Source organism: Amblyomma maculatum, chromosome 1, assembly GCF_055883805.1.
Source record: "Amblyomma maculatum isolate TAMU_Amacu chromosome 1, ASM5588380v1, whole genome shotgun sequence".
Classification (NCBI taxonomy): domain Eukaryota; kingdom Metazoa; phylum Arthropoda; class Arachnida; order Ixodida; family Ixodidae; genus Amblyomma; species Amblyomma maculatum.
Window position 1 is genome coordinate 280,531,651 of NC_139344.1, and position 71,750 is coordinate 280,603,400.

General features: G+C 45.6%; 3 protein-coding genes across 7 annotated transcripts in view; all 3 read left to right on the forward strand.

The window, feature by feature from the left end:
* Positions 1–9,189: 9,189 nt before the first annotated feature.
* On the forward strand, positions 9,190–25,669 carry LOC146206677 (uncharacterized). Of its 2 annotated transcripts, XM_084591465.1 has the most exons (7): positions 9,190–9,720; positions 10,023–10,295; positions 10,882–10,928; positions 14,922–14,959; positions 15,494–15,889; positions 16,872–17,188; positions 24,819–25,669. In XM_084591465.1, exons 4-7 carry the CDS (start codon positions 14,942–14,944, stop codon positions 24,829–24,831), a joined length of 744 nt encoding a protein of 247 aa, XP_084447591.1. In that variant the 5' UTR covers positions 9,190–9,720; positions 10,023–10,295; positions 10,882–10,928; positions 14,922–14,941; the 3' UTR covers positions 24,832–25,669. The 2 variants fall into 2 exon arrangements, with proteins under 2 accessions (XP_084447591.1, XP_084447589.1); XM_084591463.1 differs by lacking the exon at positions 10,882–10,928 and having other exon boundaries at positions 9,195–9,720.
* Positions 25,670–37,144: 11,475 nt separating this feature from the next.
* On the forward strand, positions 37,145–54,569 carry LOC146206678 (uncharacterized). 2 transcript variants are annotated; one of them, XM_084591467.1, is made up of 6 exons: positions 37,145–37,316; positions 37,929–37,975; positions 41,969–42,006; positions 42,541–42,936; positions 43,920–44,236; positions 53,719–54,569. In XM_084591467.1, exons 3-6 carry the CDS (start codon positions 41,989–41,991, stop codon positions 53,729–53,731), a joined length of 744 nt encoding a protein of 247 aa, XP_084447593.1. In that variant the 5' UTR covers positions 37,145–37,316; positions 37,929–37,975; positions 41,969–41,988; the 3' UTR covers positions 53,732–54,569. The 2 variants fall into 2 exon arrangements, with proteins under 2 accessions (XP_084447593.1, XP_084447592.1); XM_084591466.1 differs by lacking the exon at positions 37,929–37,975.
* Positions 54,570–65,630: 11,061 nt separating this feature from the next.
* The window catches only part of LOC146206679 (uncharacterized), a 17,911-nt gene continuing 11,791 nt past the window's right edge, over positions 65,631–71,750 (forward strand). For 2 of the 3 annotated variants that reach the window (XM_084591470.1, XM_084591468.1), the window contains exon 1: positions 65,631–65,802. The gene's annotated coding sequence lies outside the window, so the exon portion shown is untranslated. Of the gene's footprint in view, positions 65,803–66,374; positions 66,422–71,750 lie in introns of all 3 variants that reach the window. The other variant, XM_084591469.1, reaches the window with a different exon arrangement.

The window sequence follows — 71,750 nt, forward strand, 5'->3', positions numbered from 1 at the left end:
TGGCAGACTTGTGGCAGGCCTGGCTCAGCTTAACTGAGACTCGGATAAATGAGAGCTAAGCCCAATGGCAGAATGGGACCTTGATTGCTCCTTGGACTGAAACCAGTCTTGGCGTGATATACAGTTTATGTATACCTTATGTCAGCTATAATGGATGACTAATGCATATGCACGACTGCAAATTATTCAAGCAAAATAAAATCTTGACACAGATCATAAAGGAAGGCTGTAAATGAATATTTAACAGAAAAATATTGTTACGGGGATGTACTTAATGTGACGGCACTGCGATGGGCTGAACTCGACGCTAAGACTTCGGTAGTCGTGCAGAATCCACTCTCTCAGCATCGTCCTCTTTCTCAACGCTTCGTCGCGCCCGCGTTCCTCGATTGTCTTTGTCAGTGAGCAAATCACTTTAGTCCCGCGTTTCCCGGTAACACTACCCCCCTCGGCAAAAGGCAACGTCCCGGTGCGGTGTGGAAGGGGAGTAATATGGCTTGAGGTGGGCGACGTACGATTTCGGAAGTGGGTGTAGCAGTCGGTGACTTTGGGTGGAGCGGTGCCATCTCGTAGGTCATGTGGGTCACTGGGCGTAGTACACGGTAAGGACCCGTGTAGTGGGGCAGAAGATTTTGACGCAACCCCACATGACGGCACGGAAGCCAGAGCAACACCAGAGATCCGGGAGGATAGTGCACATCGCGGTGGTGAGCGTCGTAGCGGCGTTTTTGAGTTTCTTGAGAGACGATGAGATTGTGACGAGCAATCTGGCGAGCAGCGTCGGCTCGGGCGATGGTATCGCGGGCATAGGTTGTGACAGGGCCAGCGCCGGGAAGCAAAGTGTCGAAGGGCAGTAAGGGGTCTCTTCCAAAGAGAAGATAGAATGGAGAGTACCCAGCAGTGTCATGACGCGAAGAGTTATATGCAAAGGTGACAAATGGCAGACTAATATCCCAGTCGCGATGACTGTCGGATACGTACATTGCGAGCACGTCGGTGAGTGTGCGGTTAATACGCTCCGTAAGGCCGTTCGTCTGGGGGTGGTACGCAGTGGCTAACTTGTGCCGAACGGAGCAAGAACGAAGTATTTCCTCAACAACTCGGGAAAGGAAACAGCGGCCACGGAGCGGTAAGTAGTTGACGGGGAGCACCATGGTGAAGTATGACGTCGTACAAAAGGAAGTCAGCAATGTCTGTGGCGCAGCTGGTTGGAATGGCGCGAGTGATCACGTACCGCGTGGCATAATCGGTGGCCACAGCGATCCATTTGTTTCCCGACAAGGACTCGGGGAAGGGCCCTAGGAGGTCAAGGCCAACACGAGAAAATGGCTCAGTCGGGATAGCAATCGGCTGCAGGTGTCTAGATGGTAGCACAGGGGGTTTCTTCCGGCGTTGACAGAGGTCGTAAGCGGCTACATAACGTTGGACAGAGCGGTAGAGTCCAGGCCAGAAGAAACGCCGGCGCACGCGGTCGTATGTGCATGAGAGGCCAAGATGACCAGCTGTAGGGGCGTCGTGCATTTGTTCTAGAACGGCAGAGCGTAGGTGTTGGGGAACGACCAGCAAGTGCTCAGCGCCATCAGGTCGCATGTTGCGGCGGTACAGCGTATTCCCATGAAGGAAGAACAGGGCGAGGGAAGAGTCACGGCTGTGTGTGCGAAGGCGGTCGATAAGAGAACTGAGGGTTGGGTCCAAGCGCTGTTCGTCAGCTATGTGGGAAAAGTCCGATATAGAGAAGACACAGGGGTCCGACTCGTGGTCAGTAGAGGAAGGGGGATCGACGGGATAACGGGACAGACAGTCTGCATCCTGGTGGAGCCGACCTGATTTGTATATATACAACGGAAAAGGTATACTCCTGCAAGCGCAGTACCCAGCGGCCGAGGCGACCAGCAGGATCCTTGAGGGAGGAGAGCCAACATAAGGCGTGGTGATCGGTAATTACAGTGAATGGTTGGCCAAACAAGTAGGGTCTGAATTTTCCAACGGCCCAGAAGAGAGCCAGGCACTCCCGTTCCGTAATAGAATAGTTCTGTTCCGCTGATGATAGGAGACGACTGGCGTAGGCAATCACGCAGTGTTGGCCGCGTTGTCGCTGTGCAAGAATGGCATGGCACCAATCCCGTGGCCACTGGCGTCGGTGCGAAGTTCCGTCTGGGCAGACGGGTTGAAATGGGCCAACACAGGAGGATTGGTGAGAACAGCGATGAGGGTGGAGAATGCGTTAGCCTGCTCTGGTCCCCATGAGAAAGGAACGCCTTTCTTCAGGAGATTGGTGAGAGGACGAGCAATAGCGGCAAAGTTTGGGACGAACCGGCGAAAATAAGAGCACAGTCCTATAAAGCTGCGGACATCACGGGGTGAATGGGAAGATGGAAAAGCACTGACAGCGCGAACTTTGTCGGGATCGGGTTGCACGCCGGTGGCATTCACCAAATGGCCAAGCCAAAACCGCACTTCTTTAAGTTCAGTTGAAGTCCGGCACGGCGGAAAAGTGCGAAGATGGCTTTCGAACGAGGGCGAGAAGACAATCACGTCATCCAAGTAACATAGACAAGTCGTCCATTTGAAGCCGCGGAGTAAGGAGTCCATCATTCGTTCAAACATCGGGTGTGACAAAAGCTGTCTTCTCGCGGTCTTGTTCGTCAACAGAAACCTGCCAGTAGCCGCTACGAAGGTCGATAGAGGAAAAGTAGCGGGCTCCATGTAAACAGTCCAAGGCATCGTCTATTCGCGGCAGCGGGTAAACATCTTTCCTTGTAATCTTGTTCAGATGTCGATAGTCGACGCAAAAGCGCCAACTGTTGTCTTTTTTTCTAACAAGCACGACAGGAGATGCCCAGGGGCTGTTCGAAGGTTCGATGATATCGTTGGCCAACAACTTGTCGACCTCCTGCTGGATGACTTGGACACACGATAAGGCCTCCGATGTACAGGTTTTGCATCGCCGGTGTCAATGCGGTGAGTCACAACTGATGTTTGGCCCAGAGAACCGGCAGCAAAGTCAAAAATGTCGGAGAAGGATAACAAAAGGTTGTGCAGGTCCTGAGCGTGTTCGGGGCTGAGGTCAGAGGCAATCATTGCGGAAATAGGGTCGGTAATTGTGGTGGGAAGTACGGGTGTTGGAAGGACGCTTGAATGTGGGCCAGGAGTGAGTGCACAAATGATGCAGTCTGTGAGAAGGGACAAGGTAGCAAGGGATATTCCTTCGGGGAGAACTTGGGGTGACAGACTGAAATTCAGGAGTTCTGTGTAACGCGTATGATGAGATGAGGAAGAACGATGTTGCGGTCAAGAAAGACCTCGGTGATAGGGCAAGCAACATAGTCACCGTCAGGCACAGGCGGGAAAGGTGACAGAGGTAGGTAAACAGCAGAGTCAGGGGGCAGGCAAGCGAACTCGGTGGAGCAAAGGCGGGGTGTAGATGGAGGATGTTCTGAGCAGACAGGTAGGTCCAAACGAAGAAGGCCGCTGGAGCAGTCGATAAGGGCAGAGTGGGCCGTTAAAAAGTCAAGGCCGAGGATCACATTGTGAGGGCACTGGTTGAGGACGGTGAACAAAACAGGGATGTGATGACCGGCAAGGGTGACTCAGGCAGTGCACAGCCCAGTGACGGCGGCAGTACTGCCATCGGCAACACGAACGGTGGGCGAAGCGGCGGGGGTCTGTACTTTCTTGAGGCGGCGGCAAAACGATGAGCTCATGATCGAGACTTGGGCACCAGTGTCAATGTGGGCAGAGACGGGAACACCATCCACGAGCAGGGAGAGGAGGTTACAGGGCGAAGAAATTGGCAGTAGAGGATTTCCAGGTCGGGGTACCAATGCAGCGTCACCTCCGGGAGCTGCATTGGCTAGTTTCCCGTGAAGCGGCCGGCAGAGGACGGCGAGGAACTGCGGCTAGGAAGAGGTGAACGGGAACGGCGGGCTGGTGGGGAAGGAGAGCGACTGGACACAGGAGGAGGCGGAGTGGTATCGGTGCGGGGCGGCTCATAACGAGGCGTGAAACGGCGGTGGATGACCGTAATGTCAACGTAAGGAAAACGTTGAGGTAGTGATGTCCAGCGGCTGCGGCAGTGGCGAGAGATGTGGCCAATACGCGAGCACGTGAAACAGATCGGCCTGTCGTCAGGGGTGCGCCACTCATCAGGATTGCGGTATCAGTAGCGTGGCGTGTAGGTGTTGCGGGGCGTAGCGGTGGCGACCATGGGAGGGATGGGGCTCGAACTGTGGTGTTCTACGGTGTGGCTATAGGGGACGCCCAAGTTAGCAACCTCTTGACGAACGACTGCTTGAATGAGGGATATCGTCGCTAGGTTACTGTCCGAGGAGGGCGGGTTGGATATGCAGCAGGAGCGAGCGCTTCCAGTTCACGACGCACGATGCGGGTCACATTTTGAGTGTTGGAAGGCTGCCTTAGGGTCAGCAGATCCTCGCACGTGGAGCTAGGGGCAGTGTTGGGGAGCCGATTTAGGCGATGCATGTGCACTGCGTTTGTGTTTGGCCTGCTCGAAATGTCGACAAACCTGCAGAACGGAGTCAACCGTAGAGCAGTCCCGACAGAGTAGAAGATTGAAGGCATCGTTGGCTATGCCTTTGAGGATGTGCCCCACCTTATCAGGTTCTGTCATGTCTTTGTCGACTTTTCGGCAGAGGGCCAGAACGTCTTGTATATACGTAATATAAGGCTCGGTAGATATGTCTGGGCACTTGTGGCGAGGTCCCTCTTGGCGGCGAGTTGACGGCGTTCTTATAGCGGCTAATATTGTACGTTACGGCAACACTCAATAAACGGGATGAATGCGTGAGTTTTGGGGATGTGTCAGAGATGGAAAAGGAAACAATAAAAAAGACCTAAAATCTCCAACTGGCTGATCCTGCATGTAAGACTCATAAACAAAGGCATACTGACGTATCAGACACATGAACCAATATGTAGTGGTCTATTAAGACAAGCATGTATCAGCCTATAAGATGTATGGGCTTCTGCACTGGTCTGATACTTTTCTTATACAACCCACAGATAAACCTATGAAACCAATACTATTGCCTATAGGACAAATATGTACCAGTCTATAAGATTTATGAGTTTCTGTATAAGTCCCATAGAAATGCAGATACAACACATAGAATACCTACAGAACTAATACCGATTCTTATAGAACCGATAACGCTCCCTATTGGTCTTTTTTGCTAGGGGGCCAACCGGTTTTCCGAACAGGTCACGGAGTTTTTGTTTGCAAACATCCCAAGAGGGTATATAGATCTGCTTCGTATGTTTCGAACCACACGCGTGCCGTGCCAGTAAGGTAGAAGATGACATTGGCCATGCATCAGTGTGGCGTCCCACCTGTTGTGCTGGCTAACACGCTCATAAAGCGAAAGCCAGTCCTCGCCGTCGACCTCGATCTGTACCGCAGAATGGGCCAGGGTCACGGGGGTGGGCTACGACGACAGTTGGAGTTGCGGAGGTAGATGGAGCCGCGTCGGTTGTCATCGTGACGGTTCCGTCGGTGACGGCCACTGCGGAGATCCATGCGTCAGATTGTGTCGAACCCGCGACCTCCACCAAGATGTTACGGGGATGTACTGTGACGGCACTGCGATGGGCTGAACTCGACGCTAAGACTTCGGTAGCCGTGCAGAATCCACTCTCTCAGCGTCGTCGTCTTTGTCAGTGAGCACATCACTTTGGTCCCGCGTTTCCCGGTAACAATATCATGGATAAGAAAGGTCTGCATTTAGTACAAGAACATGCCGTATGAGCTCATGTATTAAAGGCCCACATAGTACTACATCAGGTCTAAGCTTGGTATCTAAATGAGAGAGCTAAGATGTCCATCTTTTGTGGCCCTCTTTTGCTTTCTCAGCAGTACTGCAATCTGTGTAGGAATAAGCATACAAGCGAAAACACAGAGCAAGCTTGGAACCTAGCCGGGAATGGCGCTAAAATGTAGCGATACAAATACAAATATGTACCTCCTGTGGCTCTTCATCACTAACGTGTGGATGCAGGCTCGAGCATTTTGGAGCAGCTTTGGGAGCAGTAGTGAAGCCATTTTGGAGCAGCTTTGGAGCAACGAAACGAGAGTTTTGGAGCATTTGAATTGTGTTTTGGAGCAAGTTTCCAAGGTCAAATGCCTTTGATAATTGCATTTTTTTTTTCTGAAATACAAAATCTCCAATCTGATTCCTTTTTATGCAAGTTTAATGGCTTTCCAACTTTGCACTCACCTCTGACATGACAAACGGCCAAAGCATGTAAAGATGTATAATATAACACAGGCCGACCTCAGCAAAAACTTGGAACAGACTAGCAGCAAAAGTAACACTTGCTGGTGCGCTTCATACCTGAACATCTAGTCTGACCTAATGCATTTACCTATTTTGGCTTGATAGATTCAAATGTCCAGTCTACCACTTAGATTGGCTCTAGTAGCGATACTAACTTGGAATTCAGATTAATGGGCATGACATTTCTGCTCCCTATCTTGTGCATATCTATTTTATTTATTTAGAATATAGCTCAAAGCCCCCAGACATGGGTATTACATGATCCCTTTTGATACTATGCGTGGCCTGATAAATTCCTGAGCACATGGATATTTCGTCTGCCTAAAAGGCGCCTTCAGACCACAGTAACGAACATTGACAAGCTTGGCGCCAGTGCCGCTTCAGTGCTTTTTCCTACTGTGGGATCGCGGACAACTGCAGTACAACCTTGATCGTCTTGTCCGTTAGTAAATATGGTGGAGGTCTACAGGATTGGAAGCAGGCTCGGGCATTTTGGAGAAGCTTTGGGCTACAGACAGATGGCATTGAAGGGTAGCCTTTCCATCCCGCAGCTTTTTTAATTCACTGCCTCCTGCCAAAAGTTTACCATTCTTTGCTTGAGGAATGCTTGGGCTCCATTTTAATATTTTGGCGCTAGGCCCCGTATACCTTTCCAACACTCTTGAGAAGCTTCCTAGTGAGTGACAGCTTTGGCATACGACCCATAACGCTTCAAGTATGGTTTTGTCTGCCGTAGGCCTGGCAAGCTTGCCAGACAAAGAAGATCGATGGTGAAGTACCTGCTTGTTTCCACAGCAGAACCATTAGAATATAACACATGGTCGGACAAGTTTTCTTCCTAACGGCTCACAATAGTTTGCGCTACCTGCTTTGCTTGCTGATCTCGCTTCTCTGCACTGGCGATTCAAAAGGCTGAGAGGAGGTGCTACGTCACATGCACAGTGCAGTTTTTTTTTCGCAATTATCTCCAACTGCCGGTGGCTCATATTAAATTTACTTGCGAACAAATATTTATTATACTCCATGCTTCCTTCCCTTACAAAAAGCTCATTTGTATTAAGACCAGTGCAAGATGCGTTATATCTTTGCCTCTGATGCAATGACATTGTTCCCGTGTTCTGCTAAAATTGATGGCAAAGCATCAAAACAGCCAGTTTGGAGCACTTTTGGAGCAATATTGCATTTTAGAGCAGAATGGAGGAATTGGAGCAGCACTTCCACCCCTGCGTGACTAATGACATCTGAAAAGTAATGCACCTGTGGACAGAATTTTTGAACTTAACCGATTCATGTTATATGGGATCAAGCTAGTTGACGGCACACCAGACCAGGATGCGTCACGTTTTCTTTCATAATGGCACTCTTACTATTTTGTTAGTAGCTCTAGTGTTGATTTCAAACTGTACATAAAAAAAAATAATAATTTTCGGTTGACTTTAAAAATCAGTCTCTGAAACATTTTTTTTTAATATCCTATGCACCATTTTACAATCCCTGGAGAAACCGGTTTGACTGGGCAGTTAAGAGAGGAAGTCAACACTTTCCTGTGCTACGAGAGCAGCCCAGCTCCCTATTATGGCAGCGCCCTTCACCCCTTTGTAAAATCGTGTATGCGGGTGTCCTGAGCTCCAACCCAAATAAGCTGACTGACTGTTATCTAACCAACTACTTAAGCTTGTGCGACCAGCTTTGTACCTGCAGTACAACTGCGGGCGGTGAACTGGATTAGGAAGTTGCCGAAAGGTGCGGTCTGACAGCCACACCATGAAAAGAGTTTTTACCACCACCATCCATCTAAATTACTAGAGAATGCAGATGACACAAAACCTTGCTTTAAGTTTTTGTCGTTGCTGCAAACAGCATGCCTCTTCTAAATGTGTGCTTAGAAAAATTTACACAATTCAGGTTATCAGCGCACAGACAAAACTTTTCAGCTTTTAATTTTTGTGGCTGCCATGAACCTGTCCAGACTGAGAAGACAATTTCATATAAGAAATTTAAAATTTAAAAATCTGAAAAACAAAATGTCTTGGTCTGCACTGGGCTTTCAGGAGTGAAACGAATGAAACGGCGTCAAAACAAATAAAATAGTCGTAAAGAAATCTCCTTCACAATATGATCAACACCTTGAAAACCAGAATGGAGAAAAGCGATCATCGTCTGAGCATTCTTCCGACATGCAAAGCCAACACAGGTCATGAAACAATTTTTTTTTTAATGCTTCTTGGTTGATTGCGGCACTGAAGTTTCCAGGCTGCATATAAAATGAGGTTATACAAGTGAATACAAATATTTCTAAATTTGTGCGATTTTGAAGTTAAATAGAATGATACAAGTCACAGATACCTTGTTTTATTGTAATCTGTGTAGTGTTTGTTTTTATACTTGTCTTCAATGTAGGCTAGGAGTATGTAATTTGTTTCACCTTTGTATGCCACACACAACTTCAGGCAGCCATAGAGCATTAGCAAATATTAAGGCAAGGATGAATTGTGCATTCCTGGAAGGAAGACTTTGTACAGGCCGTGAGAGCTTGGAAATGCCTTCTCTCTGGACTGCTGCATTCTAGTGCGTACTACTCAGGTGCATACAATAGACCCTTTGCAAAACTCTGGAAGTCAGCTTCCCTGCACAGCAAAAACCCCTGCACCATGGCGGCCAAACCTGATTTGAGAGCCGAAGTTGGGTGCAGTGCAGGAGACGTCTATGTGACAATAATGGCCACGTCCATTTCCTGCACACCTGTCTGTTTTTGCTGCCGCAATTATGGTATTAAGAGGCCATCGGGGAAGCCAGTTCCTCGCAAGTGCCATTCAAATCGCCTCTCCCGCCCCTTTGCTTCCTCCTCGTTATCAAAAGCGAAGGAAGTTCTGCTCACCAGGTTCATACATGATTATCAGGCTTGACACAGTATTCTGCGCTGCACCCAACTTCTGCCCCCCAAACAGGTTTGGCCGCCAAGGTGAAGGGGTTTTTATTGTGCAGAGAAGCTGAACCCCGAGTTTTGCAAAGTGTCTATAGCTCAGCTTAGAGTTACTGTATATGCTGCCAAAAAGGTAGCATTATTATATACAGTAACTACAGCTCTGCTAACAGTATGGCTACATCCACGAGCTGTCTAGCACTCGACTCCACAAAAGGCGCAGCATGGTTCAATTTTTTCTGTCGACACTCGGCCTACGCCGCAAGGGAAGGGAGGAAGGTAGGAGTGAAAGTGGAATGAGAGGAGAAGCACAAACAGTGTAGAGCTACGGAGTAATTTCGACCACCTGGGGACATTTAAGTGCACTGACGCCGCACAGCACATGGGCGCATCTCCATTTCGCCTCCATCGAAACGCAGCTACGCAGCTGCCGGCGTTCGGTTTCGAAGGTTTCGAACACGGGTACCACGGGGGAGACTGTAGCCTTCCTCCATGTCCGGCACAGTAAGTGGACATTTTTATCAACTCGAGGTTTTGACAGCGGTCGAATCTGACGTGAACTATCAACTGAAGAGTCAGTTAACAAGACGCCATAAAACATAGCAGCACAAAACAAAAATTCATACTCTTCACCAAGGTAGACCAGGCAAGGTATATGGACCAGGTAGACCAGTAGATTTCTCACTAGAGCTCGGTCTAGACTCGGAGCAGCAAACGCTGTTCCGTGTTTGAAGATTTTCCTTTGTATTTGTAATAAAGTGTGTGGGTATCACGTTATGCTTTTTTTTTTTTTCATGTTCAATCAGTGCAGAGATACATACTACCATACTACGTACTACTGGCTCATACATGGCGGAAGAACCTTGGCTCATATATGAGCATGAAGAACTATCATCATCATTATATCTCGAGTGCACGAGGGCGCGACGTACAAAGCGCGCTGCTCGCGCCTCGCGCTCACGGCTTCTCACGGTGCTCGCGCTGCATAGAACCAACGGCTGCCAGCAGAACGCTGGAACCCCTTTGACATCGTTTACAGCAAGAGGAACGGACCAGAAGCAAGCTAGACTGTCGCCGCGGTAAGAAATGTCTTCTCAACCTCTTGAGTTATAGTTAGGAAGCTGGCGGATTGATCACTTTTGAGGTATAACAGGCGATCTATCGTATTCGTTTCAGGCAGCAGTGGTTAAATAATAGCTTTAGGATAGGGGGCCCTGACTCATGTTCACTGCTAACAAAAGGCTCACGAAACTTTTGTATTTTCAAGAGGTTTTAGTTGAATGGGTGGACTTTCATCAAGATAGTAGGAAACCCAAAGAAAGGAAAGCTAACGTGGCATTTTAGATTGTTGATAAGACATGAATATATATATATATATATATATATATATATATATATATATAAGCGCACAGTCTGGCAAGGACAGAGAAAAACGGGGGATACACTATAACTTGCGAAAATTTATTATGAACCGCAGAGCGGTGAAAATGTAAGTCTATGCTTGACCGTGCATGTTCAACCAGCCCCCCCCCCCCCCCCCCCCCCCCCCAAAAAAAAAAAAAAAACACGATTTCTTCGAGGATAGACCCAAAAAAAAAAAAAAAAAAACTATTCGTTTGGACGCATCAGGTATGCACATTTGTCAAAAAAAAAAAAAAAATGCAGGTGCTGACTAAAGCATGGACAAGATCTGTGTTTTCCAAGCTTCAATGGTAGGATCCGGCAACCTTTTTCTCCTCACTGCATGGTTGTCTCTCAGCGAGTTAAACCGTAATTCTTGCTGAGAGATGACTCTGAACTCAACCTAAAGGTAACATACACTCACTCGGCAGGAAATGATTATGGGACTGCATAGTCTAACCGTTGCCATACTGTCACTGCCTGGCTCTGTTCATGGCTCGTTCCGCGGCTATTAAGAATCAAAAACATCACGTAATGCAAACTAAAGGGGAACACACACCAGGAAAGATGAGTCATTTATTTGAATGTTATGAATTTAAAAACAATTAAGAAAAAATTTCACTCAGAGGATTTTAACAAATCTTTCACTGCTGAGATAGTGTTAATCTATTGCGCCACAGAAGCAACAAAAAGGGCTTTAAATGCGCTCTCGTTTTGACGATATTTTCGCTATTTGTCTCCAGGTGACACTGCTCAGAGAGGATGTCATAAATCTAAAAATCAGGTGTAAAAATTGTTTGGTACTTTGGTGAAATCAGACCATTGAGTCTAATTTTGCCAGAAAAATTCCCATCTGTGTATTTGGAACCATTTGGATGCCACTTTGAATGGAAGTGTGTTTTTAAAAAAAAATTGAATAATTACATTGGACATTTCAGGTTGAGCCTATGGGCCTGGTGTGCTCATAAAGGGTAGAAAAAGTTGTTCTCATCTCATGTAAGGCAGTGGAAGGAGCAGTGAGGTGTCGGCTTTCAGATAGCATCACTGCCATAGAACAAAGATTCTTTCTGCTGCTGTTCTACATTCAACCATACACATGTATGCAGCGTGTGTGTGTGTGTTGCAAAGAAGGAGGAGGAGGCGGAAAGGCAGGGAGAGTGTGTTACAAAATACATGAAAAACAAAGCACCTAAATCCACTACTCATGTTCAGCTGGGAGGGCTTTCCTTTGCCTGGACTCGCCGGCCTACATGCACGAGTGCTTCTGATGGCGGCACTTGGTTTCAAGCCCTTAGGTCTTCACACTAACAGCATGCCACACTGAGTGGAAGGTGATAAATAATGAACAAACTGGGCTTTGCTCCCAGTGGCAGTATGCCGACAAGCTAGACCCATCCCCATAGCGAGCACAGAGGGCAGTTGTCACAGGGAAAGCATGTTTGAAAAAAACTCTTCCACAGCAGGAAGACCACGGATTCCTTGCAATGATCATATCGGATCTCCTTGAGGTGCCCGTGGCATACATGAGCGCATGCGGCAACACTGCTCTGAGCTCCGTAGGGACCCACCAGCAGGGACCACGTCCACCGCCATTCATTTTCTTTACCACTGGCTCAGTCCAAACGAAGGGTTGTGCTTCAGCGCAGTCTCAAAAAAAAAAAGTGCAGGGCTGGCATGGCTGGGCAAGCTCTTCAGTGTGTGCAGCTATATGGTTTTTTGAGCGCTGAAAATGTTGACACGTTTTTAAAACAAGTTAGTGTGCAGATGCAAATTCCATATGCTCAAGGACGTGTATAATATGGACGAATAAGTTTTCAGCGAGCCTGTATCCTCTGATATTTTCAAGAAATGTGTGGTCATGTGGGTTGGAATTGAGGTTCATTCATTTATGTCTCGTTTCTTCACAGTGCGTGTAATCCAGTTTTCGATGTTGCCAATGCGATTCCTGTCTGGAAAGAAGCAGATATGAGATGTGAATATCAGATGCAGAGTGCCAATTTGGGCTAGTGTTCATGTCTGTTGTTGTCCTCTCTGTCCCCGTTCTTAATGCTGCTTTCTTGCTACATTACAAGATTGCTTGCTACAACACAGACTTAAGCACATGCTTAAAAAGCATAATCAAACCTCATACACAAAACAGTGACTTTGCACGCTGTGTGTCTCATTCCGATCTTGGGCAGCTTTTTAACAGCATTCCTGTTGGTATTGTGAAAATCAGAAGCGTAACAGTAAATGTAGTTGCGTGTTTCACAGTGCATTTTTCGTCTGTTCCTGGGGAAAGCCAGGATGGGATCCGAGCGCAGAATTGGTGGCACTGGTGTTGCCGGTTCCAAACAACCGCATTTTTACATGATGGCTCCCAGATGACGCTGCATCTACTGCTGAAACTGCAGCGTACCAGGTCCTTTAAAAGATTACCTGTCGACTCCCAACTGAAGTGGGCAAATGCATGTTGTTCACAGGCATGCTTGGATCACACAAACCGAAGGAATACTACAAGCATGAAGAGGGGGCACAAAACAGCACATGTTTACTGACATAAATGTTTTCAGCAAGCATATATAATGCTTGCATTGTTTCCGCCTCCTGAAGCCAAGTAGTGCTAGTTATGTGTAATGTTATTGCTTTTAATCATGACTGTAGTAATGAAACAAATGATAACTAAGCAAATTAGCTGCTGAAACCCTTAAATTTTGTAGTCGAATACAACTCAATCTGCAGTAACCGCAGCACAATTCCTCTTTCACAAAAAGCGCTCAGCTGTTAAGTGTTCTCTAGTTGCCTAAATAAAAAGGAAACAGTCGGGCCATATTATAAGTCCAAGAATTTTATTCATCTGGGTTTAGTGCAGTTAAATATCAAACTGATCAATCAAATATCAAACATTTGCTGTTCTTTGGAGTAATACACATGCCGGGAATGATTGCCTATAGTTAGCAGCTGCTGTATTTTTTAACTTGTGTTCTACAGACCATTTTTGTGGTGAGGAGGAAAATAGTCTCATACTTCGAGTGTACTGCACCACTGTTTCTCCCTGGTATATGGGGATGCGGTGGCAGTAGTGAGGGCATCAGAGTACACTACATAGAAAGTGCATGCGCTATGTAGTCTTTTGCACACAAAGCGTCTTGAATAGCCTGAAAGTGTCTAAACTGCTCAGCTGATGTGACAATAGCAGCTGGCGGTGCGATATGTACGCATTTTCACATACCTTATCCCTGTCCTTTTCTTCATTTCGCCCCCGTCTTTGCTTTCTCTATCTCCTACTTGTTTGTGCCATTTCAGCCGGCCGCAAATCAGGTGCTAACAAGCGTCGTGGCTAGCAGTCCTTTTAAGAATGATGCAGGACTAAAATCACGATTTGCACAAAAAGATGTGTTTTTAAATTTTAGTTGTGTTTGATTGTGCATGTTTTGAAAAAATGTCTCACTAACTTTGGTTGTCATCTCCGCAGTAGTAGTATTAACATTAATATTTTTTTGGGAGATGGGGTGCACTCAACACCGAAAGCGCCTATGAACGCCGTTTTCAAAATGCAGCCTCATAGCAGGCAAATAATTGAACACGGAGTGTATCTACAAGTTCCAGTGCTTGTTTTTCATGCTCTCTAGCCAAAAGGACCTGCTGTCGAGAGAACAGCGGAGGGCTAAAAAGCAAAACGGAAAGAAAAGGCATATTTTGGGCTGTTGGAACAGCAGATTGATAAACCAAAATAGAAGCTTGGATTGAACCTTTGAACACTGTTTTCGCACCACTGGGAGCCAAGCTAAGCAAAGTGCTGGACAGCTTGGGGATAGAATATGGAGCCTGTACAAAGAGGGACACACAGTTAGTAACTAAGTAAAGCATTTCACAAGTGCAGACAAGGGTGCTGGACAGCTATAAAGCTGAAAAAAGCAACCACAGGAAATGGACTATAACAACAAATGGACTATAAAAAAATTGTTCATAATAGCATATGGCTGCTCACAAGGTTCCTATGTTACTGCATTGTCACAACAAATAATAATTAGTTCAAACTAACTCAAATTTTTGTTTATTTATTTCCTGAAGTTCAAGGCCAACCTGCAGGATGCATAAACTATTTATGAAAATGGATTAGGGAAAATGAGCCTTGTCATCACATGAAATTCCATCATAATGCTTGCAGTATGCAGCTTGGAACAGCAGTACTCAAGGTATCATAGAACCTTTGGATGGTTGAAGCTAGACTAAAGTTTTAAATTGTTGTGCTGCTCATAGATTGAAACATAGTTTGAGTGTTGAATATTTCTGAACTTCATTTTTCTGCATCGCTTTTGCAGGAGGTTCATTAATAAAGAAGATGACAAGTCATGCACCAGTGCGTAATTGCATATTTATCTATTTTGTTCTTCAATAAAAGTGTATGTTTTCTGGTACAAATTTTGATGGCTTGTGCAAGAAGACTGGTTGCTGCTTTTAATATGTGGAGTCCAGCTTAATGCACTACAATATTGAGCTTAATCAAGGGTGTATATTTGTAGTACATTTTCCGTGCAGTTAGTCATACAATGTCAGCTTAAAAAAATAGATAAATTTTGTAGTTTTTGCGTACCATTGTATTCTGTTAATTTACAGAACTTATGGACAAATATGCACAGTAGTAGGAAACTTGTGAACATTTGAACTGGTTTTATTAAGTGAAGTCACGTCCGGTTTTTTGTTTAATTTGAAGTGAATACAGTGGTGACCAAAGTAATCTTTTTTTTTAAGTGCACAGCCTATAGTATTTATTGTTTCGATCAAAGCATTGACAAATTGGGTCGAGAGTTCAGCACTGTGTATTTGCACAACTGCTGCTGTTTGAGTCTGGTACAGTAAACTGATGATGTTTTGTGCTGATGTTCATTTATAGCACGTATCAACAGCCAAGTCGACCAGTAATGACCTTGACCCTCTGGTGGACATGTTGGAAAGATGCCTCAGAATTCGAACTACACCTCAGGAATTGGATTCTCCTACCTCAGACTTTATAGTCAATGTATTGCGTGCAGCCTGTCTGCCATTTGGCTTGAAGGAGGAAGCGATGAATGTGCCCCTTTTCCATTTGCCACCTGATAAATCGCATATTGAGGACTCAGTGCCAGTGGTTCACTATTTGAAGCTGATGCAAGTCTTATTTTACCCCTTGGGCGTCACTGATATTGGCTTGACAGACCTAATGAAACCAAAAGCAAAACGCACTCGGGAGCTTCTGAAGATTCTCGTGGACAGTTGGCCACGCATGACTGCCATCTACACTAAGTATAAGGTCTGTTTTTCTCTTATTTTTATGTTTCTTGTGAAAGCAAATGTTTTGAATCATATATGAGTATCAAAAATCTAGGTACTTCATATCACAAATCATGTAACCTTGTGTTTGGTGCATCATAGAGTTGCTTGTGCGCCATAAAATTCCATATAAAAAACTGTTCTTCTAGATAGCATTTGCTTTCATTTAACCATATGGTCAGGTATCTATATTTCTCTACATAGTTAATCTTTGTTACCTGTATCTCTGTCGGGTCACATTTACCATCATCGTAAACCATTATCACCGATTTCTCTCTACTGAATTGCAGCCACAACTGAGCTCCCTGTGTCCCACAGATCCTCATTAACTCCTGCAACCCATCCCGCTTGTCAGCCAGCAAGGCAGTATCATCTGCGTACATCAATCTCGGTAGCACTTGTCTTACTTTTTGTCCTCCCTGCATATATCCCAAGTTTACTCTTGTGTCACTCTTTTCAAGCCACTTTTCCACCTGACTCATTATATCATGAATAGCAGGGGTGACAAGGGGCAGCCTTGCCTGAGTCCTTTTTTTATTCCTGCTATCTTTGTTTTTTGTCCCTCCAGTGTTATGATAGCCTCGTTATCTGTATATACCCTTTTTAGGAACCTTGTGACTTCGCAACCATTGTTGGCAATCAAAATTGGAAGTACAGAATAAAAACATTCAGCCACAAATTATTTATTAAACACTAGTTAATTCCAGATGGTGATCCTTTCTACTAATGCTATACACATTGTTCCAAAACAAAAAGACAATAGGAAAACAAGTGTCCCGCCCCTTTAATAATAGGCTTTCATGCTTTGCCAGAGGTTGTCGTTCTGGGTGATACAGGCATATGAGTAAACTAGTCAGTGCTTTTTTTTTTTTTTTTCTTTTTCTCTTTTTTTTTGTATGTGATGTTGAACTGCTGCACAGCTGGTGGCATACATCCAATTGACTGTTATTTCTCCCAACCAGGAAAAGGAAACGAAGCAGCTGCTGGCCAAGAATGAAGCAACTAAAATTGCAATCGCACTTTCCACCAAGACGGAAGAGGCAAAAAAGCTTGCTAGTTTTCTTATCAAGGCTTCTGAGGAAGCAGAGCAGATTGAAAAAGAACATTCCGCCTGCGACAAGTCTCTTCAAGAACTCTGTGACCGTAAAGCTGCCATCATGGCCGACAATGAAGAGCTCGAGTCAGCTTTTGCTGCTTCTACCGAGGCAATAAAACGGGCTGAATTGGACATTGTGAAACTCAAGGAAGCCATAGAAGAACAGCGGGCCGCACTGTGCAGGTATGGGGGAATTAAATGTTAACGCCTGTGTCATCTAGATCAAATAGGAATGCTACATGCATTTTTTAGCGCAAAACTTTAGAGGAGCTATATCGATAAAACATGGCATTATTGTGAGGTTGCGACAAGGAAAGAGAAATGGAGAGAGCACATAAGCGACAGAGGAGAACCAGTACCAGTGGAGAAAGGTAGCGGATGGTGTGCGAAGGTAGTGAGGAAATGTAGAAGGGCAGCATACACGAGGTAGAGAAAGAGCAGTAGGGGAAAAGAAAGGAAAAGTGGAAAGGAGAAAACGTGCACTGGAGTACAAGAGTAGAAAGTGTGTCAGACTACGAAAATATCAGCTGGAGTTAACTCCGCTTAAACTGGTTAAGACATGCGAAAGCACCGTTTTGGTGTGGTTTCGCTTGGTGGTTTAGGATTAGGACACTGGCACAGCGATGTCAGTGCTTGTAAAAGTCCGCAGGTAGTGAAAATTATTCCACAGCCCTCCATTATAGTACGCGTTTTTTCTCCCACCTTCTTTCCGTCCCATATGTGCACTTAGGTCTCGGCAAAAAGTGTGCAAGATACTGTGCGTTTTCCTTTCCCATATACCAATTTCAAAGTTAAGCAGACTTTGCTAGGCATCTGTGTACCGCGCAATATCGGTGCATGTAAAGATCCCCTAGTGTCGAAATTTCCACAGCCCTCTAGTACAGCATCTCTCATAGCCTGGAAAAGTGCAGTAGCTGCCTCACTGTCTGGTGGACACCTGCAAGAAGTGGGCATACAAACTTTAGACGACTTTGCTAGACTGTGAACCTCTGATTAGTGCTTTCACACTGAAACGGCAGCCCGCGCTGGTGGAGAGTAGCGGGGCTTTGACCTTCAGTGTGGCGAAAGTAGAAACAGAAGCACTGTGCAAGGAGGTGTAGTAGGAGTGAAAATGAGCAATGGCCATGTTTTCAAAGACTAGCTTAGGTTGCATGAGACATGCAAACGCAGTCATCTTAGCTGCTTATTTGTTACTCTGGTGTTTATGGCAGGCTGACACAAGGGTTTTCGTGAATTAAAATGAAAGAGCAGTGACTACATTGCAAGTTTTTGTAAGCTTTATGTGACCTAAACTTAATTTTTATGTAACAGGCTGCCATTGAGCTGGTTAAGCTGTAGCCAAAACAACATGAGAAGTGTAGTGATAAATTATTTACCATGCCTAGCCAATTTCTTGTGTTGAGCCATGTATACTGATGCCTTAAGCAGCATTTCATAGGAGAAAAGATGTAACCAAATATTTGGTCCAGGATGCAAAGTTTTTTAATGCATAGATTGTTTTGGCCCATGTGGACTTTCCTGGTGCAATTGGTAGGTGTTAAATAGCAGTGACTTTGCTAGAAAAACGGTATTTGCCACGTTAATGCCGTGTAATCTTATTCTTGTGGCTCCCTTGAACGTAGGCATTTGTTGGACGCAATGCCGACTGATCGACCTCTGTAATGCACACTTATGCCGTAGTGACCATGCCTGCAAGTGTGACTCAGCCCTACAAAACTTTGGTGCCATTCACGTTTCCTTCTCAGGTGGCTGGGTGCTGTTGACATGAAGGCCCCAGAATAGAATATGAGTTACTTGGAACTTTTGCACCGATGTTTTGATCAATAATTCCCATACAAGGGTATGTGTACATTGCCTGAGTCACTGTGCTCGATGCACTAGTTCGCTGATGTGCTTCCAAGAGAATTGAAATTGTTAATAACAGGGCTGTCGTTCTGTCATTCCACCTGATGTCCACAACATCATTAATTGCCACTTTCTCTCTGTTTTATTAACACACTGTGCCACAAAAAATACTGAAGTCTGATTTTTTATTAAATGTAGAAAACTAAGGGGACATATATTTTTGAACCTTAATGAGCTTTCAGTACAATGATCTCATATATACTCGCCTTGTAGAAGCGTTCACTAATATTGCCGTACATGTAAAACATTTACCAGGTGTTCCAGTTCAGTGTAACCAAGATTTTAAAAGTAAATGGTAGAGCTAAACTCTGTGTTCTACATTCTCTTATGCTGCCTTGCCAGGCAATGGGGCGCGACCCGTTCAGCGTTGACGGTATGGTTCAAAGAAGTCGTTCCAGGAACCCACTGCCCGAGGAGCAATGGCCGGGGAAAGTGGAATGCCACATTGTATTCAGAAAGCATATTGGCCCCTCACTCTCTCACTGGGAAAGAAAAACTACTAAACGCTTGTAATGCGACCTCTGGCTCACAATCTTGCAGTCAGGTGACACGGGAACGGATTGTTGGCAAAATGAAAAGTAATAAATTTGCTCTGCAGGACCGTATGATTTGTTTTAAACTGCTCCCGCACTGCATGCGCCTTGCTTGTGTGGTGGTGCGCTCCCACGCTAGCCCTGGAAGGACTTCAGCTTCACTGGTTGTCCCAGGTGACCCTCCTAAACCTTATGAGATGCCGTGCAAAAGGCGAGCATCCTAGCGTAGTGAATCTGACGGCTGTTGAGAGTAGTGTGACCTAAACTACAGTATTCTTTATTTTGTGCTCCCCAAAGTTAATTAGAAAGTCCTAATTTTAGTTAACTGAATCCTTCAAGAAAAAAGTTGTGCAGAAGCTTTTTAATTTATTGCTCGTTATCTTTTTAAACCAGTCATGGGCTGGACTTGAACGGCGGTTGCGGCACATGCTTTGTACAACGTGTGCTCTCGGGATGTTTTTTATCTGCTGCCGCCAGTAGGCAATCGTGGCACTGCTACCCTACCCTTCTTTTGCGGACGAAATGGCCGCTGGCGCGCAAAGCATCTTGACACTTGTGCTCTGGGATTTTGTTTTGGTGCGCTACAGACTGGCTTAAAATATACAGGTTGTTCAAGCCTGTGGCTGCAAGCATGTACATACGTTAAGCGTACGTTACTCATTTGTGAACCATATGTGCGGATGGTAATGAACGCTGTCATCTTCCCCGAAGAGAAGCACACGCCTTGACAAAGAAAGGTTATGTGCCTCTGCACCGAAAGAGTATCGAGAGTAGATAAGCCGCGTAACCGAACCTATAGTGGGTCATTCACCGACCTGACTGTCAAGTCACGGGGAGATGCTCGTGATTGAAGACACGCACACAAGCAACCAGAGAATCGTCCGAACGTGAAACGATGCTGCCGCTCAGCATGTTGCAAGATAGTGCACACAGGTGAAACTGGTACTCTGCCTCAGTCATGCTCCGATTGAAACTGGCTGGCAGAATGCGATGCACTGCATCGAACAATGAAATTAACAAAAACAGCAGACAACGCTCTCGCTTATATGCATCATAACAGGGCTCATGTTAACCTTACGCTTTGATGCTGCTAATTCACTGTTTGCAACATACAGAAAATACGACAGAGAATTGGTTTTTGAGATTGCACTTTAAAACAAGTCATGCACATTTAGAAATAACAAAAACGTATACTGATGCCTGATCATAGTCTTAACAACATTGAGATTATTTGTTGAGTGAGAACTTCATGCAGTTAACTGGGGATGTCAGTGACTCAATTTCTGCAGCTAAGGGAATTCATGTTAAGTCACTGGTGACTCGTATTATTCATATATCAAAAACATTATCATGTTAATCTTTGACTGTTCGGAAAGAATTAACTTGCATATGAATTACTTATTGGGACATACATCATTAATATTATGGGCTGTCGGCAGGCTATAATGTTAACGCAAGAAGTCTGCACGTACACTGCAGCTAGAGAGGAAGCCAAAGCTTTCACCCGTTGAGTCTGCATCTACTGATGATCACATTGACTACAGCTTGCTTTAAAGCTTTTTAATTTGGCATAAGCCCACATTCGCGTTCAGTTTACTTTCTGTGAAAAATAAGCATGCGAAATAAATTAAAGTACCACTTCTCCATTTAAGGCCTCAATGTATATTGTACACTCTGCATAGTTTTATGAAGCGGGAGGGTGATTTTCTTCTTTGTAGTTTTTAGCCGCCAGCTCTATAAAGAAAATATGTTATATGTTTGAACTTCTTGAAGTAGGTGAACCCTCCACATTGTTTTGTCTTTATTTTGTTGCCCTGTATCTTATAAATGAGCTCTTTAAAACTTGAAACCAGGCGCGCACCAGCTGCCGCCGTAGAAACGAACACCCGGAATGGGGTAGGCCCGCCATGCGCCTAGCGGCGACAGAGGACACAAGTCACTTAGAAGAGCGCCCATTGTATCCGTGGCCAGTGTGCAGGCGGCACGAAAGCAATGGAAAGTGTCACGAAGCACAAACGGGCTCATTCAACACTACCTTAATAGGCTGACTACGTTTCAGTTTCGCTTCTGTGAGCTTCGCGCCAGTCAGCAGCAGTGGCGCTCATTGGCTACGCACCAGCCAGCTAACTGATCCCAGTTGCACGGAGTTTCAGATATTGGATTTTTTACGCGCTTTCAATGCGGTTCTTTGCTGCTCCCAAAGCGTGCTCTTATCAAGTGCCATGCAACGTGTCGTGCAGCGAGACCTCACACGTGCTGTGCCGCAGGCTGCTTGTGAAGCGGCACTCCATTTCTTTCTTTATGGCACACCCGCTACCACCGTGAAGAATGAGCGCCAGAGAGGAGTAAGTGAAAGCCGTTGGCACTCTGCCAAGTTTGCCCCCCCCCCCCCCCCCCCCAAACCGGTACAGCTAACATCAAAAGACACCCACACTGTGATGTTATCGTTGAGCAGCATTTTGGCGCGCTGCCAAGAAATAGGCTGAGTGCTGCTACGGCACGAAACGGAGGGACCCGATAAAGACCGACACTTTTTTCTTAATTCTCAGCGGGAAAAGTGGGCGTTAAGTTCAATATGCGTTTGGGTTTATTACGCCAGTGAATACGGTAAATTTACCCCAATGCAAATAAATGGTTCCTGTCAGGTTTTTCGAGGCATTTCGATAATTCGAACTTCTTTTCTGGTCTCATGAAGTTCAAATTACTTAGCTTTTACTGAACTGTAGGCAGCCAGGGTCTGTAAATAGCGCTGTTTTTTATCTCTGAAGAATTCCAGTTGTCAAGTCGGTTCTTCTTGCTTCAGTTTGTGGAGCGCACAAACCTTATCTCTCTTTGAAAAGGACTTGTCTTTTTCAAAGCTCGACTCGGGTCCAGGCTGAGGACTGAAACATAGGCGCAGCACATCTACACGAAAGGTTTGAATGGATGGCATTGCGAATACCACCTCGTGAGCTGTTGACATTGCACTTCTTTACCCTGCCACTAGTACCCATGACTTGAACTGTTTCCATCCAATTTTACGCTTCAACAGATGATGGGGCAGTGGAAGCTCACCTTGAACTTTGTGCACATGAAGCACATATAGAATTACACTTGAGCCAAGCCAGTCATAGTCGTCACTTGGCTTAATTTTTTACTGTACAGTTTTATGCTAAAGATAAGAAAACAACAAAGCCGCAGTATTTATTGAACAAGTAAACAGTGTTGTACCATTGGCGACAGGAGGTGGAATGCAGACAACTGTTTTGGGAAGGTGATGCTGCAACATATGTTGTCAGCATATAGATATCCAAGTAATAGCATCAAGTATAAGCTATCGTTGGATAGCTTATATTGAATACATTTGCACTACGCTAATTTCAGGTCCTAATTACCATTAATTGTGATTAAGAATTGAACTTTACAACGTTGTCATATATTATTGCAAAGGTCTCAACGAGTAGTGTCCATAGAAAAAGTGTTAATCCATGCAAAACCATGTAAATTTGAACTATTGGTCATTTAACTTGGTTCAACCATGGTTAAATCTTAAGCTGATAAAAAAAAAAAGAACTGGGTTTTTGAAATGCAGTTTTTTGGCCACCTTAAAGTTACCTATCGCATGATCTGGAAACAGGGTGCTAGTCTTTCTCATCTCCTCTACTCTGCAGACAGTAGTAGCAGCTGGAGACAGGCTGCTACCTAAATCAGGTCACTCTGGCCACATAGCGCAACTTAATGGAGAGGCAACGAGTGCACTAGTCATTGTGGATGACAGGTGACAGCTGCAGCTAAGGGGTTGATTACTGCTTTGCATCAGTAACTGCACTGCAGACATGCTTGGTCATTCTAGGTGTTTTCACATGTAGGTTAAGTGCCGAGGACAATATATGGATCTGATTTGTGATAATACATTGCAGCTGCTTGGTTGTAGTTTTCCCCAGCCACCTAAACATACCGATCCCTGTTGATGGTGCAGGAAAGGCAGTGGAGCTACAAATGCTACAACTGATAACCCAACTCGCCGTGAATAAAGCGCTTAACTTTAAATTTTAAATTCTGCAAAATGCCAGAGATTGAGAACCACAGATCCATGAAATTTTGCGAGAGACCTGAAATTGCTTTTGGAATGCATCTCGCTTTATATTCTGATCTGTTATTGTGAATTCTTTTCCTTCTTTATCAATCTCTTCGGTGTAGCTAAAGAAGTGACCTTTGCCACTATGCTTAGGAGCCACTAGAAGTGACCAGCTTTCTAATTATCATATGTTCGTAATTTTTTGGCACCTGCCAATTCTTAGCACCCTCTCCCCCCCCCCCCCCTTTCCCCGTCGCCCCAACGTTCGTGAAAGAAAATTAAAACAAGGTTTTGCATGCGAATCTCGGTTCCTGCCTTTTGCGAGGAAGAACACATAGAGCCGGAGCCGTCGGAAGTCCGGAGATGCTGCAGTGTCCACGGTGCGATCTCTGGCTTCTTATATCAATGCATTCTGGCCCTACACAACAGCTCGCAGCACAGACCGCCAAAAGACGGCCTGGAATCAACGGCCATTCGGCATTGCTCAGCAGGTTTCGCAGGCCTGTGTTGATTTGTTTCTTGGCAGCTGTTTGACAGCCATAACAGAAGTTTGATGAGGGTGCCCCAGCTTGAAGTTGAAGCAAACTGTAATTGTGCTTGCCGGAGATGTTTATCAAATTTGCTTGCCAAATACAATTTTATGCCCATCTCGTCAAGATATTACCGCAATAATGGTGGTGCTGACGACCAAAAGTTAATTCTATGTGTAATTTTAGCTGAAAGGTTTTGCTGGGAAAACCATTCTACGGCACGCACGTAATTGTGCAACACATTGGTTCATCTGCTTCAGCCACGGCTCAACGCAGCCACAATTGTAACGTAGTTGTGTCCTTCGCGTGATACATTGGCTTTTATTTGTTTTCTCATAACGAAGTTCATCCACAGCACAAAAAATTGATGAATGTCGCACATATTTATGCACGGCCACAGGTCGATGCTGACCGTGCAGTCGCGCACATTGACTGCGCACATCGACTGCAAATGGGTTGGTGCTGCACATTTCCATTTTTTTCAATGTCTATCCACATCGCACAGACTGTCCAGATAGTTCGAACTGTGTCTCATGATGTCGATTTAATGTTCACTGCTTCAGTGCTCGCATGAAGTAGAGTAACAGAGAAAACAGATAAGCATAAGTATAGTTGAACCGCCAACCACACTATTCAAAACTGGACACCAAGATGGCGTTTGTCGCACACTAAAGTCAACCTCGACGTCACGTTAATACCCCTTATTGGAAACTGGTAAAAATCCATAAATTGTTTTAAACAGCCAAATTAAAACTTCTAGCACATTGGTAATTTTGATGTCTTTACAGGTTGCAGAAATAGAAGCAGCTACATTACGCATTTATGAAGAAATTGACAAACTTCGGAAAGAACATGAGTAAAGAACGGCGTTGTCTGGAAGATGCTGAAGGAAATCCTGGTGATTGAGATGCTCCTTGGTCCAGCGTCCATGCACCGTTGTTAATATTTTTTTTTTTACTCACAACTGACTGTTCCTTGCGACCTGCGAGCTAACCACTAATAAAAGTGTCATTGTAGCAATTTATTCAAAAACTGGCAGCAGCAGATGTGTTCTGATGCTTTGCTATGGAAGTGTTGTAGTCATGTGTTCTGTACTTTGTCGCTCTTTGTTTGGTTTGAATCGCTGTTTATAATGGTGGGTTCATATGGTGTACATAAATCACAGATCTCTTGTTTCTGTTCATCCTGTGAATGCTTGCAACACATGAAGAGTCCCCGGAACTTGGTCAGTGTGGATTTGTCTGCACGACCTCATTCATTGTATAAATCCAGCTTTAGGCAATGTAAATATTGTCTACAATTTCATTCCCTTCATCCATGTTTTGGCCAAACAGGTGTGCAGTGTTATGCAAATAAAACAAGATCCAATTTTATGGTAAAGAAGCTTCATACTTTTCATAAATACTTAGGCATAATTGTTACTCTTTCATGAACTTGAACAGTTCTCTATGTATATCCATGTGAGTAGCATTGTAAAATGCAGTGATCCTTTTCCTTTGCAAATATTCCTCCTTGTTATGTTCAACCCAGTGTTAGCGGTGGAATTTTCAACCTTTCCCCTGTTAATGTGTATGGAAACAGACTGAATTTGTTTGAAGATATGGAATCAAATACCAACTGAAATAAAAGCAAAACACAATTTAGCAAACTGACTGACTGACTGACTGACTGACTGACTGACTGACTGACTGACTGACTGACTGTCTGGTCTGGTCTGGTCTGGTCTGGTCTGGTCTGGTCTGGTCTGGTCTGGTCTGGTCTGGTCTGGTCTGGTCTGGTCTGGTCTGGTCTGGTCTGGTCTGGTCTGGTCTGGTCTGGTCTGGTCTGGTCTGGTCTGGTCTGGTCTGGTCTGGTCTGGTCTGGTCTGGTCTGGTCTGGTCTGGTCTGGTCTGGTCTGGTCTGGTCTGGTCTGGTCTGGTCTGGTCTGGTCTGGTCTGGTCTGGTCTGGTCTGGTCTGGTCTGGTCTGGTCTGGTCTGGTCTGGTCTGGTCTGGTCTGGTCTGGTCTGGTCTGGTCTGGTCTGGTCTGGTCTGGTCTGGTCTGGTCTGGTCTGGTCTGGTCTGGTCTGGTCTGGTCTGGTCTGGTCTGGTCTGGTCTGGTCTTGTCTGGTCTTGTCTTGTCTTGTCTGGTCTGGTCTGGTCTGGTCTGGTCTGGTCTGGTCTTGTCTTGTCTTGTCTTGTCTTGTCTTGTCTTGTCTGGTCTGGTCTGGTCTGGTCTGGTCTGGTCTGGTCTGGTCTTGTCTTGTCTTGTCTTGTCTTGTCTTGTCTTGTCTTGTGTGTGTGTGTGTGTGTGTGTGTGTGTGTGTGTGTGTGAGAGAGAGAGAGATAATGTGCATACATAATTGGTAGTAGAAATCATTCATTGTATTTCACCTCTCATATACAACCACATTTTTGATATACCTGGCACCCAGTCCCAAGACTAACTAGTCTATTGGGTTCAACAACATTAGCCTAAGAAATGAAGAAATGAATTTTCAGAGTATTGTAGGCATTTCGATACAAAAAGTACTACACTAAGCTTATTTGAAGCATGTCCTATATTAAGGGAGCTGTGAAAAAGCTATTATCTCAAACATAATGACTGGGTAAAATTTTGATTGTGGGTAAATGGTCTTATTCTAGTCTTGCCGAGCCTGAAAGTTTGTGTACAGTTCCATCATCTGCCAGGAGTTGACTGCAGGACGTCCCTTTGGTTTACTCGCTGCTGTAAGAACCATTCACTGCCATCGTGTTTGTGAATGCAGTGCCCTATGCATATTAGGTTGAGCTAAAAGTACTGCCATAGAAACTTTTCAGCACGCCAAACGGGCTTTAGTTGCAATGAGGGCACTGTTCGAGAATTTGCTGAGCCTGCTTATCCATGAGCCCCCATGTGGTTTATATCAAGTTCTTGCCCAGGCGGCACAGCTATTACAATAAACGTATGGGATAGACTGTGGCATGGCTTTTAGTTCCAGCAGGATGTGGGCTCTGCAGTGGTCCTGGTTCCAGTGGCAGACTTGTGGCAGGCCTGGCTCAGCTTAACTGAGACTCGGATAAATGAGGGCTAAGCCCATTGGCAGAATGGGACCTTGATTGCTCCTTGGACTGAAACCAGTCTTGGCGTGATATACAGTTTATGTATATCTTATGTCAGCTATAATGGATGACTAATGCATATGCACGACTGCAAATTATTCAAGCAAAATAAAATCTTGACACAGATCATAAAGGAAGGCTGTAAATGAATATTTAACAGAAAAATATTGTTACGGGGATGTACTTAATGTGACGGCACTGCGATGGGCTGAACTCGACGCTAAGACTTCGGTAGTCGTGCAGAATCCACTCTCTCAGCATCGTCCTCTTTCTCAACGCTTCGTCGCGCCCGCGTTCCTCGATTGTCTTTGTCAGTGAGCAAATCACTTTAGTCCCGCGTTTCCCGGTAACACTACCCCCCTCGGCAAAAGGCAACGTCCCGGTGCGGTGTGGAAGGGGAGTAATATGGCTTGAGGTGGGCGACGTACGATTTCGGAAGTGGGTGTAGCAGTCGGTGACTTTGGGTGGAGCGGTGCCATCTCGTAGGTCATGTGGGTCACTGGGCGTAGTACACGGTAAGGACCCGCGTAGTGGGGCAGAAGATTTTGACACAACCCCACACGACGGCACGGAAGCCAGAGCAACACCAGAGATCCGGGAGGATAGTGCACATCGCGGTGGTGAGCGTCGTAGCGGCGTTTTTGAGTTTCTTGAGAGACGATGAGATTGTGACGACAAATCTGGCGAGCAGCGTCGGCTCGGGCGATGGTATCGCGGGCATAGGTTGTGACGGGGCCAGCGCCGGGAAGCAAAGTGTCGAAGGGCAGTAAGGGGTCTCTTCCAAAGAGAAGATAGAATGGAGAGTACCCAGCAGTGTCATGACGCGAAGAGTTATATGCAAAGGTGACAAATGGCAGACTAATATCCCAGTCGCGATGACTGTCAGATACGTACATTGCGAGCATGTCGGTGAGTGTGCGGTTAATACGCTCCGTAAGGCCGTTCGTCTGGGGGTGGTACGCAGTGGCTAACTTGTGCCGAACGGAGCAAGAACGAAGTATTTCCTCAACAACTCGGGAAAGGAAACAGCGGCCACGGAGCGGTAAGTAGTTGACGGGGAGCACCATGGTGAAGTATGACGTCGTACAAAAGGAAGTCAGCAATGTCTGTGGCGCAGCTGGTTGGAATGGCGCGAGTGATCACGTACCGCGTGGCATAATCGGTGGCCACAGCGATCCATTTGTTTCCTGACAAGGACTCGGGGAAGGGCCCTAGGAGGTCAAGGCCAACACGAGAAAATGGCTCAGTCGGGATAGCAATCGGCTGCAGGTGTCCAGATGGTAGCACAGGGGGTTTCTTCCGGCGTTGACAGAGGTCGTAAGCGGCTACATAACGTTGGACAGAGCGGTAGAGTCCAGGCCAGAAGAAACGCCGGCGCACGCGGTCGTATGTGCATGAGAGGCCAAGATGACCAGCTGTAGGGGCGTCGTGCATTTGTTCTAGAATGGCAGAGCGTAGGTGTTGGGGAACGACCAGCAAGTGCTCAGCGCCATCAGGTCGCATGTTGCGGCGGTACAGCGTATTCCCATGAAGGAAAAACAGGGCGAGGGAAGAGTCACGGCTGTGTGTGCGAAGGCGGTCGATAAGAGAACTGAGGGTTGGGTCCAAGCGCTGTTCGTCAGCTATGTGGGAAAAGTCCGATATAGAGAAGACACAGGGGTCCGACTCGTGGTCGGTGGAGGAAGGGGGATCGACGGTATAACGGGACAGACAGTCTGCATCCTGGTGGAGCCGACCTGATTTGTATATATACAACGGAAAGGGTATACTCCTGCAAGCGCAGTACCCAGCGGCCGAGGCGACCAGCAGGATCCTTGAGGGAGGAGAGCCAACATAAGGCGTGGTGATCGGTAATTACAGTGAATGGTCGGCCAAACAAGTAGGGTCTGAATTTTCCAACGGCCCAGAAGAGAGCCAGGCACTCCCGTTCCGTAATAGAATAGTTCTGTTCCGCTGATGATAGGAGACGACTGGCGTAGGCAATCACGCAGTGTTGGCCGCGTTGTCGCTGTGCAAGAATGGCACCAATCCCGTGGCCACTGGCGTCGGTGCGAAGTTCCGTCTGGGCAGACTGGTTGAAATGGGCCAACACAGGAGGATTGGTGAGAACAGCGATGAGGGTGGAGAATGCGTTAGCCTGCTCTGGTCCCCATGAGAAAGGAACGCCTTTCTTCAGGAGATTGGTGAGAGGACGAGCAATAGCGGCAAAGTTTGGGACGAACCGGCGAAAATAAGAGCACAGTCCTATAAAGCTGCGGACATCACGGGGTGAATGGGAAGATGGAAAAGCACTGACAGCGCGAACTTTGTCGGGATCGGGTTGCACGCCGGTGGCATTCACCAAATTGCCAAGCCAAAACTTCACTTCTTTAAGTTCAGTTGAAGTCCGGCACGGCGGAAAAGTGCGAAGATGGCTTTCGAACGAGGGCGAGAAGACAATCACGTCATCCAAGTAACATAGACAAGTCGTCCATTTGAAGCCACGGAGTAAGGAGTCCATCATTCGTTCAAACATCGGGTGTGACAAAAGCTGTCTTCTCGCGGTCTTGTTCGTCAACAGAAACCTGCCAGTAGCCGCTACGAAGGTCGATAGAGGAAAAGTAGCGGGCTCCATGTAAACAGTCCAAGGCATCGTCTATTCGCGGCAGCGGGTAAACATCTTTCCTTGTAATCTTGTTCAGATGTCGATAGTCGACGCAAAAGCGCCAACTGTTGTCTTTTTTTCTAACAAGCACGACAGGAGATGCCCAGGGGCTGTTCGAAGGTTCGATGATATCGTTGGCCAACAATTTGTCGACCTCCTGCTGGATGACTTGGACACACGATAAGGCCTCCGATGTACAGGTTTTGCATCGCCGGTGTCAATGCGGTGAGTCACAACTGATGTTTGGCCCAGAGAACCGGCAGCAAAGTCAAAAATGTCGGAGAAGGATAACAAAAGGTTGTGCAGGTCCTGAGCGTGTTCGGGGCTGAGGTCAGAGGCAATCATTGCGGAAATAGGGTCGGTAATTGTGGTGGGAAGTACGGGTGTTGGAAGGACGCTTGAATGTGCATGGGCCAGGAGTGAGTGCACAAATAGTGCAGTCTGTGAGAAGGGACAAGGTAGCAAGGGATATTCCTTCGGGGAGAACTTGGGGTGACAGACTGAAGTTCAGGAGTTTTGTGTAACGCGTATGATGAGATGAGGAAGAACGATGTTGCGGTCAAGAAAGACCTCGGTGATAGGGCAAGCAACATAGTCACGTCAGGCACAGGCGGGAAAGGTGACAGAGGTAGGTAAACAGCAGAGTCAGGGGGCAGGCAAGCGAACTCGGTGGAGCAAAGGCGGGGTGTAGATGGAGGATGTTCTGAGCAGACAGGTAGGTCCAAACGAAGAAGGCCGCTGGAGCAGTAGATAAGGGCAGAGTGGGCCGTTAAAAAGTCAAGGCCGAGGATCACATTGTGAGGGCACTGGTTGAGGACGGTGAACAAAACAGGGATGTGATGACCGGCAAGGGTGACTCAGGCAGTGCACAGACCAGTGACGGCGGCAGTACTGCCATCGGCAACACGAACGGTGGGCGAAGCGGCGGGGGTCTGTACTTTCTTGAGGCGGCGGCAAAACGATGAGCTCATGATCGAGACTTGGGCACCAGTGTCAATGTGGGCAGAGACGGGAACACCATCCACGAGCAGGGAGAGGAGGTTACAGGGCGAAGAAATTGGCAGTAGAGGATTTCCAGGTCGGGGTACCAATGCAGCGTCACCTCCGGGAGCTGCATTGGCTAGTTTCCCGTGAAGCGGCCGGCAGAGGACGACGAGGAACTGCGGCTAGGAAGAGGTGAACGGGAACGGCGGGCTGGTGGGGAAGGAGAGCGACTGGACACAGGAGGAGGCGGAGTGGTATCGGTGCGGGGCGGCTCATAACGAGGCGTGAAACGGCGGTGGATGACCGTAATCGGAGTAGCGGTCAACGTAAGGAAAACGTCGAGGTAGTGATGTCCAGCGGCTGCGGCAGTGGCGAGAGATGTGGCCAATACGCGAGCACGTGAAACAGATCGGCCTGTCGTCAGGGGTGCGCCACTCATCAGGATTGCGGTATCAGTAGCGTGGCGTGTAGGTGTTGCGGGGCGTAGCGGTGGCGACCATGGGAGGGATGGGGCTCGAACTGTGGTGTTCTACGGTGTGGCTATAGGGGACGCCCAAGTTAGCAACCTCTTGACGAACGACTGCTTGAATGAGGGATATCGTCGCTAGGTTACTGTCCGAGGAGGGCGGGTTGGATATGCAGCAGGAGCGAGCGCTTCCAGTTCACGACGCACGATGCGGGTCACATTTTGAGTGTTGGAAGGCTGCCTTAGGGTCGGCAGATCCTCGCACGTGGAGCTAGGGGCAGTGTTGGGGAGCCGATTTAAGCGATGCATGTGCACTGCGTTTGTGTTTGGCCTGCTCGAAATGTCGACAAACCTGCAGAACGGAGTCAACCGTAGAGCAGTCCCGACAGAGTAGAAGATTGAAGGCATCGTCGGCTATGCCTTTGAGGATGTGCCCCACCTTATCAGGTTCTGTCATGTCTTTGTCGACTTTTCGGCAGAGGGCCAGAACGTCTTGTATATACGTAATATAAGGCTCGGTAGATATGTCTGGGCACTTGTGGCGAGGTCCCTCTTGGCGGCGAGTTGACGGCGTTCTTATAGCGGCTAATATTGTACGTTACGGCAACACTCAATAAACGGGATGAATGCGTGAGTTTTGGGGATGTGTCAGAGATGGAAAAGGAAACAATAAAAAAGACCTAAAATCTCCAACTGGCTGATCCTGCATGTAAGACTCATAAACAAAGGCATACTGACGTATCAGACACATGAACCAATATGTAGTGGTCTATAAGACAAGCATGTATCAGCCTATAAGATGTATGGGCTTCTGCACTGGTCTGATACTTTTCTTATACAACCCACAGATAAACCTATGAAACCAATACTATTGCCTATAGGACAAATATGTACCAGTCTATAAGATTTATGAGTTTCTGTATAAGTCCCATAGAAATGCAGATACAACACATAGAATACCTACAGAACTAATACCGATTCTTATAGAACCGATAACGCTCCCTATTGGTCTTTTTTGCTAGGGGGCCAACCGGTTTTCCGAACAGGTCACGGAGTTTTTGTTTGCAAACATCCCAAGAGGGTATATAGATCTGCTTCGTATGTTTCGAACCACACGCGTGCCGTGCCAGTAAGGTAGAAGATGACATTGGCCAGCATCAGTGTGGCGTCCCACCTGTTGTGCTGGCTAACACGCTCATAAAGCGAAAGCCAGTCCTCGCCGTCGACCTCGATCTGTACCGCAGAATGGGCCAGGGTCACGGGGGTGGGCTACGACGACAGTTGGAGTTGCGGAGGTAGATGGAGCCGCGTCGGTTGTCATCGTGACGGTTCCGAGGTGACGGCCACTGCGGAGATCCATGCGTCAGATTGTGTCGAACCCGCGACCTCCACCAAGATGTTACGGGGATGTACTGTGACGGCACTGCGATGGGCTGAACTCGACGCTAAGACTTCGGTAGCCGTGCAGAATCCACTCTCTCAGCGTCGTCGTCTTTGTCAGTGAGCACATCACTTTGGTCCCGCGTTTCCCGGTAACAATATCATGGATAAGAAAGGTCTGCATTTAGTACAAGAACATGCCGTATGAGCTCATGTATTAAAGGCCCACATAGTACTACATCAGGTCTAAGCTTGGTATCTAAATGAGAGAGCTAAGATGTCCATCTTTTGTGGCCCTCTTTTGCTTTCTCAGCAGTACTGCAATCTGTGTAGGAATAAGCATACAAGCGAAAACACAGAGCAAGCTTGGAACCTAGCCGGGAATGGCGCTAAAATGTAGCGATACAAATACAAATATGTACCTCCTGTGGCTCTTCATCACTAACGTGTGGATGCAGGCTCGAGCATTTTGGAGCAGCTTTGGGAGCAGTAGTGAAGCCATTTTGGAGCAGCTTTGGAGCAACGAAACGAGAGTTTTGGAGCATTTGAATTGTGTTTTGGAGCAAGTTTCCAAGGTCAAACGCCTTTGATAATTGCATTTTTTTTTTTTCTGAAATACAAAATCTCCAATCTGATTCCTTTTTATGCAAGTTTAATGGCTTTCCAACTTTGCACTCACCTCTGACATGACAAACGGCCAAAGCATGTAAAGATGTATAATATAACACAGGCCGACCTCAGCAAAAACTTGGAACAGACTAGCAGCAAAAGTAACACTTGCTGGTGCGCTTCATACCTGAACATCTAGTCTGACCTAATGCATTTACCTATTTTGGCTTGATAGATTCAAATGTCCAGTCTACCACTTAGATTGGCTCTAGTAGCGATACTAACTTGGAATTCAGATTAATGGGCATGACATTTCTGCTCCCTATCTTGTGCATATCTATTTTATTTATTTAGAATATAGCTCAAAGCCCCCAGACATGGGGTATTACATGATCCCTTTTGATCCTATGCGTGGCCTGATAAATTCCTGAGCACATGGATATTTCGTCTGCCTAAAAGGCGCCTTCAGACCACAGTAACGAACATTGACAAGCTTGGCGCCAGTGCCGCTTCAGTGCTTTTTCCTACTGTGGGATCGCGGACAACTGCAGTACAACCTTGATCGTCTTGTCCGTTTGTAAATATGGTGGAGGTCTACAGGATTGGAAGCAGGCTCGGGCATTTTGGAGAAGCTTTGGGCTACAGACAGATGGCATTGAAGGGTAGCCTTTCCATCCCGCAGCTTTTTTAATTCACTGCCTCCTGCCAAAAGTTTACCATTCTTTGCTTGAGCAATGCTTGGGCTCCATTTTAATATTTTGGCGCTAGGCCCCGTATACCTTTCCAACACTCTTGAGAAGCTTCCTAGTGAGTGACAGCTTTGGCATACGACCCATAACGCTTCAAGTATGGTTTTGTCTGCCGTAGGCCTGGCAAGCTTGCCAGACAAAGAAGATCGATGGTGAAGTACCTGCTTGTTTCCACAGCAGAACCATTAGAATATAACACATGGTCGGACAAGTTTTCTTCCTAACGGCTCACAATAGTTTGCGCTACCTGCTTCGCTTGCTGATCTCGCTTCTCTGCACTGGCGATTCAAAAGGCTGAGAGGAGGTGCTACGTCACATGCACAGTGCATTTTTTTTTTTTCGCAATTATCTCCAACTGCCGGTGGCTCATATTAAATTTACTTGCGAACAAATATTTATTATACTCCATGCTTCCTTCCCTTACAAAAAGCTCATTTGTATTAAGACCAGTGCAAGATGCGTTATATCTTTGCCTCTGATGCAATGACATTGTTCCCGTGTTCTGCTAAAATTGATGGCAAAGCATCAAAACAGCCAGTTTGGAGCACTTTTGGAGCAATATTGCATTTTAGAGCAGAATGGAAGAATTGGAGCAGCACTTCCACCCCTGCGTGACTAATGACATCTGAAAAGTAATGCACCTGTGGACAGAGTTTTTGAACTTAACCGATTCATGTTATATGGGATCAAGCTAGTTGACGGCACACCAGACCAGGATGCGTCACGTTTTCTTTCATAATGGCACTCTTACTATTTTGTTAGTAGCTCTAGTGTTGATTTCAAAGTGTACATAAAAAAAAATAATAATTTTTGGTTGACTTTAAAAATCAGTCTCTGAAACATTTTTTTTTAATATCCTATGCACCATTTTACAATCCCTGGAGAAACCGGTTTGACTGGGCAGTTAAGAGAGGAAGTCAACACTTTCCTGTGCTACGAGAGCAGCCCAGCTCCCTATTATGGCAGCGCCCTTCACCCCTTTGTAAAATCGTGTATGCGGGTGTCCTGAGCTCCAACCCAAATAAGCTGACTGACTGTTATCTAACCAACTACTTAAGCTTGTGCGACCAGCTTTGTACCTGCAGTACAACTGCGGGCGGTGAACTGGATTAGGAAGTTGCCGAAAGGTGCGGTCTGACAGCCACACCATGAAAAGAGTTTTTACCACCACCATCCATCTAAATTACTAGAGAATGCAGATGACACAAAACCTTGCTTTAAGTTTTTGTCGTTGCTGCAAACAGCATGCCTCTTCTAAATGTGTGCTTAGAAAAATTTACACAATTCAGGTTATCAGCGCACAGACAAAACTTTTCAGCTTTTAATTTTTGTGGCTGCCATGAACCTGTCCAGACTGAGAAGACAATTTCATATAAGAAATTTAAAATTTAAAAATCTGAAAAACAAAATGTCTTGGTCTGCACTGGGCTTTCAGGAGTGAAACGAATGAAACGGCGTCAAAACAAATAAAATAGTCGTAAAGAAATCTCCTTCACAATATGATCAACACCTTGAAAACCAGAATGGAGAAAAGCGATCATCGTCTGAGCATTCTTCCGACATGCAAAGCCAACACAGGTCATGAAACAATTTTTTTTTTAATGCTTCTTGGTTGATTGCGGCACTGAAGTTTCCAGGCTGCATATAAAATGAGGTTATACAAGTGAATACAAATATTTCTAAATTTGTGCGATTTTGAAGTTAAATAGAATGATACAAGTCACAGATACCTTGTTTTATTGTAATCTGTGTAGTGTTTGTTTTTATACTTGTCTTCAATGTAGGCTAGGAGTATGTAATTTGTTTCACCTTTGTATGCCACACACAACTTCAGGCAGCCATAGAGCATTAGCAAATATTAAGGCAAGGATGAATTGTGCATTCCTGGAAGGAAGAAATTTGTACAGGCCGTGAGAGCTTGGAAATGCCTTCTCTCTGGACTGCTGCATTCTAGTGCGTACTACTCAGGTGCATACAATAGACCCTTTGCAAAACTCTGGAAGTCAGCTTCCCTGCACAGCAAAAACCCCTGCACCATGGCGGCCAAACCTGATTTGAGAGCCGAAGTTGGGTGCAGTGCAGGAGACGTCTATGTGACAATAATGGCCACGTCCATTTCCTGCACACCTGTCTGTTTTTGCTGCCGCAATTATGGTATTAAGAGGCCATCGGGGAAGCCAGTTCCTCGCAAGTGCCATTCAAATCGCCTCTCCCGCCCCTTTGCTTCCTCCTCGTTATCAAAAGCGAAGGAAGTTCTGCTCACCAGGTTCATACATGATTATCAGGCTTGACACCGTATTCTGCGCTGCACCCAACTTCTGCCCCCCAAACAGGTTTGGCCGCCGTTTTTATTGTGCAGAGAAGCTGAACGCCGAGTTTTGCAAAGTGTCTATAGCTCAGCTTAGAGTTACTGTATATGCTGCCAAAAAGGTAGCATTATTATATACAGTAACTACAGCTCTGCTAACAGTATGGCTACATCCACGAGCTGTCTAGCACTCGACTCCACAAAAGGCGCAGCATGGTTCAATTTTTTCTGTCGACACTCGGCCTACGCCGCAAGGGAAGGGAGGAAGGTAGGAGTGAAAGTGGAATGAGAGGAGAAGCACAAACAGTGTAGAGCTACGGAGTAATTTCGACCACCTGGGGACATTTAAGTGCACTGACGCCGCACAGCACATGGGCGCATCTCCATTTCGCCTCCATCGAAACGCAGCTACGCAGCTGCCGGCGTTCGGTTTCGAAGGTTTCGAACACGGGTACCACGGGGGAGACTGTAGCCTTCCTCCATGTCCGGCACAGTAAGTGGACATTTTTATCAACTCGAGGTTTTGACAGCGGTCGAATCTGACGTGAACTATCAACTGAAGAGTCAGTTAACAAGACGCCATAAAACATAGCAGCACAAAACAAAAATTCATACTCTTCACCAAGGTAGACCAGGCAAGGTATATGGACCAGGTAGACCAGTAGATTTCTCACTAGAGCTCGGTCTAGACTCGGAGCAGCAAACGCTGTTCCGTGTTTGAAGATTTTCCTTTGTATTTGTAATAAAGTGTGTGGGTATCACGTTATGCTTTTTTTTTTTTCATGTTCAATCAGTGCAGAGATACATACTACCATACTACGTACTACTGGCTCATACATGGCGGAAGTACCTTGGCTCATATATGAGCATGAAGAGCTATTATCATCATTATATCTCGAGTGCACGAGGGCGCGACGTACAAAGCGCGCTGCTCGCGCCTCGCGCTCACGGCTTCTCACGGTGCTCGCGCTGCATAGAACCAACGGCTGCCAGCAGAACGCTGGAACCCCTTTGACATCGTTTACAGCAAGAGGAACGGACCAGAAGCAAGCTAGACTGTCGCCGCGGTAAGAAATGTCTTCTCAACCTCTTGAGTTATAGTTAGGAAGCTGGCGGGTTGATCACTTTTGAGGTATAACAGGCGATCTATCGTATTCGTTTCAGGCAGCAGTGGTTAAATAATAGCTTTAGGATAGGGGGCCCTGACTCATGTTCACTGCTAACAAAAGGCTCACGAAACTTTTGTATTTTCAAGAGGTTTTAGTTGAATGGGTGGACTTTCATCAAGATAGTAGGAAACCCAAAGAAAGGAAAGCTAACGTGGCATTTTAGATTGTTGATAAGACATGAATATATATATATATATATATATATATATATATATATATATATATATATATATATATATATATATATATATATAAGCGCACAGTCTGACAAGGACAGAGAAAAACGGGGGATACACTATAACTTGCGAAAATTTATTATGAACCGCAGAGCGGTGAAAATGTAAGTCTATGCTTGACCGTGCTTGTTCAACCAGCCTCCCCCCCCCAAAGAAAAAAAAAAAAAAAACACGATTTCTTCGAGGATAGACCCCCCCCCCCCCCAAAAAAAAAAAAAAAACTATTCGTTTGGACGCATCAGGTATGCACATTTGACAAAAAAAAAAAATGCAGGTGCTGACTAAAGCATGGACAAGATCTGTGTTTTCCAAGCTTCAATGGTAGGATCCGGCAACCTTTTTCTCCTCACTGCATGGTTGTCTCTCAGCGAGTTAAACCGTAATTCTTGCTGAGAGATGACTCTGAACTCAACCTAAAGGTAACATACACTCACTCGGCAGGAAATGATTATGGGACTGCATAGTCTAACCGTTGCCATACTGTCACTGCCTGGCTCTGTTCATGGCTCGTTCCGCGGCTATTAAGAATCAAAAACATCACGTAATGCAAACTAAAGGGGAACACACACCAGGAAAGATGAGTCATTTATTTGAATGTTATGAATTTAAAAACAATTAAGAAAAAATTTCACTCAGAGGATTTTAACAAATCTTTCACTGCTGAGATAGTGTTAATCTATTGCGCCACAGAAGCAACAAAAAGGGCTTTAAATGCGCTCTCGTTTTGACGATATTTTCGCTATTTGTCTCCAGGTGACACTGCTCAGAGAGGATGTCATAAATCTAAAAATCAGGTGTAAAAATTGTTTGGTACTTTGGTGAAATCAGACCATTGAGTCTAATTTTGCCAGAAAAATTCCCATCTGTGTATTTGGAACCATTTGGATGCCACTTTGAATGGAAGTGTGTTTTTAAAAAAAAATTGAATAATTACATTGGACATTTCAGGTTGAGCCTATGGGCCTGGTGTGCTCATAAAGGGTAGAAAAAGTTGTTCTCATCTCATGTAAGGCAGTGGAAGGAGCAGTGAGGTGTCGGCTTTCAGATAGCATCACTGCCATAGAACAAAGATTCTTTCTGCTGCTGTTCTACATTCAACCATACACATGTATGCAGCGTGTGTGTGTGTGTTGCAAAGAAGGAGGAGGAGGCGGAAAGGCAGGGAGAGTGTGTTACAAAATACATGAAAAACAAAGCACCTAAATCCACTACTCATATTCAGCTGGGAGGGCTTTCCTTTGCCTGGACTCGCCGGCCTACATGCACGAGTGCCTCTGATGGCGGCACTTGGTTTCAAGCCCTTAGGTCTTCACACTAACAGCATGCCACACTGAGTGGAAGGTGATAAATAATGAACAAACTGGGCTTTGCTCCCAGTGGCAGTATGCCGACAAGCTAGACCCATCCCCATAGCGAGCACAGAGGGCAGTTGTCACAGGGAAAGCATGTTTGAAAAAAACTCTTCCACAGCAGGAAGACCACGGATTCCTTGCAATGATCATATCGGATCTCCTTGAGGTGCCCGTGGCATACATGAGCGCATGCGGCAACACTGCTCTGAGCTCCGTAGGGACCCACCAGCAGGGACCACGTCCACCGCCATTCATTTTCTTTACCACTGGCTCAGTCCAAACGAAGGGTTGTGCTTCAGCGCAGTCTCAAAAAAAAAAAGTGCAGGGCTGGCATGGCTGGGCAAGCTCTTCAGTGTGTGCAGCTATATGGTTTTTTGAGCGCTGAAAATGTTGACACGTTTTTAAAACAAGTTAGTGTGCAGATGCAAATTCCATATGCTCAAGGACGTGTATAATATGGACGAATAAGTTTTCAGCGAGCCTGTATCCTCTGATATTTTCAAGAAATGTGTGGTCATGTGGGTTGGAATTGAGGTTCATTCATTTATGTCTCGTTTCTTCACAGTGCGTGTAATCCAGTTTTCGATGTTGCCAATGCGATTCCTGTCTGGAAAGAAGCAGATATGAGATGTGAATATCAGATGCAGAGTGCCAATTTGGGCTAGTGTTCATGTCTGTTGTTGTCCTCTCTGTCCCCGTTCTTAATGCTGCTTTCTTGCTACATTACAAGATTGCTTGCTACAACACAGACTTAAGCACATGCTTAAAAAGCATAATCAAACCTCATACACAAAACAGTGACTTTGCACGCTGTGTGTCTCATTCCGATCTTGGGCAGCTTTTTAACAGCATTCCTGTTGGTATTGTGAAAATCAGAAGCGTAACAGTAAATGTAGTTGCGTGTTTCACAGTGCATTTTTCGTCTGTTCCTGGGGAAAGCCAGGATGGGATCCGAGCGCAGAATTGGTGGCACTGGTGTTGCCGGTTCCAAACAACCGCATTTTTACATGATGGCTCCCAGATGACGCTGCATCTACTGCTGAAACTGCAGCGTACCAGGTCCTTTAAAAGATTACCTGTCGACTCCCAACTGAAGTGGGCAAATGCATGTTGTTCACAGGCATGCTTGGATCACACAAACCGAAGGAATACTACAAGCATGAAGAGGGGGCACAAAACAGCACATGTTTACTGACATAAATGTTTTCAGCAAGCATATATAATGCTTGCATTGTTTCCGCCTCCTGAAGCCAAGTAGTGCTAGTTATGTGTAATGTTATTGCTTTTAATCATGACTGTAGTAATGAAACAAATGATAACTAAGCAAATTAGCTGCTGAAACCCTTAAATTTTGTAGTCGAATACAACTCAATCTGCAGTAACCGCAGCACAATTCCTCTTTCACAGAAAGCGCTCAGCTGTTAAGTGTTCTCTAGTTGCCTAAATAAAAAGGAAACAGTCGGGCCATATTATAAGTCCAAGAATTTTATTCATCTGGGTTTAGTGCAGTTAAATATCAAACTGATCAATCAAATATCAAACATTTGCTGTTCTTTGGAGTAATACACATGCCGGGAATGATTGCCTATAGTTAGCAGCTGCTGTATTTTTTAACTTGTGTTCTACAGACCATTTTTGTGGTGAGGAGGAAAATAGTCTCATACTCCGAGTGTACTGCACCACTGTTTCTCCCTGGTATATGGGGATGCGGTGGCAGTAGTGAGGGCATCAGAGTACACTACATAGAAAGTGCATGCGCTATGTAGTCTTTTGCACACAAAGCGTCTTGAATAGCCTGAAAGTGTCTAAACTGCTCAGCTGATGTGACAATAGCAGCTGGCGGTGCGATATGTACGCATTTTCACATACCTTATCCCTGTCCTTTTCTTCATTTCGCCCCCGTCTTTGCTTTCTGTATCTCCTACTTGTTTGTGCCATTTCAGCCGGCCGCAAATCAGGTGCTAACAAGCGTCGTGGCTAGCAGTCCTTTTAAGAATGATGCAGGACTAAAATCACAATTTGCACAAAAAGATGTGTTTTTAAATTTTAGTTGTGTTTGATTGTGCATGTTTTGAAAAAATGTCTCACTAACTTTGGTTGTCATCTCCGCAGTAGTAGTATTAACATTAATATTTTTTTGGGAGATGGGGTGCACTCAACACCGAAAGCGCCTATGAACGCCGTTTTCAAAATGCAGCCTCATAGCAGGCAAATAATTGAACACGGAGTGTATCTACAAGTTCCAGTGCTTGTTTTTCGTGCTCTCTAGCCAAAAGGACCTGCTGTCGAGAGAACAGCGGAGGGCTAAAAAGCAAAACGGAAAGAAAAGGCATATTTTGGGCTGTTGGAACAGCAGATTGATAAACCAAAATAGAAGCTTGGATTGAACCTTTGAACACTGTTTTCGCACCACTGGGAGCCAAGCTAAGCAAAGTGCTGGACAGCTTGGGGATAGAATATGGAGCCTGTACAAAGAGGGACACACAGTTAGTAACTAAGTAAAGCATTTCACAAGTGCAGACAAGGGTGCTGGACAGCTATAAAGCTGAAAAAAGCAACCACAGGAAATGGACTATAACAACAAATGGACTATAAAAAAATTGTTCATAATAGCATATGGCTGCTCACAAGGTTCCTATGTTACTGCATTGTCACAACAAATAATAATTAGTTCAAACTAACTCAAATTTTTGTTTATTTATTTCCTGAAGTTCAAGGCCAACCTGCAGGATGCATAAACTATTTATGAAAATGGATTAGGGAAAATGAGCCTTGTCATCACATGAAATTCCATCATAATGCTTGCAGTATGCAGCTTGGAACAGCAGTACTCAAGGTATCATAGAACCTTTGGATGGTTGAAGCTAGACTAAAGTTTTAAATTGTTGTGCTGCTCATAGATTGAAACATAGTTTGAGTGTTGAATATTTCTGAACTTCATTTTTCTGCATCGCTTTTGCAGGAGGTTCATTAATAAAGAAGATGACAAGTCATGCACCAGTGCGTAATTGCATATTTATCTATTTTGTTCTTCAATAAAAGTGTATGTTTTCTGGTACAAATTTTGATGGCTTGTGCAAGAAGACTGGTTGCTGCTTTTAATATGTGGAGTCCAGCTTAATGCACTACAATATTGAGCTTAATCAAGGGTGTATATTTGTAGTACATTTTCCGTGCAGTTAGTCATACAATGTCAGCTTAAAAAAATAGATAAATTTTGTAGTTTTTGCGTACCATTGTATTCTGTTAATTTACAGAACTTATGGACAAATATGCACAGTAGTAGGAAACTTGTGAACATTTGAACTGGTTTTATTAAGTGAAGTCACGTCCGGTTTTTTGTTTAATTTGAAGTGAATACAGTGGTGACCAAAGTAATCTTTTTTTTTAAGTGCACAGCCTATAGTATTTATTGTTTCGATCAAAGCATTGACAAATTGGGTCGAGAGTTCAGCACTGTGTATTTGCACAACTGCTGCTGTTTGAGTCTGGTACAGTAAACTGATGATGTTTTGTGCTGATGTTCATTTATAGCACGTATCAACAGCCAAGTCGACCAGTAATGACCTTGACCCTCTGGTGGACATGTTGGAAAGATGCCTCAGAATTCGAACTACACCTCAGGAATTGGATTCTCCTACCTCAGACTTTATAGTCAATGTATTGCGTGCAGCCTGTCTGCCATTTGGCTTGAAGGAGGAAGCGATGAATGTGCCCCTTTTCCATTTGCCACCTGATAAATCGCATATTGAGGACTCAGTGCCAGTGGTTCACTATTTGAAGCTGATGCAAGTCTTATTTTACCCCTTGGGCGTCACTGATATTGGCTTGACAGACCTAATGAAACCAAAAGCAAAACGCACTCGGGAGCTTCTGAAGATTCTCGTGGACAGTTGGCCACGCATGACTGCCATCTACACTAAGTATAAGGTCTGTTTTTCTCTTATTTTTATGTTTCTTGTGAAAGCAAATGTTTTGAATCATATATGAGTATCAAAAATCTAGGTACTTCATATCACAAATCATGTAACCTTGTGTTTGGTGCATCATAGAGTTGCTTGTGCGCCATAAAATTCCATATAAAAAACTGTTCTTCTAGATAGCATTTGCTTTCATTTAACCATATGGTCAGGTATCTATATTTCTCTACATAGTTAATCTTTGTTACCTGTATCTCTGTCGGGTCACATTTACCATCATCGTAAACCATTATCACCGATTTCTCTCTACTGAATTGCAGCCACAACTGAGCTCCCTGTGTCCCACAGATCCTCATTAACTCCTGCAACCCATCCCGCTTGCCAGCCAGCAAGGCAGTATCATCTGCGTACATCAATCTCGGTAGCACTTGTCTTACTTTTTGTCCTCCCTGCATATATCCCAAGTTTACTCTTGTGTCACTCTTTTCAAGCCACTTTTCCACCTGACTCATTATATCATGAATAGCAGGGGTGACAAGGGGCAGCCTTGCCTGAGTCCTTTTTTTATTCCTGCTATCTTTGTTTTTTGTCCCTCCAGTGTTATGATAGCCTCGTTATCTGTATATACCCTTTTTAGGAACCTTGTGACTTCGCAACCATTGTTGGCAATCAAAATTGGAAGTACAGAATAAAAACATTCAGCCACAAATTATTTATTAAACACTAGTTAATTCCAGATGGTGATCCTTTCTACTAATGCTATACACATTGTTCCAAAACAAAAAGACAATAGGAAAACAAGTGTCCCGCCCCTTTAATAATAGGCTTTCATGCTTTGCCAGAGGTTGTCGTTCTGGGTGATACAGGCATATGAGTAAACTAGTCAGTGCTTTTTTTTTTTTTTTTTCTTTTTCTCTTTTTTTTTGTATGTGATGTTGAACTGCTGCACAGCTGGTGGCATACATCCAATTGACTGTTATTTCTCCCAACCAGGAAAAGGAAACGAAGCAGCTGCTGGCCAAGAATGAAGCAACTAAAATTGCAATCGCACTTTCCACCAAGACGGAAGAGGCAAAAAAGCTTGCTAGTTTTCTTATCAAGGCTTCTGAGGAAGCAGAGCAGATTGAAAAAGAACATTCCGCCTGCGACAAGTCTCTTCAAGAACTCTGTGACCGTAAAGCTGCCATCATGGCCGACAATGAAGAGCTCGAGTCAGCTTTTGCTGCTTCTACCGAGGCAATAAAACGGGCTGAATTGGACATTGTGAAACTCAAGGAAGCCATAGAAGAACAGCGGGCCGCACTGTGCAGGTATGGGGGAATTAAATGTTAACGCCTGTGTCATCTAGATCAAATAGGAATGCTACATGCATTTTTTAGCGCAAAACTTTAGAGGAGCTATATCGATAAAACATGGCATTATTGTGAGGTTGCGACAAGGAAAGAGAAATGGAGAGAGCACATAAGCGACAGAGGAGAACCAGTACCAGTGGAGAAAGGTAGCGGATGGTGTGCGAAGGTAGTGAGGAAATGTAGAAGGGCAGCATACACGAGGTAGAGAAAGAGCAGTAGGGGAAAAGAAAGGAAAAGTGGAAAGGAGAAAACGTGCACTGGAGTACAAGAGTAGAAAGTGTGTCAGGCTACGAAAATATCAGCTGGAGTTAACTCCGCTTAAACTGGTTAAGACATGCGAAAGCACCGTTTTGGTGTGGTTTCGCTTGGTGGTTTAGGATTAGGACACTGGCACAGCGATGTCAGTGCTTGTAAAAGTCCGCAGGTAGTGAAAATTATTCCACAGCCCTCCATTATAGTACGCGTTTTTTCTCCCACCTTCTTTCCGTCCCATATGTGCACTTAGGTCTCGGCAAAAAGTGTGCAAGATACTGTGCGTTTTCCTTTCCCATATACCAATTTCAAAGTTAAGCAGACTTTGCTAGGCATCTGTGTACCGCGCAATATCGGTGCATGTAAAGATCCCCTAGTGTCGAAATTTCCACAGCCCTCTAGTACAGCATCTCTCATAGCCTGGAAAAGTGCAGTAGCTGCCTCACTGTCTGGTGGACACCTGCAAGAAGTGGGCATACAAACTTTAGACGACTTTGCTAGACTGTGAACCTCTGATTAGTGCTTTCACACTGAAACGGCAGCCCGCGCTGGTGGAGAGTAGCGGGGCTTTGACCTTCAGTGTGGCGAAAGTAGAAACAGAAGCACTGTGCAAGGAGGTGTAGTAGGAGTGAAAATGAGCAATGGCCATGTTTTCAAAGACTAGCTTAGGTTGCATGAGACATGCAAACGCAGTCATCTTAGCTGCTTATTTGTTACTCTGGTGTTTATGGCAGGCTGACACAAGGGTTTTCGTGAATTAAAATGAAAGAGCAGTGACTACATTGCAAGTTTTTGTAAGCTTTATGTGACCTAAACTTAATTTTTATGTAACAGGCTGCCATTGAGCTGGTTAAGCTGTAGCCAAAACAACATGAGAAGTGTAGTGATAAATTATTTACCATGCCTAGCCAATTTCTTGTGTTGAGCCATGTATACTGATGCCTTAAGCAGCATTTCATAGGAGAAAAGATGTAACCAAATATTTGGTCCAGGATGCAAAGTTTTTTAATGCATAGATTGTTTTGGCCCATGTGGACTTTCCTGGTGCAATTGGTAGGTGTTAAATAGCAGTGACTTTGCTAGAAAAACGGTATTTGCCACGTTAATGCCGTGTAATCTTATTCTTGTGGCTCCCTTGAACGTAGGCATTTGTTGGACGCAATGCCGACTGATCGACCTCTGTAATGCACACTTATGCCGTAGTGACCATGCCTGCAAGTGTGACTCAGCCCTACAAAACTTTGGTGCCATTCACGTTTCCTTCTCAGGTGGCTGGGTGCTGTTGACATGAAGGCCCCAGAATAGAATATGAGTTACTTGGAACTTTTGCACCGATGTTTTGATCAATAATTCCCATACAAGGGTATGTGTACATTGCCTGAGTCACTGTGCTCGATGCACTAGTTCGCTGATGTGCTTCCAAGAGAATTGAAATGGCGCAAAGAAGCCGGGCTACCGGCAGCCGAAAGACAAGCCATTAGGAGTTTGCGCGAAAATGCAGACATCGTGGTCCTGCCCGCCGACAAAGGAAACTCAACGGTGCTGCTAGAAAGAAAAGACTACGAAGAAAAAATGTTGGCCTTACTGGAAAACAAAAATACCTACGTTCCTCTGCCTCGCGACCCTACAAGCAGCATACAAAGACAGCTCCAAGAGCTTCTTGCCGGCCTTTTCCGGTTCGTTCCCCCTGACAAGAAGAAGCTATACTACCATTTGTTGTGCACCAATGGCTCGGCTCCGGCCATTTACGGACTACCCAAGGTCCACAAACCTGGCGTTCCCTTGCGACCCATAGTAGACTTCACCAGGTCACCGCTGCAAAAACTTTCAGGATACCTGCACAAAGTACTGAGCCCCTTAGCAGGAAAATCTAGGACACACGTAACGAATTCTTCGGATTTTGTTGAAAAACTTCGTAGCTTGAAGTTGGACGCAGCTGACGTGATGGTGTCCTTTGACGTAGTGTCCCTGTTCACCAGTGTGCCTATCGCTCTAGCCATCAGCACGTGCGAAGAAGTGCTCCGAAGCGACAGTGCTCTCGCTGAACGCACACCCTTTGATGTCGCCGACCTGTGCACATTGTTGCGATTCTGCCTAAGCAACACTTATTTTACCTACCACTCGAAGTTCTACAAGCAGACAGAGGGTACGGCAATGGGTGCTTCAATATCTGTCACCACCGCTAACCTTGTTATGGAGGCTCTGGAAGAAATAGTTCTCGCCAGTTTTACGCCAGCCCCAAAAGTATTCTACCGTTATGTGGATGACTGTTTTTGCATCCTGCGAAGAGAAGACACCTCTCGATTTCTACATGCTTTAAATTCAGTGGAACCGGTTCTGCAGTTCACTGTCGAGTTCGAAAAGCAAAACTGCCTACCATTTCTCGACGTGCTTGTGACCCGAAAAAACCATGACCTTTCGTTCACCGTGTACCGCAAGCCCACACACACTGGACGTTATCTGGATTTTAACTCGAACCATCCAATGGCTCACAAGAAGTCAGTCGTTTCTTCACTTGTAACCCGGGCCAGAACGATCTGCAACGACCAAAACAGGGAATCCGAGCTTAAGAAGGTACGGCACGAGCTTCGCAAGAATGGATATCCCACGCATTTTATTTCGAGGATTGAGAAAACTGTTTCGCAACCAAGGATAACCACTCCCAAGACTTTTTCGGCCAGCGCAAGGATCCCTTATATGCGTGGTGTTAGCGAAGCTCTTTCCCGCGTATTTTCAAAATATGACTTGCGTATTGGACACGTGCCGACCTGCAAGCTTCGCAATATGCTTGTTAATGTTAAGGACCCCCTGCCTTCTGTTCAATTCCCTGGTGTGGTTTATAAGATACCATGTAGCGAATGCAGTGAAGTTTATATCGGTGAAACTGGGAAATTCACACGAAGATTGAAAGAACACCAGCGTGATGTCCGGAACAATAAGATTGCTTCAAGTGCACTGGCAGAACACGCGCACAAGACGGGACACCAAATTGCCTGGGATGATGCTACAATCTTAGCTAAAGAAAAGAATCTGACAACGCGACTGCTGCTTGAGTCATCTTTCATCCAGACGACAACCGGAATCATGAATCGCACAACAGGAAACATGCCATTAATTTATTCACAATCATTACGTCACCAGCTTCGCCTTTAAATTTCCATTCCCTCGCCTTGTCCGCCTCATTGTGATCAAGGAACCCGTAGGGGTTCCGAAACGTCTTCTTTTTTCATATTGACTTGGTCAGTGACTGAAATTCTTTTTACTCAGAATTGAAATTGTTAATAACAGGGCTGTCGTTCTGTCATTCCACCTGATGTCCACAACATCATTAATTGCCACTTTCTCTCTGTTTTATTAACACACTGTGCCACAAAAAATACTGAAGTCTGATTTTTTATTAAATGTAGAAAACTAAGGGGACATATATTTTTGAACCTTAATGAGCTTTCAGTACAATGATCTCATATATACTCGCCTTGTAGAAGCGTTCACTAATATTGCCGTACATGTAAAACATTTACCAGGTGTTCCAGTTCAGTGTAACCAAGATTTTAAAAGTAAATGGTAGAGCTAAACTCTGTGTTCTACATTCTCTTATGCTGCCTTGCCAGGCAATGGGGCGCGACCCGTTCAGCGTTGACGGTATGGTTCAAAGAAGTCGTTCCAGGAACCCACTGCCCGAGGAGCAATGGCCGGGGAAAGTGGAATGCCACATTGTATTCAGAAAGCATATTGGCCCCTCACTCTCTCACTGGGAAAGAAAAACTACTAAACGCTTGTAATGCGACCTCTGGCTCACAATCTTGCAGTCAGGTGACACGGGAACGGATTGTTGGCAAAATGAAAAGTAATAAATTTGCTCTGCAGGACCGTATGATTTGTTTTAAACTGCTCCCGCACTGCATGCGCCTTGCTTGTGTGGTGGTGCGCTCCCACGCTAGCCCTGGAAGGACTTCAGCTTCACTGGTTGTCCCAGGTGACCCTCCTAAACCTTATGAGATGCCGTGCAAAAGGCGAGCATCCTAGCGTAGTGAATCTGACGGCTGTTGAGAGTAGTGTGACCTAAACTACAGTATTCTTTATTTTGTGCTCCCCAAAGTTAATTAGAAAGTCCTAATTTTAGTTAACTGAATCCTTCAAGAAAAAAGTTGTGCAGAAGCTTTTTAATTTATTGCTCGTTATCTTTTTAAACCAGTCATGGGCTGGACTTGAACGGCGGTTGCGGCACATGCTTTGTACAACGTGTGCTCTCGGGATGTTTTTTATCTGCTGCCGCCAGTAGGCAATCGTGGCACTGCTACCCTACCCTTCTTTTGCGGACGAAATGGCCGCTGGCGCGCAAAGCATCTTGACACTTGTGCTCTGGGATTTTGTTTTGGTGCGCTACAGACTGGCTTAAAATATACAGGTTGTTCAAGCCTGTGGCTGCAAGCATGTACATACGTTAAGCGTACGTTACTCATTTGTGAACCATATGTGCGGATGGTAATGAACGCTGTCATCTTCCCCGAAGAGAAGCACACGCCTTGACAAAGAAAGGTTATGTGCCTCTGCACCGAAAGAGTATCGAGAGTAGATAAGCCGCGTAACCGAACCTATAGTGGGTCATTCACCGACCTGACTGTCAAGTCACGGGGAGATGCTCGTGATTGAAGACACGCACACAAGCAACCAGAGAATCGTCCGAACGTGAAACGATGCTGCCGCTCAGCATGTTGCAAGATAGTGCACACAGGTGAAACTGGTACTCTGCCTCAGTCATGCTCCGATTGAAACTGGCTGGCAGAATGCGATGCACTGCATCGAACAATGAAATTAACAAAAACAGCAGACAACGCTCTCGCTTATATGCATCATAACAGGGCTCATGTTAACCTTACGCTTTGATGCTGCTAATTCACTGTTTGCAACATACAGAAAATACGACAGAGAATTGGTTTTTGAGATTGCACTTTAAAACAAGTCATGCACATTTAGAAATAACAAAAACGTATACTGATGCCTGATCATAGTCTTAACAACATTGAGATTATTTGTTGAGTGAGAACTTCATGCAGTTAACTGGGGATGTCAGTGACTCAATTTCTGCAGCTAAGGGAATTCATGTTAAGTCACTGGTGACTCGTATTATTCATATATCAAAAACATTATCATGTTAATCTTTGACTGTTCGGAAAGAATTAACTTGCATATGAATTACTTATTGGGACATACATCATTAATATTATGGGCTGTCGGCAGGCTATAATGTTAACGCAAGAAGTCTGCACGTACACTGCAGCTAGAGAGGAAGCCAAAGCTTTCACCCGTTGAGTCTGCATCTACTGATGATCACATTGACTACAGCTTGCTTTAAAGCTTTTTAATTTGGCATAAGCCCACATTCGCGTTCAGTTTACTTTCTGTGAAAAATAAGCATGCGAAATAAATTAAAGTACCACTTCTCCATTTAAGGCCTCAATGTATATTGTACACTCTGCATAGTTTTATGAAACGGGAGGGTGATTTTCTTCTTTGTAGTTTTTAGCCGCCAGCTCTATAAAGAAAATATGTTATATGTTTGAACTTCTTGAAGTAGGTGAACCCTCCACATTGTTTTGTCTTTATTTTGTTGCCCTGTATCTTATAAATGAGCTCTTTAAAACTTGAAACCAGGCGCGCACCAGCTGCCGCCGTAGAAACGAACACCCGGAATGGGGTAGGCCCGCCATGCGCCTAGCGGCGACAGAGGACACAAGTCACTTAGAAGAGCGCCCATTGTATCCGTGGCCAGTGTGCAGGCGGCACGAAAGCAATGGAAAGTGTCACGAAGCACAAACGGGCTCATTCAACACTACCTTAATAGGCTGACTACGTTTCAGTTTCGCTTCTGTGAGCTTCGCGCCAGTCAGCAGCAGTGGCGCTCATTGGCTACGCACCAGCCAGCTAACTGATCCCAGTTGCACGGAGTTTCAGATATTGGATTTTTTACGCGCTTTCAATGCGGTTCTTTGCTGCTCCCAAAGCGTGCTCTTATCAAGTGCCATGCAACGTGTCGTGCAGCGAGACCTCACACGTGCTGTGCCGCAGGCTGCTTGTGAAGCGGCACTCCATTTCTTTCTTTATGGCACACCCGCTACCACCGTGAAGAATGAGCGCCAGAGAGGAGTAAGTGAAAGCCGTTGGCACTCTGCCAAGTTTGCCCCCCCCCCCCCCCCCCCCAAACCGGTACAGCTAACATCAAAAGACACCCACACTGTGATGTTATCGTTGAGCAGCATTTTGGCGCGCTGCCAAGAAATAGGCTGAGTGCTGCTACGGCACGAAACGGAGGGACCCGATAAAGACCGACACTTTTTTCTTAATTCTCAGCGGGAAAAGTGGGCGTTAAGTTCAATATGCGTTTGGGTTTATTACGCCAGTGAATACGGTAAATTTACCCCAATGCAAATAAATGGTTCCTGTCAGGTTTTTCGAGGCATTTCGATAATTCGAACTTCTTTTCTGGTCTCATGAAGTTCAAATTACTTAGCTTTTACTGAACTGTAGGCAGCCAGGGTCTGTAAATAGCGCTGTTTTTTATCTCTGAAGAATTCCAGTTGTCAAGTCGGTTCTTCTTGCTTCAGTTTGTGGAGCGCACAAACCTTATCTCTCTTTGAAAAGGACTTGTCTTTTTCAAAGCTCGACTCGGGTCCAGGCTGAGGACTGAAACATAGGCGCAGCACATCTACACGAAAGGTTTGAATGGATGGCATTGCGAATACCACCTCGTGAGCTGTTGACATTGCACTTCTTTACCCTGCCACTAGTACCCATGACTTGAACTGTTTCCATCCAATTTTACGCTTCAACAGATGATGGGGCAGTGGAAGCTCACCTTGAACTTTGTGCACATGAAGCACATATAGAATTACACTTGAGCCAAGCCAGTCATAGTCGTCACTTGGCTTAATTTTTTACTGTACAGTTTTATGCTAAAGATAAGAAAACAACAAAGCCGCAGTATTTATTGAACAAGTAAACAGTGTTGTACCATTGGCGACAGGAGGTGGAATGCAGACAACTGTTTTGGGAAAGTGATGCTGCAACATATGTTGTCAGCATATGGATATCCAAGTAATAGCATCAAGTATAAGCTATCGTTGGATAGCTTATATTGAATACATTTGCACTACGCTAATTTCAGGTCCTAATTACCATTAATTGTGATTAAGAATTGAACTTTACAACGTTGTCATATATTATTGCAAAGGTCTCAACGAGTAGTGTCCATAGAAAAAGTGTTAATCCATGCAAAACCATGTAAATTTGAACTATTGGTCATTTAACTTGGTTCAACCATGGTTGAATCTTAAGCTGATAAAAAAAAAAAGAACTGGGTTTTTGAAATGCAGTTTTTTGGCCACCTTAAAGTTACCTATCGCATGATCTGGAAACAGGGTGCTAGTCTTTCTCATCTCCTCTACTCTGCAGACAGTAGTAGCAGCTGGAGACAGGCTGCTACCTAAATCAGGTCACTCTGGCCACATAGCGCAACTTAATGGAGAGGCAACGAGTGCACTAGTCATTGTGGATGACAGGTGACAGCTGCAGCTAAGGGGTTGATTACTGCTTTGCATCAGTAACTGCACTGCAGACATGCTTGGTCATTCTAGGTGTTTTCACATGTAGGTTAAGTGCCGAGGACAATATATGGATCTGATTTGTGATAATACATTGCAGCTGCTTGGTTGTAGTTTTCCCCAGCCACCTAAACATACCGATCCCTGTTGATGGTGCAGGAAAGGCAGTGGAGCTACAAATGCTACAACTGATAACCCAACTCGCCGTGAATAAAGCGCTTAACTTTAAATTTTAAATTCTGCAAAATGCCAGAGATTGAGAACCACAGATCCATGAAATTTTGCGAGAGACCTGAAATTGCTTTTGGAATGCATCTCGCTTTATATTCTTATCTGTTATTGTGAATTCTTTTCCTTCTTTATCAATCTCTTCGGTGTAGCTAAAGAAGTGACCTTTGCCACTATGCTTAGGAGCCACTAGAAGTGACCAGCTTTCTAATTATCATATGTTCGTAATTTTTTGGCACCTGCCAATTCTTAGCACCCTCTCCCCCCCCCCCCCCTTTCCCCGTCGCCCCAACGTTCGTGAAAGAAAATTAAAACAAGGTTTTGCATGCGAATCTCGGTTCCTGCCTTTTGCGAGGAAGAACACATAGAGCCGGAGCCGTCGGAAGTCCGGAGATGCTGCAGTGTCCACGGTGCGATCTCTGGCTTCTTATATCAATGCATTCTGGCCCTACACAACAGCTCGCAGCACAGACCGCCAAAAGACGGCCTGGAATCAACGGCCATTCGGCATTGCTCAGCAGGTTTCGCAGGCCTGTGTTGATTTGTTTCTTGGCAGCTGTTTGACAGCCATAACAGAAGTTTGATGAGGGTGCCCCAGCTTGAAGTTGAAGCAAACTGTAATTGTGCTTGCCGGAGATGTTTATCAAATTTGCTTGCCAAATACAATTTTATGCCCATCTCGTCAAGATATTACCGCAATAATGGTGGTGCTGACGACCAAAAGTTAATTCTATGTGTAATTTTAGCTGAATTTTAGTAGAATGGTTTTGCTGGGAAAACCATTCTACGGCACGCACGTAATTGTGCAACACATTGGTTCATCTGCTTCAGCCACGGCTCAACGCAGCCACAATTGTAACGTAGTTGTGTCCTTCGCGTGATACATTGGCTTTTATTTGTTTTCTCATAACGAAGTTCATCCACAGCACAAAAAATTGATGAATGTCGCACGTATTTATGCACGGCCACAGGTCGATGCTGACCGTGCAGTCGCGCACATTGACTGCGCACATCGACTGCAAATGGGTTGGTGCTGCACATTTCCATTTTTTTCAATGTCTATCCACATCGCGCAGACTGTCCAGATAGTTCGAACTGTGTCTCATGATGTCGATTTAATGTTCACTGCTTCAGTGCTTGCATGAAGTAGAGTTACAGAGAAAACAGATAAGCATAAGTATAGTTGAACCGCCAACCACACTATTCAAAACTGGACACCAAGATGGCGTTTGTCGCACACTAAAGTCAACCTCGACGTCACGTTAATACCCCTTATTGGAAACTGGTAAAAATCCATAAATTGTTTTAAACAGCCAAATTAAAACTTCTAGCACATTGGTAATTTTGATGTCTTTACAGGTTGCAGAAATAGAAGCAGCTACATTACGCATTTATGAAGAAATTGACAAACTTCGGAAAGAACATGAGTAAAGAACGGCGTTGTCTGGAAGATGCTGAAGGAAATCCTGGTGATTGAGATGCTCCTTGGTCCAGCGTCCATGCACCGTTGTTAATATTTTTTTTTTTACTCACAACTGACTGTTCTGTGCGACCTGCGAGCTAACCACTAATAAAAGTGTCATTGTAGCAATTTATTCAAAAACTGGCAGCAGCAGATGTGTTCTGATGCTTTGCTATGGAAGTGTTGTAGTCATGTGTTCTGTACTTTGTCGCTCTTTGTTTGGTTTGAATCGCTGTTTATAACGGTGGGTTCATATGGTGTACATAAATCACAGATCTCTTGTTTCTGTTCATCCTGTGAATGCTTGCAACACATGAAGAGTCCCCGGAACTTGGTCAGTGTGGATTTGTCTGCACGACCTCATTCATTGTATAAATCCAGCTTTAGGCAATGTAAATATTGTCCACAATTTCATTCCCTTCATCCATGTTTTGGCCAAACAGGTGTGCAGTGTTATGCAAATAAAACAAGATCCAATTTTATGGTAAAGAAGCTTCATACTTTTCATAAATACTTAGGCATAATTGTTACTCTTTCATGAACTTGAACAGTTCTCTATGTATATCCATGTGAGTAGCATTGTAAAATGCAGTGATCCTTTTCCTTTGCAAATATTCCTCCTTGTTATGTTCAACCCAGTGTTAGCGGTGGAATTTTCAACCTTTCCCCTGTTAATGTGTATGGAAACAGACTGAATTTGTTTGAAGATATGGAATCAAATACCAACTGAAATAAAAGCAAAACACAATTTAGCAAACTGACTGACTGACTGACTGACTGACTGACTGACTGACTGACTGACTGACTGACTGACTGACTGTCTGTCTGTCTGTCTGTCTGGTCTGGTCTGGTCTGGTCTGGTCTGGTCTGGTCTGGTCTGGTCTGGTCTTGTCTTGTCTTGTCTTGTCTTGTCTTGTCTGGTCTGGTCTTGTCTTGTCTTGTCTTGTCTGGTCTTGTCTTGTCTTGTCTTGTCTTGTGTGTGTGTGTGTGTGTGTGTGAGAGAGAGAGAGATAATGTGCATACATAATTGGTAGTAGAAATCATTCATTGTATTTCACCTCATATACAACAACCACATTTTTGATATACCTGGCACCCAGTCCCAAGACTAACTAGTCTATTGGGTTCAACAACATTAGCCTAAGAAATGAAGAAATGAATTTTCAGAGTATTGTAGGCATTTCGATACAAAAAGTACTACACTAAGCTTATTTGAAGCATGTCCTATATTAAGGGAGCTGTGAAAAAGCTATTATCTCAAACATAATGACTGGGTAAAATTTTGATTGTGGGTAAATGGTCTTATTCTAGTCTTGCCGAGCCTGAAAGTTTGTGTACAGTTCCATCATCTGCCAGGAGTTGACTGCAGGACGTCCCTTTGGTTTACTCGCTGCTGTAAGAACCATTCACTGCCATCGTGTTTGTGAATGCAGTGCACTATGCATATTAGGTTGAGCTAAAAGTACTGCCATAGAAACTTTTCAGCACGCCAAACGGGCTTTAGTTGCAATGAGGGCACTGTTCGAGAATTTGCTGAGCCTGCTTATCCATGAGCCCCCATGTGGTTTATATCAAGTTCTTGCCCAGGCGGCACAGCTATTACAATAAACGTATGGGATAGACTGTGGCATGGCTTTTAGTTCCAGCAGGATGTGGGCTCTGCAGTGGTCCTGGTTCCAGTGGCAGACTTGTGGCAGGCCTGGCTCAGCTTAACTGAGACTCGGATAAATGAGGGCTAAGCCCATTGGCAGAATGGGACCTTGATTGCTCCTTGGACTGAAACCAGTCTTGGCGTGATATACAGTTTATGTATATCTTATGTCAGCTATAATGGATGACTAATGCATATGCACGACTGCAAATTATTCAAGCAAAATAAAATCTTGACACAGATCATAAAGGAAGGCTGTAAATGAATATTTAACAGAAAAATATTGTTACGGGGATGTACTTAATGTGACGGCACTGCGATGGGCTGAACTCGACGCTAAGACTTCGGTAGTCGTGCAGAATCCACTCTCTCAGCATCGTCCTCTTTCTCAACGCTTCGTCGCGCCCGCGTTCCTCGATTGTCTTTGTCAGTGAGCAAATCACTTTAGTCCCGCGTTTCCCGGTAACACTACCCCCCTCGGCAAAAGGCAACGTCCCGGTGCGGTGTGGAAGGGGAGTAATATGGCTTGAGGTGGGCGACGTACGATTTCGGAAGTGGGTGTAGCAGTCGGTGACTTTGGGTGGAGCGGTGCCATCTCGTAGGTCATGTGGGTCACTGGGCGTAGTACACGGTAAGGACCCGCGTAGTGGGGCAGAAGATTTTGACACAACCCCACACGACGGCACGGAAGCCAGAGCAACACCAGAGATCCGGGAGGATAGTGCACATCGCGGTGGTGAGCGTCGTAGCGGCGTTTTTGAGTTTCTTGAGAGACGATGAGATTGTGACGACAAATCTGGCGAGCAGCGTCGGCTCGGGCGATGGTATCGCGGGCATAGGTTGTGACGGGGCCAGCGCCGGGAAGCAAAGTGTCGAAGGGCAGTAAGGGGTCTCTTCCAAAGAGAAGATAGAATGGAGAGTACCCAGCAGTGTCATGACGCGAAGAGTTATATGCAAAGGTGACAAATGGCAGACTAATATCCCAGTCGCGATGACTGTCAGATACGTACATTGCGAGCATGTCGGTGAGTGTGCGGTTAATACGCTCCGTAAGGCCGTTCGTCTGGGGGTGGTACGCAGTGGCTAACTTGTGCCGAACGGAGCAAGAACGAAGTATTTCCTCAACAACTCTGGAAAGGAAACAGCGGCCACGGAGCGGTAAGTAGTTGACGGGGAGCACCATGGTGAAGTATGACGTCGTACAAAAGGAAGTCAGCAATGTCTGTGGCGCAGCTGGTTGGAATGGCGCGAGTGATCACGTACCGCGTGGCATAATCGGTGGCCACAGCGATCCATTTGTTTCCTGACAAGGACTCGGGGAAGGGCCCTAGGAGGTCAAGGCCAACACGAGAAAATGGCTCAGTCGGGATAGCAATCGGCTGCAGGTGTCCAGATGGTAGCACAGGGGGTTTCTTCCGGCGTTGACAGAGGTCGTAAGCGGCTACATAACGTTGGACAGAGCGGTAGAGTCCAGGCCAGAAGAAACGCCGGCGCACGCGGTCGTATGTGCATGAGAGGCCAAGATGACCAGCTGTAGGGGCGTCGTGCATTTGTTCTAGAATGGCAGAGCGTAGGTGTTGGGGAACGACCAGCAAGTGCTCAGCGCCATCAGGTCGCATGTTGCGGCGGTACAGCGTATTCCCATGAAGGAAAAACAGGGCGAGGGAAGAGTCACGGCTGTGTGTGCGAAGGCGGTCGATAAGAGAACTGAGGGTTGGGTCCAAGCGCTGTTCGTCAGCTATGTGGGAAAAGTCCGATATAGAGAAGACACAGGGGTCCGACTCGTGGTCAGTAGAGGAAGGGGGATCGACGGTATAACGGGACAGACAGTCTGCATCCTGGTGGAGCCGACCTGATTTGTATATATACAACGGAAAAGGTATACTCCTGCAAGCGCAGTACCCAGCGGCCGAGGCGACCAGCAGGATCCTTGAGGGAGGAGAGCCAACATAAGGCGTGGTGATCGGTAATTACAGTGAATGGTCGGCCAAACAAGTAGGGTCTGAATTTTCCAACGGCCCAGAAGAGAGCCAGGCACTCCCGTTCCGTAATAGAATAGTTCTGTTCCGCTGATGATAGGAGACGACTGGCGTAGGCAATCACGCAGTGTTGGCCGCGTTGTCGCTGTGCAAGAATGGCACCAATCCCGTGGCCACTGGCGTCGGTGCGAAGTTCCGTCTGGGCAGACGGGTTGAAATGGGCCAACACAGGAGGATTGGTGAGAACAGCGATGAGGGTGGAGAATGCGTTAGCCTGCTCTGGTCCCCATGAGAAAGGAACGCCTTTCTTCAGGAGATTGGTGAGAGGACGAGCAATAGCGGCAAAGTTTGGGACGAACCGGCGAAAATAAGAGCACAGTCCTATAAAGCTGCGGACATCACGGGGTGAATGGGAAGATGGAAAAGCACTGACAGCGCGAACTTTGTCGGGATCGGGTTGCACGCCGGTGGCATTCACCAAATTGCCAAGCCAAAACTTCACTTCTTTAAGTTCAGTTGAAGTCCGGCACGGCGGAAAAGTGCGAAGATGGCTTTCGAACGAGGGCGAGAAGACAATCACGTCATCCAAGTAACATAGACAAGTCGTCCATTTGAAGCCACGGAGTAAGGAGTCCATCATTCGTTCAAACATCGGGTGTGACAAAAGCTGTCTTCTCGCGGTCTTGTTCGTCAACAGAAACCTGCCAGTAGCCGCTACGAAGGTCGATAGAGGAAAAGTAGCGGGCTCCATGTAAACAGTCCAAGGCATCGTCTATTCGCGGCAGCGGGTAAACATCTTTCCTTGTAATCTTGTTCAGATGTCGATAGTCGACGCAAAAGCGCCAACTGTTGTCTTTTTTTCTAACAAGCACGACAGGAGATGCCCAGGGGCTGTTCGAAGGTTCGATGATATCGTTGGCCAACAATTTGTCGACCTCCTGCTGGATGACTTGGACACACGATAAGGCCTCCGATGTACAGGTTTTGCATCGCCGGTGTCAATGCGGTGAGTCACAACTGATGTTTGGCCCAGAGAACCGGCAGCAAAGTCAAAAATGTCGGAGAAGGATAACAAAAGGTTGTGCAGGTCCTGAGCGTGTTCGGGGCTGAGGTCAGAGGCAATCATTGCGGAAATAGGGTCGGTAATTGTGGTGGGAAGTACGGGTGTTGGAAGGACGCTTGAATGTGCATGGGCCAGGAGTGAGTGCACAAATAGTGCAGTCTGTGAGAAGGGACAAGGTAGCAAGGGATATTCCTTCGGGGAGAACTTGGGGTGACAGACTGAAGTTCAGGAGTTTTGTGTAACGCGTATGATGAGATGAGGAAGAACGATGTTGCGGTCAAGAAAGACCTCGGTGATAGGGCAAGCAACATAGTCACGTCAGGCACAGGCGGGAAAGGTGACAGAGGTAGGTAAACAGCAGAGTCAGGGGGCAGGCAAGCGAACTCGGTGGAGCAAAGGCGGGGTGTAGATGGAGGATGTTCTGAGCAGACAGGTAGGTCCAAACGAAGAAGGCCGCTGGAGCAGTAGATAAGGGCAGAGTGGGCCGTTAAAAAGTCAAGGCCGAGGATCACATTGTGAGGGCACTGGTTGAGGACGGTGAACAAAACAGGGATGTGATGACCGGCAAGGGTGACTCAGGCAGTGCACAGACCAGTGACGGCGGCAGTACTGCCATCGGCAACACGAACGGTGGGCGAAGCGGCGGGGGTCTGTACTTTCTTGAGGCGGCGGCAAAACGATGAGCTCATGATCGAGACTTGGGCACCAGTGTCAATGTGGGCAGAGACGGGAACACCATCCACGAGCAGGGAGAGGAGGTTACAGGGCGAAGAAATTGGCAGTAGAGGATTTCCAGGTCGGGGTACCAATGCAGCGTCACCTCCGGGAGCTGCATTGGCTAGTTTCCCGTGAAGCGGCCGGCAGAGGACGACGAGGAACTGCGGCTAGGAAGAGGTGAACGGGAACGGCGGGCTGGTGGGGAAGGAGAGCGACTGGACACAGGAGGAGGCGGAGTGGTATCGGTGCGGGGCGGCTCATAACGAGGCGTGAAACGGCGGTGGATGACCGTAATCGGAGTAGCGGTCAACGTAAGGAAAACGTCGAGGTAGTGATGTCCAGCGGCTGCGGCAGTGGCGAGAGATGTGGCCAATACGCGAGCACGTGAAACAGATCGGCCTGTCGTCAGGGGTGCGCCACTCATCAGGATTGCGGTATCAGTAGCGTGGCGTGTAGGTGTTGCGGGGCGTAGCGGTGGCGACCATGGGAGGGATGGGGCTCGAACTGTGGTGTTCTACGGTGTGGCTATAGGGGACGCCCAAGTTAGCAACCTCTTGACGAACGACTGCTTGAATGAGGGATATCGTCGCTAGGTTACTGTCCGAGGAGGGCGGGTTGGATATGCAGCAGGAGCGAGCGCTTCCAGTTCACGACGCACGATGCGGGTCACATTTTGAGTGTTGGAAGGCTGCCTTAGGGTCGGCAGATCCTCGCACGTGGAGCTAGGGGCAGTGTTGGGGAGCCGATTTAAGCGATGCATGTGCACTGCGTTTGTGTTTGGCCTGCTCGAAATGTCGACAAACCTGCAGAACGGAGTCAACCGTAGAGCAGTCCCGACAGAGTAGAAGATTGAAGGCATCGTCGGCTATGCCTTTGAGGATGTGCCCCACCTTATCAGGTTCTGTCATGTCTTTGTCGACTTTTCGGCAGAGGGCCAGAACGTCTTGTATATACGTAATATAAGGCTCGGTAGATATGTCTGGGCACTTGTGGCGAGGTCCCTCTTGGCGGCGAGTTGACGGCGTTCTTATAGCGGCTAATATTGTACGTTACGGCAACACTCAATAAACGGGATGAATGCGTGAGTTTTGGGGATGTGTCAGAGATGGAAAAGGAAACAATAAAAAAGACCTAAAATCTCCAACTGGCTGATCCTGCATGTAAGACTCATAAACAAAGGCATACTGACGTATCAGACACATGAACCAATATGTAGTGGTCTATAAGACAAGCATGTATCAGCCTATAAGATGTATGGGCTTCTGCACTGGTCTGATACTTTTCTTATACAACCCACAGATAAACCTATGAAACCAATACTATTGCCTATAGGACAAATATGTACCAGTCTATAAGATTTATGAGTTTCTGTATAAGTCCCATAGAAATGCAGATACAACACATAGAATACCTACAGAACTAATACCGATTCTTATAGAACCGATAACGCTCCCTATTGGTCTTTTTTGCTAGGGGGCCAAACGGTTTTCCGAACAGGTCACGGAGTTTTTGTTTGCAAACATCCCAAGAGGGTATATAGATCTGCTTCGTATGTTTCGAACCACACGCGTGCCGTGCCAGTAAGGTAGAAGATGACATTGGCCAGCATCAGTGTGGCGTCCCACCTGTTGTGCTGGCTAACACGCTCATAAAGCGAAAGCCAGTCCTCGCCGTCGACCTCGATCTGTACCGCAGAATGGGCCAGGGTCACGGGGGTGGGCTACGACGACAGTTGGAGTTGCGGAGGTAGATGGAGCCGCGTCGGTTGTCATCGTGACGGTTCCGAGGTGACGGCCACTGCGGAGATCCATGCGTCAGATTGTGTCGAACCCGCGACCTCCACCAAGATGTTACGGGGATGTACTGTGACGGCACTGCGATGGGCTGAACTCGACGCTAAGACTTCGGTAGCCGTGCAGAATCCACTCTCTCAGCGTCGTCGTCTTTGTCAGTGAGCACATCACTTTGGTCCCGCGTTTCCCGGTAACAATATCATGGATAAGAAAGGTCTGCATTTAGTACAAGAACATGCCGTATGAGCTCATGTATTAAAGGCCCACATAGTACTACATCAGGTCTAAGCTTGGTATCTAAATGAGAGAGCTAAGATGTCCATCTTTAGTGGCCATCTTTTGCTTTCTCAGCAGTACTGCAATCTGTGTAGGAATAAGCATACAAGCGAAAACACAGAGCAAGCTTGGAACCTAGCCGGGAATGGCGCTAAAATGTAGCGATACAAATACAAATATGTACCTCCTGTGGCTCTTCATCACTAACGTGTGGATGCAGGCTCGAGCATTTTGGAGCAGCTTTGGGAGCAGTAGTGAAGCCAATTTGGAGCAGCTTTGGAGCAACGAAACGAGAGTTTTGGAGCATTTGAATTGTGTTTTGGAGCAAGTTTCCAAGGTCAAACGCCTTTGATAATTGCATTTTTTTTTTTTCTGAAATACAAAATCTCCAATCTGATTCCTTTTTATGCAAGTTTAATGGCTTTCCAACTTTGCACTCACCTCTGACATGACAAACGGCCAAAGCATGTAAAGATGTATAATATAACACAGGCCGACCTCAGCAAAAACTTGGAACAGACTAGCAGCAAAAGTAACACTTGCTGGTGCGCTTCATACCTGAACATCTAGTCTGACCTAATGCATTTACCTATTTTGGCTTGATAGATTCAAATGTCCAGTCTACCACTTAGATTGGCTCTAGTAGCGATACTAACTTGGAATTCAGATTAATGGGCATGACATTTCTGCTCCCTATCTTGTGCATATCTATTTTATTTATTTAGAATATAGCTCAAAGCCCCCAGACATGGGGTATTACATGATCCCTTTTGATCCTATGCGTGGCCTGATAAATTCCTGAGCACATGGATATTTCGTCTGCCTAAAAGGCGCCTTCAGACCACAGTAACGAACATTGACAAGCTTGGCGCCAGTGCCGCTTCAGTGCTTTTTCCTACTGTGGGATCGCGGACAACTGCAGTACAACCTTGATCGTCTTGTCCGTTTGTAAATATGGTGGAGGTCTACAGGATTGGAAGCAGGCTCGGGCATTTTGGAGAAGCTTTGGGCTACAGACAGATGGCATTGAAGGGTAGCCTTTCCATCCCGCAGCTTTTTTAATTCACTGCCTCCTGCCAAAAGTTTACCATTCTTTGCTTGAGCAATGCTTGGGCTCCATTTTAATATTTTGGCGCTAGGCCCCGTATACCTTTCCAACACTCTTGAGAAGCTTCCTAGTGAGTGACAGCTTTGGCATACGACCCATAACGCTTCAAGTATGGTTTTGTCTGCCGTAGGCCTGGCAAGCTTGCCAGACAAAGAAGATCGATGGTGAAGTACCTGCTTGTTTCCACAGCAGAACCATTAGAATATAACACATGGTCGGACAAGTTTTCTTCCTAACGGCTCACAATAGTTTGCGCTACCTGCTTCGCTTGCTGATCTCGCTTCTCTGCACTGGCGATTCAAAAGGCTGAGAGGAGGTGCTACGTCACATGCACAGTGCATTTTTTTTTTTCGCAATTATCTCCAACTGCCGGTGGCTCATATTAAATTTACTTGCGAACAAATATTTATTATACTCCATGCTTCCTTCCCTTACAAAAAGCTCATTTGTATTAAGACCAGTGCAAGATGCGTTATATCTTTGCCTCTGATGCAATGACATTGTTCCCGTGTTCTGCTAAAATTGATGGCAAAGCATCAAAACAGCCAGTTTGGAGCACTTTTGGAGCAATATTGCATTTTAGAGCAGAATGGAGGAATTGGAGCAGCACTTCCACCCCTGCGTGACTAATGACATCTGAAAAGTAATGCACCTGTGGACAGAGTTTTTGAACTTAACCGATTCATGTTATATGGGATCAAGCTAGTTGACGGCACACCAGACCAGGATGCGTCACGTTTTCTTTCATAATGGCACTCTTACTATTTTGTTAGTAGCTCTAGTGTTGATTTCAAACTGTACATAAAAAAAAATAATAATTTTCGGTTGACTTTAAAAATCAGTCTCTGAAACATTTTTTTTTAATATCCTATGCACCATTTTACAATCCCTGGAGAAACCGGTTTGACTGGGCAGTTAAGAGAGGAAGTCAACACTTTCCTGTGCTACGAGAGCAGCCCAGCTCCCTATTATGGCAGCGCCCTTCACCCCTTTGTAAAATCGTGTATGCGGGTGTCCTGAGCTCCAACCCAAATAAGCTGACTGACTGTTATCTAACCAACTACTTAAGCTTGTGCGACCAGCTTTGTACCTGCAGTACAACTGCGGGCGGTAAACTGGATTAGGAAGTTGCCGAAAGGTGCGGTCTGACAGCCACACCATGAAAAGAGTTTTTACCACCACCATCCATCTAAATTACTAGAGAATGCAGATGACACAAAACCTTGCTTTAAGTTTTTGTCGTTGCTGCAAACAGCATGCCTCTTCTAAATGTGTGCTTAGAAAAATTTACACAATTCAGGTTATCAGCGCACAGACAAAACTTTTCAGCTTTTAATTTTTGTGGCTGCCATGAACCTGTCCAGACTGAGAAGACAATTTCATATAAGAAATTTAAAATTTAAAAATCTGAAAAACAAAATGTCTTGGTCTGCACTGGGCTTTCAGGAGTGAAACGAATGAAACGGCGTCAAAACAAATAAAATAGTCGTAAAGAAATCTCCTTCACAATATGATCAACACCTTGAAAACCAGAATGGAGAAAAGCGATCATCGTCTGAGCATTCTTCCGACATGCAAAGCCAACACAGGTCATGAAACAATTTTTTTTTTAATGCTTCTTGGTTGATTGCGGCACTGAAGTTTCCAGGCTGCATATAAAATTAGGTTATACAAGTGAATACAAATATTTCTAAATTTGTGCGATTTTGAAGTTAAATAGAATGATACAAGTCACAGATACCTTGTTTTATTGTAATCTGTGTAGTGTTTGTTTTTATACTTGTCTTCAATGTAGGCTAGGAGTATGTAATTTGTTTCACCTTTGTATGCCACACACAACTTCAGGCAGCCATAGAGCATTAGCAAATATTAAGGCAAGGATGAATTGTGCATTCCTGGAAGGAAGACTTTGTACAGGCCGTGAGAGCTTGGAAATGCCTTCTCTCTGGACTGCTGCATTCTAGTGCGTACTACTCAGGTGCATACAATAGACCCTTTGCAAAACTCTGGAAGTCAGCTTCCCTGCACAGCAAAAACCCCTGCACCATGGCGGCCAAACCTGATTTGAGAGCCGAAGTTGGGTGCAGTGCAGGAGACGTCTATGTGACAATAATGGCCACGTCCATTTCCTGCACACCTGTCTGTTTTTGCTGCCGCAATTATGGTATTAAGAGGCCATCGGGGAAGCCAGTTCCTCGCAAGTGCCATTCAAATCGCCTCTCCCGCCCCTTTGCTTCCTCCTCGTTATCAAAAGCGAAGGAAGTTCTGCTCACCAGGTTCATACATGATTATCAGGCTTGACACAGTATTCTGCGCTGCACCCAACTTCTGCCCCCCAAACAGGTTTGGCCGCCAAGGTGAAGGGGTTTTTATTGTGCAGAGAAGCTGAACCCCGAGTTTTGCAAAGTGTCTATAGCTCAGCTTAGAGTTACTGTATATGCTGCCAAAAAGGTAGCATTATTATATACAGTAACTACAGCTCTGCTAACAGTATGGCTACATCCACGAGCTGTCTAGCACTCGACTCCACAAAAGGCGCAGCATGGTTCAATTTTTTCTGTCGACACTCGGCCTACGCCGCAAGGGAAGGGAGGAAGGTAGGAGTGAAAGTGGAATGAGAGGAGAAGCACAAACAGTGTAGAGCTACGGAGTAATTTCGACCACCTGGGGACATTTAAGTGCACTGACGCCGCACAGCACATGGGCGCATCTCCATTTCGCCTCCATCGAAACGCAGCTACGCAGCTGCCGGCGTTCGGTTTCGAAGGTTTCGAACACGGGTACCACGGGGGAGACTGTAGCCTTCCTCCATGTCCGGCACAGTAAGTGGACATTTTTATCAACTCGAGGTTTTGACAGCGGTCGAATCTGACGTGAACTATCAACTGAAGAGTCAGTTAACAAGACGCCATAAAACATAGCAGCACAAAACAAAAATTCATACTCTTCACCAAGGTAGACCAGGCAAGGTATATGGACCAGGTAGACCAGTAGATTTCTCACTAGAGCTCGGTCTAGACTCGGAGCAGCAAACGCTGTTCCGTGTTTGAAGATTTTCCTTTGTATTTGTAATAAAGTGTGTGGGTATCACGTTATGCTTTTTTTTTTTTTCATGTTCAATCAGTGCAGAGATACATACTACCATACTACCTACTGGCTCATACATGGCGGAAGTACCTTGGCTCATATATGAGCATGAAGAGCTATTATCATCATTATATCTCGAGTGCACGAGGGCGCGACGTACAAAGCGCGCTGCTCGCGCCTCGCGCTCACGGCTTCTCACGGTGCTCGCGCTGCATAGAACCAACGGCTGCCAGCAGAACGCTGGAACCCCTTTGACATCGTTTACAGCAAGAGGAACGGACCAGAAGCAAGCTAGACTGTCGCCGCGGTAAGAAATGTCTTCTCAACCTCTTGAGTTATAGTTAGGAAGCTGGCGGATTGATCACTTTTGAGGTATAACAGGCGATCTATCGTATTCGTTTCAGGCAGCAGTGGTTAAATAATAGCTTTAGGATAGGGGGCCCTGACTCATGTTCACTGCTAACAAAAGGCTCACGAAACTTTTGTATTTTCAAGAGGTTTTAGTTGAATGGGTGGACTTTCATCAAGATAGTAGGAAACCCAAAGAAAGGAAAGCTAACGTGGCATTTTAGATTGTTGATAAGACATGAATATATATATATATATATATATATATAAGCGCACAGTCTGGCAAGGACAGAGAAAAACGGGGGATACACTATAACTTGCGAAAATTTATTATGAACCGCAGAGCGGTGAAAATGTAAGTCTATGCTTGACCGTGCATGTTCAACCAGCCCCCCCCCCCCCCCCCCCCCCCCCCCAAAAAAAAAAAAAAAAAAAACACGATTTCTTCGAGGATAGACCCCCAAAAAAAAAAAAAACTATTTCGTTTGGACGCATCAGGTATGCACATTTGTCAAAAAAAAAAAAATGCAGGTGCTGACTAAAGCATGGACAAGATCTGTGTTTTCCAAGCTTCAATGGTAGGATCCGGCAACCTTTTTCTCCTCACTGCATGGTTGTCTCTCAGCGAGTTAAACCGTAATTCTTGCTGAGAGATGACTCTGAACTCAACCTAAAGGTAACATACACTCACTCGGCAGGAAATGATTATGGGACTGCATAGTCTAACTATGGTGTCTAGAAGGGGGCAGTGTGACGGGCGGGAGCCGGCGAAGCGCACAGCGGAGCGATGAAAGCTATAGATGGCGCTACTTGCAGCAGGTGTGCAGCCGTCGCGGCGGTTGGAGGGGGCGGCACAGGGCACCAGGCAGGCGTGTCGCGTGAATTTTGCGTCGCGTTTGAATTTTTATTCTGGTGCGATGCCAACATGACGAAATGTTTGCAGATCGGAGATGAAAAGATGCATTGTTTTCTCCATCAGTGCGCGCAAATGGAGTTTAGCGACGCAATTTAGGAAAAGCAAGCTTTAATAGAACGCATATCAGAATATTAACTCTACGCGTTTAGTTTTCACTAAAAGCTTGATAGCACAAGTGAACATGGACAACGAACACGGACAATTCGGAACTCTGACTGGGAGCTTTGGAGTTCGGATGCAGCCGCGGCAAATATAATGAGTGGCCACAGAAAAAAAAAAAAAGGGGGGGGGGGGGGGGGGACGTACTAGCAAATTAGTTCTCAGCGCGCTACGACACGCTAAGAAGCAGACAAACCTAAAACAGACAGGACGACGAACAGAGCGCTGTCTGTTCGTCGGGCTGCATGCGCCAGCAACATGCCGTTTATGGAATCACGTTACTTGGAAGTTGTAGCTCATAAATAATAGGTGAACTTATGGATGATCTGGCGCATCTCATATCATGCACTAAATATTTTCCATCACTGCTTTTGCTGAACAAATCCACAAGACCAAAGGAAACACTTCATTACCATATAAGGTAAAGAAATCATTTGCACAAAATGTCCACAATTAAGAGCATAAATGACGTTTATTTTATTAATACAATATACAAATGCAGACGTCAGAGCGACCGAACAACGAATGGCTCTGCTTTGAATTCACTTTGTTTATAACTTCGAATGTTTCTGGCGGTCATTTTGAAGATCAGTGTCCTTTATTCAACGAGTAAAAAAAAAAAATGAATCCATAGTTAGCACCACAAACTGGAAACATTTTGCAATAACCTCTTTATGATGAACATCGCGCATCCCACTTGGTAGAGTTTGTTAGACTGTTGAGAAACTGCGCGAAATTATGCACACTGAAAGCATAAAACGTTTTCTTTTTTTTTAACAAAAAATGTGAATGCGTCCCCTACTAACGCCGGCCAGCATAGTTCTATATGCTACAGCCAGGAACAAATTTCGTTTGGGGGCGGCCGGATTTGTGGGAAAAATTTATTTTTTCGTTGCCTTGCAAGTTTGTATTCTGATATTTTTTTTTCTCTGAATGGAGTGTGCACGTCCCCTCGTGACTCCACAAATTTCTTTCTTTATAATTGCCCGACCACACACACACACGCACACACACACAAAGAATTACACGAGCCAGCATCCCTCAAACTTTTGTTCCTGGCTGTAAAATAAGCCTCACCTACCAAATTGTTGCGTGCTCAGCGAACCTAATTGCATTCAGCTGCTGCTCTGGTGACTTTGAGGCCAGAATCACAATTATGGCAAGAAATTGTGCTGCTAAACTTCTGTGTCACACGTATCCTGCCATGTAAAAGATAAGCTGGCTATCCCTTGTTTCACCCACATTATTGTGGCCTGAACTGAGCCACAGCTGAATAAGAGAGCCAGCATCACATTAATGCTCCCAGCATATGTCCTGAAATATAAACATGTCCAGCGTATTAAAATATTTTCAGCTGTTGATCAGCAAGGCATCGTAACAATTAAGTTTGGCTTGAATATTCTTCTGTTTCTGTAGACGGGCAAGGTTATAGAAACTGGGGCAGATGATAGTTACGAGCAACTTCGCAGGTCCTTGGTGAAGATTTGTCTCGGGTATTCTACACCGAAAAAGTTGTCCTGTATGCCATGCGTTCGCAAACGAGACACAATTAGTCGTCAGCTCCTTGTCAGCACGTTTGATATTTCGCAATCCCAGTTCGCGTTAAGCTACATATTTAGGTGGTCTGAAAAGGGGGTTTCGGCTTTGCGCGCTTTGTACCCGCTTCTGCGCCCAGGTACAAAACATGTTCGCGCTTTTGCGCCACGAGTGCGCACAGCGTTATCTACTGCATAACACAGGATCAGCACAAAATCACCCACTTCGCATCTCAAAAGGATCACTGTGGTGCATGTGCGACTACCAGCTTCGAATCGTTCGCGGTCCACGCGCAAAAAAAGCGCACTCCACGCGTCCCAGACCTCGCCCGCACCCGCGCTGCTGCGCTCAATCGCGGGGCAGCGGCTGGTTCCCCATGCACACCAGAGCGCTGCAGCGCCCCTTGCGGCGCCTGGAAATTTCATCGCGGATCGCGCCTCCCTCTCGCAAGGCGCGGATACGTCGCCCGTCACACTGCCCCCTTCTAGCCACCATAGTCTAACCGTTGCCATACTGTCACTGCCTGGCTCTGTTCATGGCTCGTTCCGCGGCTATTAAGAATCAAAAACATCACGTAATGCAAACTAAAGGGGAACACACACCAGGAAAGATGAGTCATTTATTTGAATGTTATGAATTTAAAAACAATTAAGAAAAAATTTCACTCAGGATTTTAACAAATCTTTCACTGCTGAGATAGTGTTAATCTATTGCGCCACAGAAGCAACAAAAAGGGCTTTAAATGCGCTCTCGTTTTGACGATATTTTCGCTATTTGTCTCCAGGTGACACTGCTCAGAGAGGATGTCATAAATCTAAAAATCAGGTGTAAAAATTGTTTGGTACTTTGGTGAAATCAGACCATTGAGTCTAATTTTGCCAGAAAAATTCCCATCTGTGTATTTGGAACCATTTGGATGCCACTTTGAATGGAAGTGTGTTTTTAAAAAAAAATTGAATAATTACATTGGACATTTCAGGTTGAGCCTATGGGCCTGGTGTGCTCATAAAGGGTAGAAAAAGTTGTTCTCATCTCATGTAAGGCAGTGGAAGGAGCAGTGAGGTGTCGGCTTTCAGATAGCATCACTGCCATAGAACAAAGATTCTTTCTGCTGCTGTTCTACATTCAACCATACACATGTATGCAGCGTGTGTGTGTGTGTTGCAAAGAAGGAGGAGGAGGCGGAAAGGCAGGGAGAGTGTGTTACAAAATACATGAAAAACAAAGCACCTAAATCCACTACTCATATTCAGCTGGGAGGGCTTTCCTTTGCCTGGACTCGCCGGCCTACATGCACGAGTGCTTCTGATGGCGGCACTTGGTTTCAAGCCCTTAGGTCTTCACACTAACAGCATGCCACACTGAGTGGAAGGTGATAAATAATGAACAAACTGGGCTTTGCTCCCAGTGGCAGTATGCCGACAAGCTAGACCCATCCCCATAGCGAGCACAGAGGGCAGTTGTCACAGGGAAAGCATGTTTGAAAAAAACTCTTCCACAGCAGGAAGACCACGGATTCCTTGCAATGATCATATCGGATCTCCTTGAGGTGCCCGTGGCATACATGAGCGCATGCGGCAACACTGCTCTGAGCTCCGTAGGGACCCACCAGCAGGGACCACGTCCACCGCCATTCATTTTCTTTACCACTGGCTCAGTCCAAACGAAGGGTTGTGCTTCAGCGCAGTCTCAAAAAAAAAAAGTGCAGGGCTGGCATGGCTGGGCAAGCTCTTCAGTGTGTGCAGCTATATGGTTTTTTGAGCGCTGAAAATGTTGACACGTTTTTAAAACAAGTTAGTGTGCAGATGCAAATTCCATATGCTCAAGGACGTGTATAATATGGACGAATAAGTTTTCAGCGAGCCTGTATCCTCTGATATTTTCAAGAAATGTGTGGTCATGTGGGTTGGAATTGAGGTTCATTCATTTATGTCTCGTTTCTTCACAGTGCGTGTAATCCAGTTTTCGATGTTGCCAATGCGATTCCTGTCTGGAAAGAAGCAGATATGAGATGTGAATATCAGATGCAGAGTGCCAATTTGGGCTAGTGTTCATGTCTGTTGTTGTCCTCTCTGTCCCCGTTCTTAATGCTGCTTTCTTGCTACATTACAAGATTGCTTGCTACAACACAGACTTAAGCACATGCTTAAAAAGCATAATCAAACCTCATACACAAAACAGTGACTTTGCACGCTGTGTGTCTCATTCCGATCTTGGGCAGCTTTTTAACAGCATTCCTGTTGGTATTGTGAAAATCAGAAGCGTAACAGTAAATGTAGTTGCGTGTTTCACAGTGCATTTTTCGTCTGTTCCTGGGGAAAGCCAGGATGGGATCCGAGCGCAGAATTGGTGGCACTGGTGTTGCCGGTTCCAAACAACCGCATTTTTACATGATGGCTCCCAGATGACGCTGCATCTACTGCTGAAACTGCAGCGTACCAGGTCCTTTAAAAGATTACCTGTCGACTCCCAACTGAAGTGGGCAAATGCATGTTGTTCACAGGCATGCTTGGATCACACAAACCGAAGGAATACTACAAGCATGAAGAGGGGGCACAAAACAGCACATGTTTACTGACATAAATGTTTTCAGCAAGCATATATAATGCTTGCATTGTTTCCGCCTCCTGAAGCCAAGTAGTGCTAGTTATGTGTAATGTTATTGCTTTTAATCATGACTGTAGTAATGAAACAAATGATAACTAAGCAAATTAGCTGCTGAAACCCTTAAATTTTGTAGTCGAATACAACTCAATCTGCAGTAACCGCAGCACAATTCCTCTTTCACAGAAAGCGCTCAGCTGTTAAGTGTTCTCTAGTTGCCTAAATAAAAAGGAAACAGTCGGGCCATATTATAAGTCCAAGAATTTTATTCATCTGGGTTTAGTGCAGTTAAATATCAAACTGATCAATCAAATATCAAACATTTGCTGTTCTTTGGAGTAATACACATGCCGGGAATGATTGCCTATAGTTAGCAGCTGCTGTATTTTTTAACTTGTGTTCTACAGACCATTTTTGTGGTGAGGAGGAAAATAGTCTCATACTCCGAGTGTACTGCACCACTGTTTCTCCCTGGTATATGGGGATGCGGTGGCAGTAGTGAGGGCATCAGAGTACACTACATAGAAAGTGCATGCGCTATGTAGTCTTTTGCACACAAAGCGTCTTGAATAGCCTGAAAGTGTCTAAACTGCTCAGCTGATGTGACAATAGCAGCTGGCGGTGCGATATGTACGCATTTTCACATACCTTATCCCTGTCCTTTTCTTCATTTCGCCCCCGTCTTTGCTTTC

Coding starts and splice junctions, on each gene's coding strand:
- LOC146206677 (XM_084591465.1), top strand. Junction 15,890..16,871: donor CCATCTACACTAAGTATAAG/GTCTGTTTTTCT, acceptor TCTCCCAACCAG/GAAAAGGAAACGAAGCAGCT.
- LOC146206678 (XM_084591467.1), top strand. Junction 42,937..43,919: donor CCATCTACACTAAGTATAAG/GTCTGTTTTTCT, acceptor TCTCCCAACCAG/GAAAAGGAAACGAAGCAGCT.